Genomic DNA, 71,920 nt, shown 5'->3' with positions numbered 1-71,920 from the left:
GTGCATAAATGTTTACAAGGATTATATCCTTGTATTGATAAAGGGGTGGATCCCTTTATCAATATGAAATGTCCTTCTTTGTCTCTTATTATAGCCTTTGTTTTAAATCTATTTTGTCTGATATTAAGTATTGCTAATCCAGCTTTTTTATTGTTTCCACTTGCGTGAAATATCTTTTTCCATCCCTTTACTTTCAGTCTGTTTGTGTCTTTCAATCTGGAGTGGGTCTCTTGTAGACAACATATGTACGGGTCTTGTTTTCTTACCCATTCAGCTACCCTATGTCTTTTGACTGGAGCACTTAGTCCATTTACATTTAAAGTGATTATTGATTGGTACATAGTTATTGCCATTTTATTATTCACATTCCCGTTCTTTGCCCCCCCCGCCCCCATGAACCACCACTTCTTCTTAAAGAAGTCCTTTTAACATTTCTTGTAATATTGGTATGATGGTGATGAATTCCTTTAGCTTTTTCTTGTCTGGGAAAGCTCTTTATTGTTCCTTCAATTTTAAATGATGGCCTTGCTGGGTAGAGTAGTCTTGGTTGTAGGTCCTTGCCATTCATCACTTTGAATATTTCCTGCCAATCCCCTCTGGCCTGCAAAGTTTCTGTTGAGAAATCAGGTGACAGTCTAATGGGAGCTGCCGTGCAGGTAACTAGCTGCTTTTCTCTTACTGCTTTTAAAATTCTCTGTGTCTTTAAACTTTGGTGTTTTAATTATAATATGTCTTGGTGTGGGCCTGTTTGGATTCATGTTGTTTGGGACTCTCTGCATTTCCTGGGCTTGAATATCTATTTCCTTCATCAGGTTAGGGAAGTTTTCCATCATTATTTCTTCAAATAGGTTTTCAATTCCTTGCTCTCTCTTTTCTTCTGTCCCCCCGTGATGTGAATGTTCTTAGGCTTCATATTGTCCCAGAGGTCCCTTTATTCTAATTTTTAATTTTTTTTTCTTTTTGCTGTTCCAATTGGGTATTTTCTGCTATTTTGTTTTTTAAATCGCTGATCTGATCCTCTGCTTCATCTAATCTGCTATTGGTTCCTTCTAGTGTAGTTTTCATTTCTGAATTATTCTTTTTAATTATTTCTATGTCCCTTTTTATACATACTATCTCTTCATTGAAGTTTTCACTAAGTTCCTCAAACATCTTTATAAACAGTATTTTGAACTCTGTATCTGGTAGATTGCTTGCCTCCATTTCATTTAGTTCTTTTTCTGGGTTTTTCTCCTACTCTTTAATTTGGGACATGTTTTTTTGTTTCCTCATTTTGGCTGCCTCTCTGTGTTTGTTTGTTTTTGTTTTTTTTTCCAAGTCAAGTTGTTGTCCTTTCAATCCTAGTTGTGGAGGGTGCCATTCAGCTTCAAGTTGTTGTCCTTTCAGTCTTAGTTGTGGAGGGCGCAGCTCAGCTCCAGGTCCAGTTGCCATTGCTAGTTGCAGGGGGCGCAGCCCACCATCCCTTGCGGGAGTAGAACCGGCAACCTTGTGGTTGAGAGGACACGCTCCAACCAACTGAGCCATCCGGGAGGCAGCTCAGCTCAAGGTGCCATGTTCAATCTTAGTTGCAGGGGGCAGAGCCCACCATCCCTTGCGGGACTCAAGGAATTGAACTAGCAACCTTGTGGTTGAGAGCCCACTGACCCATGTGGGAATCGAACTGGCAGCCTTCGGAGTTAGGAGCACGGAGCTCTAACCGCCTGAGCCACTGGGCCGGCCCTATGTGCTTGTTTTTATGTATTAGGCAGATTTGCTATGTCTCCCAGTCTTAGCAGGTGGCCTTATTTAGTAGGTGTCCTGTGGGGCCCAGTTGCTCAGTCTCCCTGGTCACCTGTGCTGGATGCTCCAGGAGTGTCCCTTGTGTGGGTTGTGTGTGCCCTCCTGTTAGAGTTGAGCCTTATTGCTGATGGCACATCAGTGGGTGGGATTGATCCTCAGGCTTACTGTCTGTGAGGATTGGCCATGACCACAGCATACAAGCTGTTATGCAGCGGCCTGACACCGTGAACCATGATTCAACCCAGCAGGCCCTGGTGCCTGTTTCGGTATGCTGCCTGTGGGGCTCACTGGGTGGTGTTCTATCATACTTTGAAGCTGGCTACCAGGTATGCTGATTCTGTGGCCTCTTGTGAGGGGCTTCTGTGAAGTCCAAGGTCAGCCGCTTCCTATGACTAGCCTGGGGCTACCTGGTAGAAGCTACAAAGTGATCCATGGTTGGTCACTGCCTGTGCTGGAACTGGAAGTGCATGGGAGAGGCCATGCTGTGAACTGAAGCCAGCCATCACCAGTACCAGGCCTGGGCAGCTCAGCAAAAGGCCGAGGGCACCCCAAGGCCTGCCACCACCTGCTGGCTGTCCATAGGGTTCAGCCGCTGAAAGAGACTCGGGAGGTGCAGGAGCTGGGTGGGGGGCATGTCTCAGGGAGTCACCAGGGTGGGGCAAGTCGTGCTCACCAGGTTAATGCAGATTCAGATTTGATGCCAGTTCTTAGCCTTGGGCCACTCTGCAAAAGGCTCAGACCACACCAAGGCCAGCTGTCACCTGCCTGGGGCTTACAGACCCCCAAAAATTGTCCAAGAAAGCTTGTAGCATGGGCAAACACTGGCTGCCCACAGGCCACCAAAACAGGCTCCAAAGGTGTGCAGGTTGGGTAAAGCAGGGTCTCAGGGAGTCACCAGGATCGGGTGAATAATGTTCATCAGGTTAGTGCAGATTCAGATTTCGTGCCAGTGCTGAGATTGGGGCCACTCTGCAAAATTTTCAGAGCACACCAAGGCCAACCACTGCCTGCCTGGGGCCCATGAACCCCAGAGAGTTGTCCAAGAAATACTGTAGCGCGGGCCAACACTGGTTACCTGCTGGCTGTGAAAAAATCTCTGGTGGTGTGCAAATTGTTTGGGGTGGGGTCCTAGGGAGTCACCAGGGTGGAGCAAGTGGAGTTCACCAGGCCAATGCAGATTCAGATTTGACCATGTGAGGGAAAGGCTCAACATAGGAAAGATGGCATTCAACCACTGGCTATATCAGAGGAGGATGCTACCCAGGGAAAATGGCAGCTTTCTCTCCAGCCCTCACCCTAAAACTACACGACTCAGTCTCTCCCTGTATGTCTCTGGCACCTCCAGAACCACTCTGCCTCTGCCAGAGCCCAAGGCGAATGCCTGGGAGTGAGAGAGTCTGTGCACAGGCTCTTTAAGAGGATGCCTGCGTTTCCAGTTGCCTTCCATCTCACCCTGACAGTTGGAATCCCCTCTGATTTTCACAGCCAGATGTTGAGGGGACCCCTCTTCCTAGTACTGGTGTTCCAGGCTTGGGAGCCTGGTGTGGGATTGGGACTCTTGCTCTTCAGGGGGAACCTCTGCAGCTGAGATATCCCTCCCAATTCTTGACTGCCACACATGGGTATGGGGCCAACCCATTTTGTGTCTCCTATCCTCCTACCAGTCTCAAGGTGGCTTTTTATATCCTCGGTTACAGGACTTCTCTTCAGCTAATCTTCAGATGGTTCTCCAGGTTGATTTTTCTATAATTTAGTTGTAATTGCAATGTGGTCATGGGAAGAGATGAACACAGCATTTAACTATTCTGCCATCTTGACTGTACCCACTCTAATTTATGCCTCCCCCTTTAAAATTACTTTCAGGTGTACAAAGCAATGTAATAGTTAGACATTTAAACCCCTCATAAAGTGATAACTCACCCCCCAAGCTACTACCCCTCTGACATCTTATATAGCTGTTACAATACCATCTACCACCTTCCCTATGTTGTACTCCACATCCTGTGATGATATATACCTATATATTTAGTTACAGTTGACATTCAATATTGTTCTACTTCAGCTTCAGGTGTATAGCATATTGGTCAGGCATCTACACACTCTATGACGTGATCCCTATGATAAGTCCAGTGCCCATCTGGCACCTTACATGAACTTTACAACATTGTTGATTATATTCCCCATACTGTATTAATTACCAATTTGTATTTCTTAATGCCTTCACCTTTTTCACCCTGCCTCCAACCCCATTTCCAACTATCACCTTGATAGATCTAGTACCTATCTGACATCATACCTAGTTATTACAATATTATTGAGTATATCCCTTATGCTCTACCCTACATCCCCATGACTATTATAAAACAACCAATTTGTACTTCTTAATCCCTTCGCCTTTCACCCATCCTTAACCCCCCTTCCACGTTAAAGAAGTCCCTCTAAGATTCCTTGTAATACTGGTTTGGTGGTGATGAACTCCTTCATCTTTTTCTTGTCTGTGAAGCTCCTTATCTGTCCTTCAATTCTAAATGACAGCCTTGCTGGGTAGAGCATCTTGGTTGTATGTCATTGCTTTTCATCACTTAGAATATTTCCTGCCACTCCCTTCTTGCCTGCAAAGTTTCTGTTGAGAAATCAGCTGCCAGTCTTATGAGGGCTCCCTTGTAAGTAAGTAACTGCTTTTCTCTTGCTGCTTTTAGGATTCTCTCTTTGTCTTTAACTTTTGGCATTTTAATTATGAGGTGTCTTGGTGTTGGCATCTTTGGGTTCATCTTGTTTGGGACTCTCTGCGCTTCCTGGGCTTGTATATCTATTTCCTTTGCCAGGTTAGGGAAATGTTCTGTCATTATTTCTTCAAATAGGTTTTCAATTCCTTGTTTTCTCTCTTCTCCTTCTGGTACCCATATAATGTGAATGTTAGTACGCTTGATGTTGTCCTAGAGGCCCCTTAAACTCTCCTTAATTTTTTGGAATCTTTTTTCTTTTCACTGTTCTGGTTGGGTATTTTCTACTACCTTATCTTCTATGTCACTGGTTGGATCCTCTGCTTCATTTAATCTACTGTTGATTCCCTGTAATATATTCTTCATTTCCATTATTGTATCCTTTATTTCTGACTTGTTCTTTTTTATGGTTTTCATCTCCATTTTTATGCTTCCAATCTCTCTGTTGAAGTTCTCCCTGAGATCATTGAGCATTCTTATAACCAGTGTTTGGAACTCTGCCACTGATAGATAGCTTATCTCTGTTTTGCTGAGTTCTTTTTCTGGAGCTTTGTTCTGTTCTTTTATTTGGGACATGTTTCTTTGTCTCCCCATTTTGGCTGCCTCCCTGTGTTTGTTTCTATGTATTAGGTAGGGCTGCTATTTCTTCCGGTCTTAGTAGAGTGGCCTTATGCGGTAGGTGTGCCGTGGGATTCAGTGGTGCAGTCTTTCTGGTCATCTGAGCCACGCACTCCAAGTATGTCTCTTGTGTGGGTTGTGTGTGCCCTCCTCTTGTAGTTGGGCCTTGGTTGATAACTGCACATCAGTGTGAGGGACTGACCCTTTGGCTCACTGGTTGTGAGGACTGGCCTTGACTACAGTGGAAGAGTTGTTGTGCAGGGGCTGACCCTATGGCTCCAGCTTGTTTTGAAGCTGGCCACTGGGGCAAAAGCCCGAGGACCACCTTAGAGGGGATCCACTGTCAGTCTCTTCAGCCACAGCCTGTACCCCACCCAGGGCCACCCAACAGGAGCCAGAAAGAAATCCGCAGATGGCTGCCATTTGTGCTGTACTAAGAAGTGCCTTGAGAGGCCAAGCTGTGAACCAAGGCCGGCTGCCGCTTGTGCCAGCTTAGGGCTGCTCAGCCAGAGGCACAGGACGTCCTCAAGACAGATGCTGCTTGTCTGGGTTCCGCGAACCTTTGAGAGTCTAGGAACGTCTGTAGCTTGAGCCAAGGAAGGTGGTCTGCATGAAAAAGCGGCTGGAAGCGGCCTGGGTGTGCCTGAAAGTTGGGGCGGCCAGGTCTCAAATCACCAGGGTGGGGCGAACAAATGGCGGAGACTCAGATATGGTGGCTGCCTGTGTTTGTGCACCCGGAAGGGGGAGGGCTCAACAAAGAAACAATGGCCTCTGCCAGCTCCCCCATCCAGGAGAAAGCCACCTCTCCAGCCCCCTGTCCCAAGCCAGACAATTCAATTCCCTACCATTTGTCCCTGCCACCTTTCCAGCTGCTGCCACAGCACTGGAGCTCAGAGCGAGTGATTCTGTTGGTGGGTAAGTCCGCACATGCGGTCCCTTTAAGAGGATCGCCTGTGAGGGCAGCTGGACTCAGTCTCACTCAGTCACAATTTCCGCTGGTTTTCACAACCAGAAATTATGGGAACTTCTCTCTCCAGCACTGGAACCCTGGGCTGGAGTGGGGCTGGGATCTCTTGCCCTTCTAGGGGATGGGAAGGGACCCTCACAGCCAAAATAGCTCTCCTGATCTTTAATGGTCACATGCGGGTGTAGGACCAGCCTGTTCCGCGTCTCTGACCTTCCCACAAGTCTGGAGGTGGCTTCTTCTGCAAGTCCTTAGTTGAAAGGCTTCAGTTCAGCTTGATTTTAGGTGATTCTCAATAATGGTTGTTTTGTAGATTTGTTGTACTTTTAATGTCGTTGTGAGAGAAGGTAAACACAGCGTTTACCTACTGCGCCATCTTGGTTCCTCTCCCTCCAATTTATGTTTTTTGTTTGTTTGTTTGTTTTTAAAGATTTTTTTTTTATTATTGGGGAAGGGGTACAGGACTTTATTGGGGAACAGTGTGTACTTCCAGGACTTTTTTCCAAGTCAAGTTGTTGTCCTTTCAATCTTAGTTGTGGAGGGCGCAGCTCAGCTCCAGGTCCAGTTGCCGTTGCTAGTTGCAGGGGGCGCAGCCCACCATCCCTTGCGGGAGTCGAACCGGCAACCTTGTGGTTGGGAGGACGCGCTCCAACCAACTGAGCCATCCGGTAGCTCAGCGGCAGCTCAGCTCAAGGTGCTATGTTCAATCTTAGTTGCAGGGGGCAGAGTCCACCATCCCTTGCGGGACTCGAGGAATTGAATTGGCAACCTTGTGGTTGAGAGCCCACTGGCCCATGTGGGAATTGAACCGGCAGCCTTTGGAGTTAGCAGCATGGAGCCACAACCGCCTGAGCCACCGGGCCAGCCCCCAATTTATGTTTTTAAAGATCACTTTGTGAGGTATGAGTTTGGCAGGGAGACGTAACAATAAATCCAGTGAAAAACGTGATGATGGAGGCAAAGAAGTTTAGAATAGAATGGGACATTTGCTGTGACCACTAGCGTGGCACGGAGGGTCCTGAATGAGGTTGGGATGGTTCCTTCTGATTGGTCGCACCCAAGGGGAACTCTGTCTCCATCTTCCTTCTCCCATCTCCCCTACAGCTACCCCACACTAGAGGAGGCAAGCTCTCTGAGACCCAAAGGGTCATGGGAGAGAGAACTGGCAAAGTGAGAAGACTAAGGCATTTGGGAGGGCAGTGGCCTATTGCCCCTTGTCCTCTCAAGTACTGGCTTCAAAGATCTGGCTCTTCCCAGAAACTCTCTGGTCTAAGCATGGACCTGGGAGGCATCAGAAGCAGGGTGAGTAGATGAAAACAAGGAACAGGGTGTCAAGAGCCTGCAATCTTTTCTTTCAGAGGAGAGACCAAAAAGGGAGGTAATCCTCATTCAAAAGAAACAAGAGTGAGAACAAGGAAATGAGGCTTCTATGTCTCCCTTTCCAGTGGCCCAGGCCTGGGGGGAATTCTATGATGGGATCGATAGGTTAAGCATCTTCGTCAGATCAAAGACAAGGCAGGAGAAGGGTGGTGCTGGGCAGGCAGTTTCTGGAAGGCGTTGGAGGTACCAAGGACTTTGGCTGCTTGGGGTTTGGGATTTGGAGGGAGAGGAGGGTTTGTTGATAGTTTACATGAGCTTGGCGGGGACGGGATCCTAGCCAGCATACCCCAGTAGCCATTCCAAAGAGGGACACCCACTGTCCATCTTAGATCTTTAATAAAGCCAGGAGAAACTCACCTTGAAAGTAGAAAAAACAGCCTAGCCTATTTAACCCAGTGGTAGTGGAACCAGTGACCCCTAGGAGCTGAACCCCATTTGCCAGGTCCTGCTCTGAGGTGACAGTGATGCTGCAGAGTCAGCCTGCATTTTATCCAGTCCACTGCTGAGTCCAACGTCCCTAACTTTGCTCAAATCCTGCCTGTTACTCTTCTGCTGCTATGCGCTTCCTTTAAACCAGAGTCCAGCTGTCTGTCCTGGTTAGTCCCACTCCAATATCTACTACGTGTCCCTTCCCTTCCTAAAGGGAAGGGAGGAAGGACGCTCACATTTATTCAGGGACTACTGTGAATCAAGAACTTGATATATCCTGTTTAACTCGTATTTATTCCTTATGACTCTTACGAGAAAGATATTTATCTTCATTTTACAGATCAGAAAGTGGAGTCTTAGGGAGCTTTAAGCACCTTGTCCAGAATACATAGCTGAAAAGTGGTGGAGGCAGGATTTAAGTCAGGTCTGCTTCCAAAGCCCTGCATTCCTGTGACTCCTTCTGTTTCACTTTACACCATCACATCACATGCCACTCGTCGATTGTTCTCATTCTCTTTCACCTGTGTATTGAGTTGAACTTTTGTTCCTACGTACAATCTTGCTCTCCTAGCTTCCCAGCTGCGTAACGCTAACGATGACCATGTGTCTGTTGACCAATCCTTTCTTCAGATGGTGCCTTGATTTTTGGTTTGTGGTTGAAGGCAACCACCATCATCCACCATAATTCTTGCATCCTCCCTCACCCCCATCTGGACAGAAGTGCCATAACAGATGGTCCTCATTCACTGCCAAAAAACATGGACCCAGGGTCCGCTGCGTGCCCACAAGAGGCTGTCGCTGGATAAAACACCACTTGATGTTCACATGAAGCCTAGACACGAATGTCCATAGGAGCCTTATTTGTAATCGCCCCGAAGTGGAAACAACCCAAATGTCCTTCGACAGGTGAATGGTTAAACAAACTGTGGTCCTGACCACGAATTACTACTCACCAAAAAAAGGGACAGAACTGATGCACAGAACAAGTTGGGCGAATCTTCAGGGAATTATGCTGACGGAAAAGCCAATCCCAGAGAGTCACATGCTATAATGACTCCTTTTATATCACATCATCAAAATAAAACTTCAGAAATGGCGCACAGGACAGTGGTTGCCAAGGAATAGGGATGGGTGCTGGCGGTGGGGGTGTGATTCTAAAAGGGTAACGTGAGGGGTCCTTGTTGCCTGCAGCGTTGTACCTGTTCAGAATCTGTATTGTGACGGCTCAAATGTACACAGGTGATAAAATGGTACAGAACTAAATACACACATGCGTGTGAGCATGCACACAAAGTGAGATGGGAAATTTGAATAAGATTTGGGGATTGTATCAGGGTCAATATCCTGGTCATGATATTGTATTATCATTTTGCAAACTGTTACCACAGGGGAAAACTGAGCAAATTGCTCAAGGGAGTTCTCTATTGTTATTATTATAACTGCATGTGAATTTACAATGATCTCCATAAAAAATTCAATTGCAAAATAATTAAAAAAGAAAGAAAAGAAAAAAGATGAGAGATTTCCTGTTCTCAAGTCTCTACTGTTACTGTGTCCCGTTTCTTTTCTCTGCCTCTTTTTCTAGCTCTGGGCTGAATGTAGTTGAGGCATAGTAAATGATTTTGCTCAGGGAATAAACTGCTGAATGGTCAGTGAAGGACCATAAATTCAGGTTAATCTTCACTCCTTTTCCTGATTTCCCAATCTCCTCAACTTTGACATTTTTTTGAAAGGAGAATTGTGTGGTCCCACACTGCCTGGCTCTCTCCCAGCTGACCAGCTTCCATCTCACTGTAGGTACTGAAGAGACTGCTGAACCTCTATGGGGTGTTCTCTGCCTCTCTCTCTCTCTCTCTCTCTCTCTCTCTCTCTCTGTCTCTCTCTCTCTGTCTCTCTCTCTCTGTCTCGCTCTCTGTCTCTCTCTCTGTCTCTCTGTCTCTCTCTCTCTCATAGTGGATACAGGAATGGTGCCCATAACCCTCACATTCTGGAATCTGCTTCATGAGTAACCTTTCTAGGGAAGCAGCAGCCCAGGTGTTTCCTGCCCTATAACTGCTCCCTCCGCATCCCCCTTCACCTAGTATAGTCCCTCTTGGGACTATTTTCTAAAACCAACTCCCAGGGACTGTGCTGATCGAGGGAGGCCCTGGGGGTTGAGGAAGTTCTTGCAGCCCAGTTCCAGGCCTCAGCCCATCTCCCCTGCGTCCCCACTGTGTCTCCCCCCCACACACACACCCCAGCCCCCAGCCAAGCTTGAAGCAGCCGGTTCTGTCCCGGCAGCTGTACACAGCAGGGGTGGAGACAGCCACACTCCCTCTCACTTGCAGGCAGCAGCTGAGGGGCTGTGAGTAAACAACTCACTTCCTCCGGCCTTTCTGACATACAGCCTGTACCCACCACCTAATCTCATCCTTTCCTTGGGTTTCCTTGAAGCATCCCTGTCACAGCCATGACCATTGTCAGGTTTGCAGGATTCTGCTGGAAGGAGGGAAGGTTCCCTGTCTGCAGCCTGGGCTGGGCCCTCCTGGGGGGGAGGGGGGGCAGGGAAGGCAAGGAGCTGCTGCCTTTCTTGTCCCTCCCATGACACCCCGACCAGGGGGCACCAGGAACTTGAGTTTCCCAGCTCAGCTGAGAAACGATTTCCTTTCATAAAGAGCCTGTAATTAGCCCGGGGAAACGGGAGGACCCCGGAGAGTGAACGTGTTGTCTGGCTACGTTGGCCAGAGACGGGCTCCAGAGAGATAAGAAGCCCCTCTTCCAGCCTCCCACCCTCCAAAGTACACAAACACTTGATACTCTGCCTGTTTCTCATACACACACATAGACCACACTTAAAAAAGAAACACTAGGTGCCCTAGAATATATGGGCAACCTTTGAAATCTTGTAGCACGCTGTGGTCAGGGGCAGGCAGATGCTTGACCAGCCCTCGCCACGAGCTACTTCCTAGAGGCACTAACTACCTCATCATCCTTTTTTCCCCTTCAAGTTTCATGTTCACTTTCCATTCACCATCAGCTATTCCCTGCCCCTCCCATGCATGAGACTCCATAGGTCTGTCCTAGGCTGGCAAGTCTAGTCTATCCATCTAGACGAGAATGTAAATTCCAGGCCTCCCCGCCCCCACTCCCTACAGGAATCCACTGCAGCCTTAGGTGGGAGGGCTCAGTGGGAGCTCACACCGCTCTCCACCCATCAGTCCACATTATTGTAGTCCTATTTCCTAGGCAGAGCTCCCATATTAAATGTTTCATGAAGGGTGCTCGTTAACTATCATTTCCACCAGGCACCACCCCCACCACCTACCCGGGAGATCTGACCAACCAGGAGAATGTTGTTCTGAGGCAAGCTTGCTCTGTGCCTTTCCTGATGTTAGAGACCTCTGTCTGGCTCCATCCGCAAGCACCAAAATGTCCATAAAAAGGCAAGTATAAATAAACACATAGCGCCTGAAGCAAGGCACTGGGACTGGCACAGCATATAGGCAGCCAGGAGCTTTAAGACAAGGGTGGTTCCCAGACCTTCTTCCCACCCCCTTATTTACCTAGGTTGCACCATCATCCCACCCTCAAGATAAAATAGTCAGAGAAATGTAAATTTCCTTCAGCAACAAGAATGCTCGGCCCTGTGTGCAGCAGCGGAGACTACTCCCTGCTTAGGCTGCTCGGTAGGCGGCTTCACTTCGGACCCTCACAACTGTGAGCAGCGGATGTTACTGAGGCTCAGGGAACGTGTGTGACTAGCTGGTTAATGAAACCCGGGTCCCTGACTTTCTGTCTAGAGGCTTTTTGGGTTTTTTAAAATCATATTTCTTTTTAAATTTATTTTTGGTCAATTCCCTGCTCCCCAATGCTTCTGCTAGAAGCTAAATAGTCTGGGAAGCCAGTGAAGGGACCAAAATGCTATTGATCAGTGTAGACCTTAGTCAATAAAAAGGTTGCAAAGCATTGTAGTTGTCAGTGTGTGTTCTGGGGCACATTATTTAACCACCTCTGGAACTCAATTTTGTCCTCTGTAAATTGGGGATAGTGATATTACCTGTATCTCATCAGACTATTGTGGGGATTCAATGGTAGAAGGCACGGTAAATGTTCAAGACGATTCCTCGGACATAAGCTCCTGTTATTATTAAGACTTAATGTTGGAGGAAGAAGTACAAGTTAACAGCCAACGTGAGTTTTCCAGGGTGAGATGTAGATTATTAAAGGAGGTTATACGCTCTACTCAACATGAGAACCTGTGGTTTGTCAAAGACTTTTCAGGGTCCAGTTGTCTTTCCAGGAAGAAAATGAAAAAGAAGGAAAAACCAAATTCAAAATCAAGGCCTAAATTTGTAAGAAATTCAATAGCAGGCAGCATTCTTAAGTCACAAGATAAAAAGCACAGGTGCCAGAGAAGGTGTGTAACAGGGGATTCATTGACAAGAAAAGGGTCGGTTTTATCTCTGGTGTCTCCTACAGAGGGAAGAAGCACCCGAGAGTGAAGAAAATTATTTGCAGGAAAGACAAAGAAAGATGCAACCAAAGGATTTAATCGGTGCTGTTAAGCCAAACCCAGCTGGGTACAATAACTGGTCTGCCTCAGTAACGTCACCCAGGCCACGCTGCTTTTTCTAATACGAAGCAAAGGGTAAGGGCTTGGTCTAGCTGATCCTCTGGCGTGAGATAAATGAGCGATAGTTCTCCAACTTAAGTGTGCATGAGAACCAACCAGAAGGCTTGTTAAACCCAAATTGTTGGGCCTCGCCCCCAGAGTTTCTGATTTAATAGGCCTGGGATGGGGCCGCAGATTTTGCATTTTGAACAAGTTCCCAGCTGTTGGTCTGGAGATCACATTTTGAGAACCACTGGTTTGAAGTACTTTTCTACAGGCAGGCAAGGTGTGTCAAATTGCAGAATCTTAAATGTCCTGCTTTCTAATACATGTAACAGTTGCCTTTAGTTATTAGCCTTTTACTCTCTTTTATCACAAAAAGAAAATGAAGATGTGTATTCTCAATTAAGAATTCTATGTTGAAAACAGAAAACAAAACACCCCAAAACAAAGAACTCTCTCTTGAAAGTCTGACATACACCAGAACTGACTTGGCCTGTCAGGTGAGGAGAGAAAGGGGCTTCCAGAAGCAGCACCCCTTATTCCACAAGCCAGTCCTTCACCATCAAATGCTTTCATATGGCGTGGTGGGGGCAGGAAGAAGGCTATTCTAGTTCTCAGCTAAGTTTTCTTTTAATACCACACTCTTTAGAGGGAACAAAAATCTAGTTCTCACGACCTTAAATGCCTGACACTTGTCCAAAATGGCTAATGAGGGGGAAGCATGTGTCATGCACATTAACAGAACTCAGTCATGGTAATTGGGTTGAGAAATGTGAAAATTTTACTATAGCCAAAATGACCAGTTTTATCTCCTTAAGCAAGATTACGTGACAAGAGGGGCTTTCAACTTCTGGGAGTTATCTTATCTAAACAAGAAGCACAAACGATTTTTAAAAATCGGATGGAACACGGGATTACAAGATAACAGGCTCCTGACCAGAATTTCACTATTTACACAGCCTGACCATTACTCAAGTTATGTAAATCAAACTTGATTTTTAAAGGCCTTCTCACTATCTGTTGAAATTGGGTCTTTCTTTCCTGAAGACTGAAGAGAATTTGTGGAGGAGGAGGGAGGCATCCATCTTGTAGCTCGTTCCTGGGGTTCAGTTGCCAAGATGCTGTTCGTCTATAAAAGGGTCTCCTGATAGGAGCCCTCCACAAAGTGTTCTAGTGACACTCCAGTATCAAGAGAACACAGGATATCACATGGCATCAGACAGTTCAGTTGACTCTCTGGGTTCTGTCCCTGATGAATAATGGCTCCAATAGATCTGTGGCTTCCTTTGTGGTATTAAACTTGAAAGACCAAAGATACAAAAATAGGGTGATTTATGCACCAAAAATATGCCACTGACAAGTATTTCTAATCAGTTTTCCAGTCCAAATGAGCATTCCTTCATTTGAAATATATATCCCATAACTAGGAATATAGTTTGTAACCAGTGGATGACATTTTTTTTCCTATGAGAAGCTAAAGAAATAGTCAAACTCCAATCAGTTCTATGAACTTACACTATCTTAAAAAAACCTTTCACTTGTGCAGATGACTTGGGAGTTACTGTCACTCTTCCCTCCCCTCTAAAGCCACTCTAAATTGTGGGCTGGTTAAAGTTTACCCTTTTGCAAGAGTGTTCTTACTAATAAATAACTCATTTGTACTTCAGAGACAAAGCTGAAAGGATTTCAGTTCTGCAGGAATGAGGTTTCCACAGGCGCCAACCTTGCCTGAAGGGACATTGCTGCTTGTTTGGGGCCAGTTGGCGTACAATGCCAACAGCAAGTCAGGTGCACAGACGGCTTCTTTCCCAGGCGTTAGGCGCACACAGCCTCATTCACTCTCACAGTGTCTCTTTGAAGCAGAGGATAATCAGTTGCTTATTATCCCCATTATATAAAAAGGAGACTCTGCAGGGGGTGGGGGGAGATGGGGAAGCGGGTGGGTAGGTGACTTGCCCAAGATCACCCTGTAAACCGATCTGCTTCACCCACCAGTCACAAAGCTTCTCTATGTCAAATATATGGTGATAGAAGGATAACTGACTCTGGGTGGTGAACACATAATGCAATATATAGATAATGCATTATAGAATTGTGTACTTGAAACCTATGTAGTTTTGTTCACCATTGTCACCCCAATAAATTTTATTTAAAAAATAATTTAAAAATTAAAAAAAAAAAGCTTCTCTAAAGCAGGTCACCAGATGAGGAAAGGCACACAGGGGTTCCAATAAAACAAACGAGGGCTACTGCTGTCGTGAGCATCACGTGCTAGTCTCAATTCTTCTGCTTAACACCTGCTGCACTTTTTATACTTGTACATACACTTCCTGGAATAATACAGTTTTAAATATCTCATGCTTTAGTGCCTTAAACCATACAAATATCCCAGAAATGGCAATATTCTGAGATCCAAACTCTAACTTAGACTCTTTTCCCTGCTGGGAAGTAAGACAAAACTCTTCACTAGGCCACAGGCCGCAATACCTGGTTTGAAATACAGTCACCATAATCTTCCTTGTCAATAAATATTGCTGGCTAATTCAGAGATGAACTGTAGAAGCAACAGATGTTCTACGAATTCCCATTTCCACTGTCTGGCATTATTAGTGTATCCCTACCTACGAAGTGCTATCAAAAGATACGGTGAAAGTTTAAATTAAAAAAAAATTATTACAGTAAAAGACACATTACCATTAATCCCCCTCAAAATACTCCCCCTTGCTTTGAACACACATGTCCCACCGTTCTTGCCACTTTCTGAAGCACTTCTGGAAGTCCTCTTTCTTGTCTTTATTTCATCCTCCATCATGACAACTCTCTGTGTCACACATCATTTCTGGTACGGCAATTTCTGTCAAATAAAAACATTACCGTGTGTCCTCATCCACCTTATTCACCGGTCTGGCATAGTGCGACTTCTGGCTCTTCCCCAAAGTCAAAATGACCACAAAAGGAAAACGTTTTGAATCGATTCAGGACATCGAGGCAGCCACAACAGCACAACTAAAGACATTCACAAAAGAGGACTCCAGAACTGCTGCAGAAAGTGGCAAGAACAATGGGAAAAGTGTGTTTGAAGCGAGGAAGAATATTTTGAGGGGGCATTAATGGCAATGTGTCTTTTACTGTAATTTTTTTTTTAAATTTAAGCATTCACTGTACTTTTTTCAAAATCACACCTCGTAGACTTAAGTCTCCCAGAGTGGGGCATCCGGTTCTCAATGACTGCTCAAGGCGTTGCCTTCTAAAGGAGAGTGAGTGACCATGAGCCAAATATTAGGTCTTATTGCTTCACTTGAGGGTGTGGGAAGAGAATGAGGGAAAAGCAGGATGAGAGAAGGAAAGAATGCTTTGCTGATGGCCCAAGACTGGCCCATTGTGCAAGGTCTAGGACAACAACTACTCTCTTTAACTAGGTGCTGTATCTCCTGTGTCCCTGAGGTTACCCCAGCAGTTCCCTACAATGGAGCTTTGGAATCTAATCTCTGCATTGTCCCAGGTTTACCAGGAAATGCTACATATCTTGTACTTGAGCCAATTGTGTGGCTCTCTACAGGACAGCTGGTTCCCCAACCACTTCTTAGGACTACCTGGTTCGTGTATAAACAATATATTTGCCTCAAAAACACTAACCCCATGGAAACTACTCATTCACAAAAATAAAAGAAGGAAGAGTGAGATAGTGGTAAATTAGGTCAGAGGCAGGAGGAAGAATAAACAGGGGGAGCTTGGCACCTGTAACTGAGACGTGGCATGCATTAGATATGAAGTCAGGTTACTGAAACCCCAGATCATGTTCCAAGATCTAAATAGAATATCAGTTGAGTCCTTCGTGACTCCTAAAGACATTCAGTATCTTATTTATAAAAGAGCTTTGCTATGTCATTATACTTAACCACTTTAGAGGTAAACCCATACTTTAAAAATGCTTAGTACATTATTCTATTAAGCTGAACTAGTGAACTACAAGAGAACCAATTTACAGTCACAAAGTGAGGATGCAGTGTATGTCATTGTCTCTGCATACTTCCTGAGGGAAAGGCAAGTGTTGTGCAATCTACTTTTTATTAATTTTATCACTATACATTCAGTTCGTTGTAGGTGAGAATAACTTCTTACCACATAACCAATCAGCTAATTACCAAACTGGTAGCTATCTTGTCCTAAAATTTAGGCCATCGTTTTTCTTGTTCCACTGACTTTCTACCTCCTTCAGAGCCTTACCTAACCCATCCACCCTGATCTCTTGTAGCCAGGAAAGTCCTGAGGACACATAGACTACATATTCCTGTTCCTACCCAAGTGTATCTATTAGACATGTTACATTCCACGTCGGCCAAGAAGTGGTCTCATACTTTCTAATAAGAGGACTGTGTGTACACACACACACACACACACGCATGCACACATTCAACTTAATAGCTAAAGCATTACCAATAATCGTTACATATAACCTTCCTTGATCTACTTATTTCTGATTTTTAAATCATTTCTGGATGCCAGCTTAGACCTAAATCAAGGCAAACTGTTACTTCCAACGTTTTAATTTATCATATTCTTAAGTAATTATTTGCTTTACTAGGATGGAAACTCTGGCTGCACCCTCTCACTCCCTGACCCCAGAATTAACACAACATGTATTTCACAATATTTGTCCAGGACTTTAATATTGAAACAGGGAGCACACCCATGAGTAATTCCTGCTGGTGGTCGGTAGCCCAGCCAGAGCATGTCAAACGGGTACCTGTCCATTCTATTAAGATAATGGAGGGAAGGGGAAGCACACCATCAAGATAAAGGAACACAAGGTACCACGTTACCTTGCAAGCAAGCCTCAGTATTCATTGTATGTGAACATGTGTCAGCGCTGCTTGTGCAAGACAAGACTATCAGCTGGAGAGTGATTTCAAAAGGCAACACCTGTTTCAAACTAGGGCCCAGAATTCACAGCTGCATTTTGAAATCGCAACATAAACGTACTGTCCTTTTGGGATGTCATCCACACAGCATTTGGGAGTTAAAAAAAGAGAACATAAGCAGACAGATGTGTATGAATCAAGAGATCCTATTTTGCAGTTAAAATCCAGAAAACATCACTGCTGTATACACTTGGGTGTTGACTGGGCACACTGATCACAGAACCTCTCCAACCCAAGTACATGGGTGTCCTGATACAGGACGCTGAGCCCAGGGGCAAATAGCTAAAAATGAGATGGGGCGAGCAAAGGTCCCAGCAGCTAAGCATATGGAGGACTAACACTGCCCTCTGCTGGCGGGGGGTAAGGGGTGTATAGTCAAGATCACTAGTGTTTTCCTGTAGTTACTATAAGACATAATCAGAAAGTAAAAGCTTTTAAATAAGTTGAAACTTCCTATCTAGAGACCACAGGAATTTTCAAGTAAATTTAAGTATTTAATGAGAAATGTTCTTATCTCCGTGGAAATAATTTTTTTCCCATTAAAGCTCTGATGTAACTCATTGAACTGGTTCAAGTATCAGATGCTAAAGAACAGGAAAATGTTCCAAAGGTTACCAGGAAGAAGGCTCAAGGCCCCATTTATACAAAATAATGGGAGCCGTGAGAATTTAAAGCGCACAGAACAACCTGATTCAAACCCGTGTACCACATACTAGCCACATCAAAGCACATCCTACCTGAACCAGTTTTGTACAAAATTGGAGGCACATCTGGCCCATTTCACACTTGTTGGGAAAACTGAATGAGGTAATATGTAAATAAACTCTTCATAAACTGCCAAGTGCTGTATAGCTAGTGTTAAATTACTGTATAGTAATGCTCAGGGGTAGGGAGGGGTCCAGGGAGCTCCAAATGTTCTTCCCAAATCGAACCTCTATGCCTCTGATGTTTGTCCACCTGGTTTTTGAAATCCTTTAAAACAGATTGTATTTCTTCAACATTTTACTGAAACAAAAATCTGGTATGTTAATCATAAAACACCTACATATTATGAGAAAGAAGGGCTGGTTAACATTCTTCCAAAGTCAACTTTGACCTGGGACAAACAACTCTAAGAGATGATGCCACGGAGGGCTAACAGCATGCAGAAAGCATTTAATTTCAAAGCCAAGTTGAGTTTACATGTTAACTAAATATTTGCATGACAAGGCAAGAACATAAACAAGGGGCAGGTTGAAAAAAGCCCTACAAGCTACATCATCAGCCCAATTCTAAATGAGGGATCTTGTAGCATTTCCACCACTTAAGAATATTTAACTCTAAAATTGCAAAGACAGTGTAGTTTTTATGGGTATTTGAAATTGAATGCTAATGTGTTGAGTATAAATATTATCCTATATTATGAGTGTTTAAAGAACTTTGCCCTCCACACTTCATAATCTTGGATGTGAACCCTCACGCACCACCGTCAATTCTTCCTTGACGAATCAAGTTAGTGAATCTGCCTCTTGAATCCAGACTCTGTGAAGTATTAATTACTCCCTTTGACTTTTGACACGACATGCTTTCTTTGTTACCAAAAAGAGTGATGGTCACTGTTAGCTTCTAAAGAATTCTTTCAGGAAGCAGTGCCCTCCCCCAAACCCCACCGCAAAGTCAGGTCGGCCTGGGGAGCTGCCAGGCCAAGGCGATCAGCTCTATAGGTCGGTGTATTTGAGTGGGAGTGTTACAAGAAGTACACAGAGCACACAGCTGGGTTATAAAAGCCCTTTTATAAAGCCATTTTTAAACAAAACAAAACAAAAAAAGTTTACAAAAGAAAAAAAAAGATACAGAAAAAGAATAACTTGTTTCATATGTCCCAAAAAGAGAAAAAAAAAAGAAAAATAAAGGGGACAATGCCAACATGCTCAACAATAAAGGGTTCATTTTTCTTATTTTTTAATACAAAATACAAGCAAAGGATACACATACTTAAAACAGAGCTCAGGAGCAGACACGCAGTCCTGGAAACCCTTCAATAAAAGAAAGCAGGGGTTGTTTTTTCTTTGTCTATGCAGATACATACAGACTGGGATATGTAAAAATTAAGTATCACAAAAGACCACCACACAAGTCTACCAATGCATGTTGCATCTATAGTTCACGAACATGGTCAACAAAATCATGTTCACTTCGATCCCATTTCATTTAAATTAAAACTTTTTAAATAAAGTGGTTACATTCAAACTTCATCTTCCTTAGTACCACGCTGCAGATTCAGCACTGTTAAGGTATTGCAAGAATGCCCAACCCTCTGGTGTATGATCACGTATCTTAGCAACATTGCAGTATTAAGAAGAGGATGCCCTGGTCTCAGCTCGTGGACTTATCATTAAACACATGTGAGCAGGTTCCTCTTTCACACTTCCTGCTCACAACGTAAGATTAAGGACTAAAATTAAGGAAGACTGGGAATCTTAGAGCTGGCAAAATGAAGTCTGAATCAAGGCAAGCAATTATTGAGAACCTGGCTGCTGCTTAACCTGGCAAGTCTTTCCTTAAATCCAGGAACTAGGTGTATAAGGTTTGCTGCAACATGTTTATGGTAAACAAAACTAAGTAGAGCTCTTATTTACAAATCTGGTAACAAATACTTCTGGAGGAAAAAGAATTCACTAATTTCCAGAAGACAAAGGTTTGCCAGACATATACACACACTCTCTCACACACACCCACGCGATACTTCAGGGGGTTTTATACATGTTATTTAGGGCATAAGCTGAGAACTATACCCCTACACCCCATTGAAAAAGGAAAAAAAAATCCCAATTTTACTCTCCCCCCATAAATCTAGAAAACCCTCCCTTCACCCCTGATGTACAAAGTGTATGCACAATGGTGGCATTCCACCAGCCACACAAAGCATGCTCAAACAGATGTCACCAGTTCAGTCACTCCATTGGCATGGCAACAGGCAGGTTTTATGGGACTTTTCCCGATAGTGGTTAATACACAGTCAGCACCACTGTGAAATTTTGTGAATTAGGTTTTGAAAAAAAGGTGTAGCTTAGGGCCTTGGGATTCAAAGAGTCACTTTGCAACAAGTTTATCCCAAGAGAAAGGGAAAATGGGTTGCAGATTGAAATTTGGCTCCAGTTCGATGTCCAAATATTCACACGAGAAACTAATTCCCTTTCCAAATACAGCTCCAAGCACAGAAAAAAGGACAATTTTTTAACCTGAAGAGCAACCGGCTTGTCAGACTTCCTGTCCTGTGGCAGGAAATGTGCATTACTGGTTCAGTTTAAGTGTCTAAGTCAGAAGCGGGAAAGACCAGCTCCCAGGTTTCCTCCTTTCCAAACTGGGACGAGTTTCTGCTGCTCAGTGCAGCTACTGGTGACACAGACACTCCCATTCTTTGCAGCAGCGACAACGGCCACCAGAGCTGTCAGAAAGCTTTCCCTGTTGCTCCAGGCATTAACTTCTGCGCCTGCCTTTCTCCCACTCTCAAAGCATCTCCTAAACTGGTTTGCTTAAAGAAAAGCACTATCCCGTTTCCCCAACCAGTCCTCTAAAATCTACTTGTTATTTGAATGGTCACGGCTAAAAAACATATTTTTTCAAAGTATCCAGTTCTGTTTAGCAGACTATCCCTAAGAGTGGCAAAAACTTTACTGGATGGTAACTTCAAATTCTACTCCTGACTACTAGTTACTTACAAGAAAATGCTATTTGAACCAGTACCAAGAATAAGTGTTGAATTGAGGATTGAACCTAGGGCAAGCCAGTTATCGTGACAGAAAGATCAGTATCAAAGCTCCTTCATGGGAAATCAACTATTCTTCCAGATTAAAAGATGTTCACTCTTTACCTCCCTAAGGAGGACACACCCATTCATTTTCCTTTATGGACTCAGTAGCGAGTGAAGAAATGAAAGGGAGAGATGTTTTTAGGAAAGACAAATGTACCATTACTGAAATTAAAACGTATCCTTTGGGCCCACTCCATTTATTCCAATCTGTGGTGGGGAGGGCTAAAAGCAGCAGCAAGTTACAGATAGATTTAATAAGAATAATAGATTTAATAAGATGTAAGCTACCCTAGTAACTTACTATGTCTAGTTGTGTGTGTTGGGAAGTCTAGGGAAAAAAAAATCTTAAGAACTAGCACGTAGTGTCAGTCAGCATAGCTGCTGAAATCCATGTTCCGAGGTAAACCTAATAGAGCTAACACAGAGAATTCACTCAACACCAACAAGAACCATCCAAGTTCATGTCCCATTTCCTGAGCACTGCAAAACACGACAGTGAACGCTATTGCCATTTCACCAGAGGCACACTAGAGAAAAGGAGGGAGTTGGCAAGGACGCTGCCGATGCCGCCGTAGCAGTTTATAGCTTGGAAGCTGTCCTGACATCACGATCAAGCCTGACTGGTGAGCACCTGTTTCCAGTTGAGACACCACAGCGGCCCTCCTATTTGCATGCATGATTTGAGGGGAAGACCAGAGTGTTTGAAATCATCAATACAAAGTGGAGAAAACAAAGGTCATTCAGAACCTGTCTCACTTGGGGACATAGATTCTTTTGTCCAGTCTAATAGAAATATATAACACATTTTTCAATCCCATGAATTAATTTTTTAAAAAGGGACCCCAAACAAAAAGCCCAACCAAATGCACACAAGTAACCCAGAAGACGAGATGGCCTCTACAGAATGTGCGCGGATCAGAGTTGTTAGTGCAGATTACTATATTAAAGAGACTGTGTTACATAGAGTACCGAAGCTAAAGTTTTAAAAGACCCCTTCCCTGCAATATTCACAAAAGCCCAAATGTTACTAGGAATGTAAGACTTAAAGTTATAAACCCCTAAAAATAGAAGTGCATGGTGGACACACTGATAGATCTTACTATATGAACACAAACCTTGTTAAAATTGGATACCTGAACAAACCCACTAAAGCAAACACCCTCATTACCGAGTTCACAACGATAAAGTTAACCATCATGAAAGATAACAATCCAACTGCTACTTATGTTCAAGCTTTGCATTTTTGGCCAAGTACTAAAATCTTCAAATTCATTCTTTAACACATAGTGCAACAGTGAAATGACTCTCTGCTTCTGGGTGTTTTTTATTTTAAATAACAGAGTAAGAGTATTCCTTAAAGTGTCTTAAAAATCAGAGTAAAAATATTCCTTAAATAACCTTTTGTTCTAGGAACATCTGCAAGAAAGCCATGTTGTCTGAAAAAAAAAAAATGCTGTAATTAAAAGAAAGTAAACCACACACATTAAGATATCCAGGAAGCAAATCTAGATAAAGGCAGGTTAAACTGCACTAATTTTTCAACTTCTTAGCACACGATGGCCCCTATCCTTTGCTTCCAGAAGTTCATGGTAACAGAATATGGAGAATCACACTTACAGATCTAAGCCGACTGCTCTCATAAGGCATGTAAAGTCTGTTACCAACTGCACATAGGCCTCCTGAATGTATGCTTTCTCTAGCCCTGCTGGGCCCCTTCAACTCCCGCTTTAAGCAACATGAGCAGTAAGCAGGGGCACCAGTAAAAAGACAAAAGCAAACTGAATAGTGTGGAAGCAGCATTTAACACACTCCTATCAAGCACAGGATGTGAAGTAATGGAGCCAGGGCCAGGAGAAGGCATGTCCTATAGCAGGGCTGGTAGGCACCAGGGGACGGTGTGCAGCGGGGTCCTACTCAGTAGCAGGAAGCCGAGAGACGCACTGCATCCATCCCATGCTGCTATAAGGAAATGGGCAGATGCATATATGAACAGGAAAAACGTTCTATTCCCAATAAGAACTGAGCATGGTTCATGCGATCTTAATGCACATTTTATGGCATAAAAGAATTTCAATTGTTTTTATAAAGGAAACATCTCAAGTCTTTTGTGAATGAGTTTCACATTAACTGGTACTTTATTTGCTTAAAACCTAAACATTGTCAGTTTGAGAAGACATCCACTGTGATGTATAGTTCTTGCCATTTAAATCCTAGGGTTATTTTTTGACCCTTGGTAAAATTTTATCCAAGAAACAAGATACATATATATTTTAAAACATGAATCATTAGAGAATGAAATAGGAAATCAAGAGTGATTTAAGTTTTGGCGGCCCTTGTTTTTTTTCTTTTTTAAGTTCCTTAAAGAATGTAGCAGGAGAAAAGGGCCACTGGCTCTGAGTCTCCGAGATAACAAGTGATGGAAAAAATACCCCCAAAACCACACCCTCAAACAAGGTCAGGTAACCCCATTCCCTGTTCTGCCCCCACGGTAAAAAATATGGATACTTCTGGTAACAATTCAGAATGCATCTTTTCCTACCTGCCCCATCAGTGGAAGTTTAGTCATGATTTTTTTTAGACATCTATATTTGCGTATATAGATATATAAACTTGTATTAGATGACAACTGATTTTTTTTAAAAAGTCCAAGTAGAGAAAGAAACAATCATTTTAAACTAAAACCCTTCTATGTTTTTTGATTACTGCTCAACTTGCTACCATTTAGCAAAAAGCAACATTTCCATAGTGTTCATCTCAAATCTTACTGTTTTACAACTGTGGTATACCTTCCATTAAAAATAAAAAGATGAAGCAGTCAATCCAGTGATTAATTTGACATGGCTTTCATTGGGAAGGGGGGGGAGAGAGGGTGGTGGCAAAGAGAAGACTAATAGACAAAAAGGTAAATTAAACATACAATGGTTTCCTTAAAAAAAGAGAGAGAAAATGTTACTTTTAACAAAAGGAAAAAAAGCACTGAAAGCCCATGAGTCAAGCCATAGCCAAAACCATGTTCTATCTTAAGTAGGTTTTCTTTTTTTCCTTTTTCCCCCCTCTTTTTTTAATAAAATCTCTCCCCAAACCACCATCACTTTTAATCCTCCCCAGATGGGGCTTCATCTTCGGACCCTTCATCTCCGGACTTCTCAGGTGGAGGGCTTGCACATGTTTTCTTTTCTGGAGGGCTTTCTGGTTCCTCGTCTTCTTCTTTGGGAGAAGGAGTCTTTTCCTTTGAGGCCTTTGAAGCTGTGGGGCGGCCCACTCTCCCTTTGCCTTTCACAGGACTTGGCGTCACTAAGAGAAGAAAAGTACCAATGTGGAGAAGGGAAGAGAAGAAAATGTCTTTAATAAAAATCAGCTACAACCCCCGCCCCGCCCCATCCCAACCAATCTGTAAGAATAAAATCTATAAAGACAACACCCAAAACTTACTAAAAAATCATGGTGGACATGGTTTCCAGTCACCTTTGACCAGCATTGTAATGTTGTTAGCAGTAATCCTTATAATAAAGCAACAGGATGCTACAGAAACTGATCATTCTTAGTGGCTTGTGAAACTTAAAAAGTTGTTTATGTTTAAAAAGTGGGTCAAGAAGAAGAAAGGATATGACAATCTGAGTAGAAACGGAAGCCATCAAATAACTTTTGATAGTTCCAGGACTCCCAATAAAAGTGATGAATAAAAGGTTTAAAAATCACCAGTTTTATTTGCCAGAATAAAAAAAAGCAAATAGAGCTGTCTGATTTAATGACAAACTTAGCTCTAAGAAACTATCTGACAGAAACCACAAGGGCTCAAGGAAAATGAATGCACGTCGTCAAGTGTGGTTTTGTTCTGCTAGCACAGAGGATGATGTAGGGATCAGAACATAGAACTTAAATGTATTACGTAGGTATGCGTTCCCACAATTTCAAGTCTTCACTAGCTGCTAGGATTGGGATCTTGGTGGGGAAAAAAGGGCAGTAATGGCTACGTTGACGCAGTGTTTCTAACACCTTGCCTAACACGCTTAGGTCCTTCCTAAATCTTGCTTACGTACAAGAGCAGTGCTAAGCCAGCAGGCTCGTAGTCGGGCTAAGGTCCTTATTACTAAATAGATGATGTTTCCAGGTGTAGAAGAGAGGATCCTTTCAGAATTAGTTTATTCTTGATCAACTATGTGGCCAATGCCAAGCACTAATGAAGAATTTCTGTAGAGAAAGTTTATTGGTTTTTGAAATTTTTTAAAGCAGTAATTTAATTTCAATTCACCTGTAGCCTTTAGCCTGGGTTTGGGCATTTTCTTTTCTTTTCTCTCAGGTTTGGACTTCTTAACCATCTTTTTGTTTTTCTTTTTTGAACTGCCATAGTCACTATCATCGTCATCTTCCATTAGAAAATCTTCATCGCTGCCGGAATCTTCTGAGAGGAAAGAAGAATTTCAACGTCCAACTTAATGAATACATCCTTCCAAGTGAACAAAAGGAGAGAGTGCACAGAATGACTGGAGGATGGGAGCTGGGAGTCAAACCCTCTTGGATTCTATCTGTAGCTGTGCTACCAATTTGGTTGGAGCTGTCACTGGCCCCACCTGTAAAATGGGTCTAGCATGCACATGAAGGTTATATGACTGACTTGTTTGAAGAGAAGCTTGAAAACAGGAAGAGACAGAATTTAATCTGAATAACAACTGAAGCCATCAAACGACTTTTGGTAGTTGTTATCATTTCCATATTGTACTGGTGAGACCAGGGAAATGAAACAAAACTGAGTTGGTGTGTTTGGCCCAACTATGAATAAATGAAACAAGAAAACTACATGTAAAACAGTAATACATGTAACTAATTAATCGAGTAACCTGTGAAACATCTAAATTCTGTTATTAACACTTTTTTGTCAGGAAAGGAGGTCTACATCATTTTCCACCAGGCTAAAATACAAATCTTAATCATAGCAATGACCATGTAACTCTTACTCTAACAATTGTTCATTAAGTATTTGAGTACAAATGATGGGCAGCGTAATCAAGAGAATCTTTGAACCTTTTAAAATATCAACAGATATCAAAACTGTCATCTCTGGGCCGGCCCGGTGGCTGAGGCAGTTAGAGCTCCATGCTCCTAACTCCGAAGGCTGCCGGTTCAATTCCCACATGGGCCAGTGGGCTCTCAACCACAAGGTTGCCAGTTCAATTCCTCGAGTACCGCAAGGGATGGTGGGCTCTGTCCCCTGCAACTAAGATTGAACATGGCACCTTGAGCTGAGCTGCCTCCCAGATGGCTCAGTTGGTTGGAGTGCGTCCTCTCAACCACAAGGTTACTGGTTCGACTCCCGCAAGGAATGGTGGGCTGCGCCCCCTGCAACTAGTAATGGCAACTGGACCTGGAGCTGAACTGCGCCCTCCACAACTAAGACTGAACAACTTGAAGCTGAACGGCACCCTCCACAACTAAGATTGAAAGGACAACAACTTGACTTGGAAAAAAGTCCTGGACGTACACACTGTTCCCCAATAAAGTCCTGTTCCCCAATAAAGTCCTGTTCCCCTTCCCCAATAAAAAAAAATCAAAAAGAAAAAAGAACAAAAACTAACTGTCATCTCTTCTAACAGTGAGTAATTTAAGGGATCGTTTGTAACATTTAGCATCCACAAAAATGCCAAAATAATCGAGGTCACAACCTACAATCATGACCAAAGTAACAAGCCAACTCTACGTACTCTCCTGGAATGGTGCCTCATCCTCTTCCTCTTGTTCTTCTTCACTGCCCACATCTTCCATGAGCATCTCTCTCTGTTTAGAAGCTGCTTTAGACGCTGCCTGCCGTTGTTGGCGCACATTTTTATGATCTTCTTTTTCATCTTCACTGTCCTCTGCAATATCAAAGTTATGATGCAATGATCCAAGAGTTTTATTTCACAGCTAACTAGAAAAGCCAGTATGGGATATAACCGGCAACTTTATTTCATTAAAAAAGGATAAAGTCTATCCTTTACAATTCCTACAAAAGAGGAGCTAAAATTTAAAGAATAAACTTGAATAAGATTACGTACCCCACTATTACATGTAAAATAACGTAGGCATGTAGTTTTAAATAATAATAAAGCAAATTTAGGTGTGAACACATGCCTTCCGTAACACACTTTAAACTTATATCATTGCTTTGCCCTAAAATTCTCAATTACATTTAAATATATGTTCACAGCTTTTAGAAACTGAAGTTAAGTATTTTTAAATAGAAGAGGGGAAGACTATCTTCCAGTTGTATTTATTCTAAGATACAAAACATCTGTAGATCTTAAAATTAGACAAAACTATCCTTTTCAATGAGTGACGTGTGGTCATTTTAATTTAGAGGGGATTGAGGGAAATCTTTAAAGCACATATTTAAATCAATTAGATTGTAATACAAGTTTATAAAAATTACTTTCATATACTATAGTTTGTCAATTTTAAAAAAAATTCAACAGAGTTGTGTTTGTGAATAAATCTGGTCAAAGGGGAGGCTGCCGGCCTACTGGCTCTATCTAGATCAAGGTCTACTTGTGTTGGTCTCTACCTACAGCCCTTTGCCTGGACGTGAGACTCCCTTATTCTGTTCAAGTTTAGCTGTTTCTGTTCTGGAAGCATTGTAGTCCTAGAAGTCTTGCACTGGTCCGTGTTCAAGCATCCCTTTCACTGCCAAAAACCTCATCTAGAGACAAATAGACACAGGGAATAAAAGCTGACTTGGTAAACTCAAAATTAAACCTAGCTGGTAGGAGCTATGCTTAGTGCTAGTGCAGAGTTGTTTCTCTTGAGAAATGCTCAATAAACTAATAAATGCAAGAGATTCAAATTAAAGTGCATGAGGCAGATGAATAAAACTGCACATTATATTATTGTACCATCACTAGACAGTACAAAAGGTTAATACAATTTATTTTTCTGATTTCGACAGTCAGGTGGCAGACTTGAAAAGGAATGAAAGCAAAACAGCCCAGTGGAGCGCATTCAGTGGAACTCTGTCTACCCTCCACATATCAGCTAAATAGCAGTACACTTTTAAAGGGAGATCCAGGAAGGCAAATGCAGGGGACTGTAGGTCAAAACTAAAGTGGTTGGGAGCAATATGGAATAAACTCTCAATTCTTAGAAGGGTTCAATTTAAAAGAGTAATAATAAATGCCAACAATAAGTAATCAAGATTTAATATTTTCTTTGGCCATGGAGTATACTCATCAATTCTTTTAAATTAAAATTCTTGCAGACAAAAGTGTTCCCTGTAGCTACTGTTTCAAACGATTACTTCCCAGCTAAAAAAAGAGTAGGACTGAAACTAACCTTTGTTTGCTTTTCAACCCAGAGTTGATCACTCCCCTCTTTTTATGCCTCTATTTCACTTAGCATTATATATGTTCTTATTATTCTATTTAGTTTCATGCCTTTTATATGTTCATATAAATGGTTTTCAATCTTGACCATGCATAAGAATAATCTGTAAATACTTAAAAAAAAAAAAAACGAAAACAAACAAAGCCCCAACATCCCACCTAGACCTACTGAATCAGAAATCCTGGAGTGGGAAGGAGCATAAGTATGTCAAAAAAACCCCTGGATGACTGTCATAAACCACCAGGATTTAGAATCACTATAAGCTCTTCAAAGATGGGAACATCTGTGTAATGCCAGTATTTACAACAGCGCCAGGAATTACTATAAAACTGCTTATCAAAGTGTCCAATGAATAAATTGAGAATTATACCTATTACATTAAAAATTGTTTATTACCTGCTGAGTGAGAATCATCTTTCTTGGTCTTCACATCTTTTTCTTCTGAGTCCTCACTATAAGGGGAAGGAGTAAAATGTTTAAAAGTTATCAGATCAAAATCTAAGTGAATGTAGACCTCTGGTATCTGACTGGAGCAGAACACTGAAGAAAACGTCCTTTATACATAAAATATTCAGACAGATGCTGAGAAGTAAAGTTGCCTCCATTATTTCTCTATTTTACAGGGATGCTGGTGAATCAGCACAATTTTATCTACTTTGGGAAACCACTGCTTCCAAAGATCCCAAGGGAAAAAAGAAGGTATCTCAACATAGTCTGAAAATTTCTCACCTGTGGATAAGGCCTAGTTCGTAAGAAAAAAATTCTTTGTTAGAGGCAGAATATAAAACTACTACAATTATATAATGTCTCAATGGTGGTAAAGTAGGCAAATAAATGGAGAGCACCAAATACAGATGCAAAAAAAAATCTAAATTATTAAAGGAAATTGGAATTCAGTCATATAAATTAAAATATGCCTGAAAATTTATCTAAAGCAAAATGAAAATAAATCGATTAAGTATTTCTATATATCAGAAACATGAGCACATTGGCCTGTCCTGTATCACAGAGAAAATAAAGTGAGATCAAAATCACCACAAAGTGAAATAGGGAGAAATTTCCAAGTTTTATGAAACAATTTTTAAAGTCACAAAGATGCACATTTTATGTCCTCACAAATCGTAACTTGGGACTCTGGGTTCTAGTGTCTCATCTTTGTAATTAGTTTTATGATCTCAGGCAAATCATTTGGTACTCCTCTTCAGTGCTAAAATTTTATATTCCATGAGAAATTCTGACAAATGAAAAAAGAAACTCTCATACATAAAAACTGCTTTCATAGCTTTCTTTTCTCTAACAGCAGGTCTTCTAAATCTCTTTTGGTATTTCCCATAATGTAGACCACACTCAAATGACAAACTACTGAACCCAAGATTACTAAATTAAGAGAAAACTAAACATATTTCTTTACTAAGCAACCGATCCAAGAAACACTGTAATTCTGAAACATGTGACTGCTCTATATAAATGTTTTTATGACAAATAAGCATTTAATTCACAAGTCTTTGACAATGATAAAGAATTATATTATTTTGTCTAGTTCTTGAGTTTATAGAAACCATTAATCCTCGAGTCCCATTACATCAAAGTCAAGTAAAAGCTGAACTATCAAGTAAAGACCAAGAGAAAAATCAATATAATATGGTGTGAGGGAAGAAACATATAAGGCACTTAATACAAATGGCAATAAAAGCTATATTTATTTTCAACCATTCCTGACACTTGGGAAAGAAAAATAAAACCAAATGACTACAACAAGGAAAAATTTAGGCTAGATACCAATTACATTGAGGAGACATTCTAAAAGTCCACAAAGAAGCTCGTTCCTAGAAGAAATGTAACTAACAAATATAATGAAAGTTCTAAGTTGGGCTGTTATATAAAACTGGATTAGAGATATACTGTGCAACTATGAAAGACTTGTCCCCATATCATAATTTTGCCTTATTTTTCCTCAAAGCCACGTTTCTGAAATTCTCCAAGAAAGAAAATACTAGAGGTTAGTGATACAAGCAAACAAAGAAAAATACTGTAGTTAGTATTTAGTATATATTTAGTACTACTATTTCTACAAATTTAGCATCCTGTAAATGGAAAGAATGGAAAGACTTCTCCCTGGGACTTTATTATAGTGATTTTAGTGCTTGAAGCTAAGTAGTTAACTAGTAAGAAATATTATTTCATATCGTTGAACTTCTCATATTTAAAAAATGGACTTCCGAGATAGCCGGTTGGCTCAGTTGGTTTGAGCACAGAGCTCATAACACCAAGGTCACCGGTTCAATTCCCATATGGGCCAGTGAGCTGCGCCCTCCACAACTAGACTGAAAAAAACGACTTGACTTGGAGTTGTTGGGTCCTGGAAAAACACACTGGTCCCCAATATTCCCCAATAAAAAAGTCTAACAGACATGGTTGCAAAACCTGTTTACCTATTTTTTTTTTTTTTTAAAGATTTTATTGGGGAAAGCGAACAGAACTTTATTGGGGAACAGTGTGTACTTCAGGACTTTTTTTTTTCAAGTCAAGTTGTTGTCCTTTCAGTCTTAGTTGTGGAGGGCACAGCTCAGCTCCAGGTCCAGTTGCCATTGCTAGTTGCAGGGGGCACAGCCCACCATCCCTTGCGGGACTCGAGGAATTGAACTGGCAACCTTGTGGTTGAGAGCCCACTGGCCCATGTGGGGATCGAACCGGCAGCCTTCGGAGTTAGGAGCACGGAGCTCTAACCGCCTGAGCCACCGGGCCGGCCCCGTTTACCTATTTGATGGGTAATCTTGGGTAAATCACTGAATCTCTCTAAGTTAATACTACTTTCCCTAATAAAGGTGTTGTGAGAATTAAATGATAACGAATATAAATTAGCACATACCAGAGACTAGCACATATCATAGATGGTAGCTATCACCATCATCAAGGAGGTTTTACAGTTATGCCACACTGAGTATGAGAGTGTATGTATATACTGGTAAGAGCAGAGGCAAAAGTTATAATACCCTGGTCTCGTGAGGTAATTTTAGTTAAAATTACAATTTGTCTGAACTCATTTATAAAACTAAGGGAAAGGAAACTGCCCAAAATGATCCAATTATCTAAACAAAGCAGAACTGATTATAGACAGTAAAACTCAGCAGACTGTACAACTTAAAATTCTATAAGCTTTGGTAATGATTCTACCAGTGATTTGTCACTGAATGAGAAAGGTCCACTCATTATTTGCTATCGCTGCAATGAAAACGTCAATACTAACCTTAGGTAACAAATTACATACTTAATCTTTCTGCTTATGTACAGAGGTTTGGGTAGCAACAAAGGCATGCTTGGAGATCACCTTGGATTCCCGTTGAGTCCAAACAAGCCTCAAGACCTTAAAAAGGCTAACCTCTAGACTCAGAAGCACTGCCTAAGATGAAATATGCAAAACAACATTAAGTAGACCACGAGTGCCTTCCCAAAATAAATGAAGATTTCACCAATTTACAGATCAGAAAGTACCCTCATCTCGGAGTGGTAGACAGTGTAAGCAGGAACAAATTAACAATGCCTCTTACCTATCTTCCTGTGAATTCTTTCCAGACCGCCTCTTATTTTTAGCTTCTCGGGGAGATGATCGAATTTTCTTAGCTGGAGGACCTGAATCTCTTCCATAATCTTCATCTAAACAGAGCATTTTTCAAATTCAGTGAACCAAATTATGATTTCTACATGTAGAAATTACCATTGCACTTACGGAGATAATTATCTCTCATGCTCTTTAAATGGTGAGGGGGCAGGATTTCCCAAATAATTTTCTCTCATTTAAAAAAAACAATAAATTCTTTTTCTGTCCCAGTCCCACCACCTTAACTCAATCATTTCCATTTTTGCATATTACCACTAGTTCTCTTGTCTGTTTTAATATATCTATAGCCAAATATCTCTTATCATTTTATATCCTACCCTTTTATTAAAGATTTCCACATTTCCACATCTTCATATTAATTTGAAAACTATTAGAGTAATATGGTTATATTATGAGCATTTTAGAATGTAAAGATCCCACAATCTACAATCCTAATACAATTTCTATTATCAAGTAAATTACTTTTAAATTAAAGTATTAAGTAGAGTACTCTGGCACTTGAGGAAAATACCTCCAATTTCAAAAGCCCTATAAAATTAAAAAAAACTACCCCACCTTAAAGGTGTTTATTTCCAAAATGGTTTACTCTACCATTCTATATATAAGGGTGAGAATCTGGAAGTAGTCTGGAGCTTCAGCAATTACATGATGGACACATTATAAATTCTATTATGGAACAGCATACGACCATCAATAGGAATTTTTCAAGTAACTTTTTCTTTTTTTTAATTTTTATTTATTTATTATTTTTTTTATTTTTATTTTAATTAATTTATTTAATTAGTTTCAGGTGCACAAGACAAAGCAAAACTTAGACGTTTATCATTTATATCCCTCACACTGTGTGATCAAGTAACTTTTAATAACACGAGAAAGATACTCGTAAGTAGGGGTGGGGTGGGAGAGGGACAGAACACAAAAATTCTATAGCAAGACTTCAACTATATATATTTTTTAAAAAGTTAAAAGCTTTTTCAATAAAATGGTTAAAATGGCCATTTGCTGGCTAAAGGAACTTGAGCCCAACCTTTGCCTCAAGTTTCCTTATCTGTAAAATGGAAATAATATATATCCCATTTTAACAGGATTGTTCTGAGGGATTAAATGAGTAAATGCAAACATTTAATAAATGTTAGTATTCCCTCTGGGAGATTGGATTATATGTTATTTTTTTACTCTTCTTCATACATCTCTGCATTTTTAAGTTTTCCCAAAGTGCACATATTATCTGTATAAAGTAATAATATTAGATTTAAAAAAAGAATAGTAAATGCATCTGGAAAATAATGAGATTATGGACATATTCTAAAGACATTTTATGGCTAACATTTAAGATACACTACTCATTCTATGATGAAATCAGTTTACAAATCAAAATTGTTTCACAAAATACTGTCATCTTAGTTATTTTATTATACAAAAACTAAAATATTCCCTATTATAAGGTAAAAGTTTTAACTGTGATTACAGCAGGAGATACATTAACTAATAAAGACTGCATCAGAATCATTGCACATTTAAACTTTGGACTCCAAAACCAGGTAAGAAAAAAATTATTCAAGTGTTTTTATCAATGATTTACTAAGGAAAAGTTAAAATCCAAGCAAGATCAACTTTTGTTTTGGGTGACACAGATCTTAATGTAATTTATATAAATAGTCTAAAAGTAAAAAATAAAACCCATTCCAAAAGCATAATAAAAAAGTACATAAGCTGGTGATTCTTGCACGAGTAGGGCCCAACTTATAATTTATTGAAATAAAACTTACCAGCATCATCAGATTCCTGAAACTGTGAATAATCAACGACCTTCCTATTTCTGTAGAAAGAAATTCTAATTAAGATCATTAACATGCATGTAGGACTTTCCTAAGATATTAGAACATTTTTTTCATGAACAGAATTTGAACTAGTTCTCTGAAAATTATTTTTCAGTAAGTCCTCACCTCAGCGAAAAAGCTTAACATTTTGTTACAAGAATGCGTTGCTTAAGCCAAAAGTATTTCAAATTACAATTCTTATATTGCTCATCTCAGTGATCGCTCAAATACTACTTTCCCACAAAACATCCTCCCACCTCCCCATATATATACATAAAACATCAAAATAAGCCAGTCCCATTTATATTTTATATGCAGAGGTATCGCATGTGCATAAACCAAAACTGTAAATGTTATTTTTTCTTACTGCTATATGTACATATACATGTATACCTGATAAACAAGGTTATTGCTGAGTTTTTTTCAAGGCAAAGTGATTTTTAAATTACATTATAATATACAAATTATGGTGACAGGGAGGGTGTTCCAATAGTTATTTACTGGCTAAAAATTCCCTCACAGACAGTGCCGTGTGAGCTGGTGCATTGTCGTGATGCAAGAGCCATGAATTGTTGGTGAAAAGTTCAGGTCGTCTAATGTTTTCACGCAGCCTTTTCAGCACTTCCAAATAGTAAACTTGGCGAACTGTTTGTCCAGTTGGTACAAATTCATAACGAGTAATCCCTATGATATCAAAAAAGGTTAGCAACATTGTTTTGACTCTTGATTTGGATGGAACCTTTTGGTCATGGAGAATTGACTGACTTCTATTGTGCAATTTGCCGCTTTGTTTCAGGGACGTACTGGTACACCCACGTTTCATCACCAGTGATAACCGCCCAAAACATGGTCTTGCCTCTCCAAAAGGTCCTGGCACACTTCGACTCTCCTTTGCTTTTGTTCATCAATGAGCTCCTTCGAGACTGTTTTTGCACACACCTTTCTCATGCCAAGATTTTCAGTTAAGATTTTCCTGTTTCTCTATGGATGTTTACTTGGTCTGCTACGCTTTTCACAGTCAGCCGACAATTCTGACACACAATTCGACAAGTTTTTGCAATGTTTTCATCAGTTCTGCTCGTTACTGGCCGCCCTGACCTCTCTTCATCAGTGACACATTCTCTCCCCTCAGAAAAACGTTTAATCCATTTGTACACTGCCGTTTTCTTCATGGCATTATCCCCATAAACTTGGACTAACATGTCCGATTTCACTTCCACTCTTGCCAAGTTTAACAAGAAATTTAGTATTTATTTGTTGCTCTACTTCAAGCTCAGACATTCTCATGACGGCACACAAAAACACTCAACAATAATGAACACCACTCAGCGAGACACCGTCACAGGTCAACATGAACACAGCTGTGAGACACTGATACACCAAGGTTATGAAACCTCACCGAGCTGTATGTACAGAGCTGCCCACGTAAGCGCACGGTGGCAAGTTCGCAAACTTAATTGTCAGACAGCGTATGTAGCACTTTTTCTAGGACGAGTTCGCAAACTTAATTGTTAGACCGCATATAACATACAAGTATTAATGATCTGTTTATGTTACCAGTAAGGCTTCCAGTCAACAGTAGGTATTAGTAGTTTTGAGGGAGTCAAAAGTTATACTCGGATTTTTGACTGTATGGCGGTTGGCGCCCCTAATCCCCGTGTTGTTCAGGGCCAACTGTATGTTTTTTTTTGTAAGCTGAGTTTATATGTCAAAGATACCCTTCTATTAGGAAAGTTAATTTAAAAAACATGACTGTTAATTTCAATTATATGATGTACCTAGAGTAGTTAAATTCATAGAGACAGAAAGAAGAATGGTGGCTGTCAGGAGCTGGGGTGGGGGGTGGGGAGTTAATGGTATGTATAGTTTCAGTTTTGCGAGAAAGAGTTCTGGAGATTGGGTGCACAACAATGTGAATATATTTAACACTACTGAACTGGCCACTTAAAAATGGTTAAGATAGTAAATTTTGTTATGCTTCTACAATTTAAAAAAAAGTAAAATAAAAATATTTTTTCTAAAAAAAAGTATTTTGGGGGGGTTGGGGCGTGGGTTAGAAATCAAATGCCTACCATGTTCTAGCAAAATAGTGATTTTTAAATGACGGATGCCATGAGAAACAGTATAATGATCATAAAGCAAAGATAATCATTTTCTGCATTACTTACAATCAAGTAAAATAGAACATGGAACCAAGTGAAGGCAAGTATCCAGAAGAGGGACTTTTAAGTCTTAATCTCTAATAATTAATGTATAGGTTGTGAAACTGCAGGCATAATTATTCCAGCTTATCCATGCTGGAAGGATCGCCACTAAAATATTGCTACAATTTCTGGGTACCGTAAATCAACAAATAGATCCTATGAGACCATATGAAGAAGGGTAACTAGAATGGTGAAGGGTATGTCATACTAAGAACAACTGAATAATTTAGATTTTTAACTTGAATGAAGGAAAACATGTTAGCTACTTTACAGTTTTGAAACGAAAGCAGTAGTAAACATACCTGCTTGGCTTTGGTGATCAGATTAAGTGTGGGTTCAACGTAAAGAACTTTCTAACAGTTTGCCAATGACAGTTACATTCTTAGTGTATCACTAGTAGTGGAACACTCCAGAAAGGAATTATAAAGTACAGAATCTTTGTTAGTAGCAATCCTGGGTTCTGGTTCTAGAACTTCAAGCAAATCACTAATTTCTCGGGGCCTGAGATCCTCCCCTGTTGAAACTGATAACCTAAGTTGCTGACAGATCTAAAATGTTACTCTACAAATTAAATAAAGTTATATTAAAGTTTAGTATTGCTGTATCATTTTTTTCTTCACTAATCTGAGCTTCCTGAAAGTAAGAACCATATCTTACACCCACATTTCTGGTACAGAGCGAGGTAAAAAGTAGGCACTCAAAGGTTTTCTGAACTTTTTGCTCTCAGGGCCAAATTTAAGGGCTCTGTTAGAAACCTAATTTTATAAGATAGTTTACAAGATAATATCATCTCCTTAAATTCTCATCTCTTGCCACTTAACAATCAAGCAACCCAGGAACTTTGTTAATAACGCCAATCATACTGTTTTTTTACCACCTAGTCATGCTGATCCTTGGCCTAAACTGCTGTTCATATCAATCCCACTCCTACCTTGTTTCCCCGAAAATAAGACCTAGCTGGTCAGGCAGCTCTAATGCGTCTTTTGGAGCAAAAATTAATATAAGACCCGGTCTTATATTAGACCCAGTATATTACACATATATTTATTATAACATATTACAATATAATGTAATAAATGTAATATTATATATTTTATAGACCCGGTCTTATATTATAGTAAAATAAGACCAAGTCTTATATTAATTTTTGTTTCAAAAGACACAGAGCTGATTGTCCAGCTAGGTCTTATTTTTGGGGAAACACGGTATTAGATACAGTCTTACCTCAACACCTTCCATCTTTGGTACTATATAATTTACTAAATGTCTGTCTTTCTTACTAAATTGAATTTCTTGAGGACGGGGTCCTCTCTTTCATTCGGAACACCAAATTCAAGAGATGTGTTTGATGCGTGAATGGACTTGGAATCTGCAAAGGACTTGGGGTGGGAAAAGGTATCAGTAGAGGATGGATGTGCCACTGGAGTTTTCAGCCTATCAGACAATTTAGTCAGCACTGCCCTTAACTACAAAGGAAAATTTAGTTTCTTCCACAGTGAAGAACTTGTTACTTTAAATCTAACAAATTAAAAAGGCAACTATTTAGTGTATTTTTTCTATCCTAGTTTTCAACAAGTACTACAAAAATGCCATGTAGACTACTCTGACATTATATAATTAAATTTTTCAAAATTAAATCAGAAGATCACTCCTTCCTTTGAAATACAAAATATTTTAACTTTCAATGTGAAAATGGCCAGAATTATCTTACATAAATGTTATTTATCACAAAAACTAAAACGTGAGTAAAGCAAAATACGAATATAGAAGCAATCTTGTCTTATGAGTAACTAGTAAAAAAAAAAATCAATCTAAAAACGTTAAAGAAGCGAAAGTATAATTTAAATAAAAGATCTGTGATAACAAGTTTCTTTCAATGTCATTGATTTATACTAATAGTTTAGTTCATTTCCTGCCTTCTAAAGCTGCTATTCAAATCATACTATTTCCACTATTGGAGATTTACTTTAGGCTTGAAATATTTTTGATGAACTTATTCCTATGTAAATTGGAAACTGACCAGATATATTGGGATAGACAACACTTAAGAGTAGTATTTAAGTCTAAGAGCATGGGAAATTCTACTCCTAGTTGAAAACAAAGGAACATTCAATTCCTCAAAATTGAGGAATTGAATTAAATTAAACCATTACTTAAATTAAATGCCAAAGCTAAACTAACTCTTCAGTGTAAAATGAGCATCAACAACCAAACCTGGGAGGACAAAATAAAACTTCAATATAGCATAGAGGTTAGAAACAGATTTTGGAACATTGGTTTAAATCCTAGCTCTGCCACTTACTACTTCCATGTCCTTGCGCAATTACTGCCCCTCACTGAACTTCAGTTTCCTCACCTGTGAAACAGGAATAACAATACCTATCTCTCAAGATTGTTGTGAGTGTCAAGTACACAACTATCCAATCAATTGCTATTATTACTTGTAAGCACTAACTCATTCCACCCAGAATATCACTGCAATCTTGAACACTTAATTATTATTTGAACACAATTAAGTCATTGTTTTAAAATATGGATGTCTTAGAATACCGTGTTTCCCTGAAAATAAGACCTAGCCAGACCATTAGTTCTAATGCGCCTTTTGGAGCAAAAATTAATACAAGACCCGGTCTTATTTTAATATAATACCGGGTCTTAATATAATAGCGGGTATAATATAATACCGGGTATAATATAATATAATACAATACGGGGTCTTATATTAATTTTTGCTCCAAAAGATGCAGTAGAGCTGATGGTCTGGTTGGTCTTATTTTCGGGGAAATACAGTATTTATTCTAAAACCATTTAGAAAGAATGTCTTAAAAGATTTGTTGCTCATTTCATTAAAATGAGAATACCAAAATACCCCTATTATAATATTATTTCCAACTTTGTGATAAAGTTTGCAGGTTACCATTTAGGTCAGAGAAAGTGGCTATCTTAAAGCCACCATACAAGTTAGATCAATTTCTACCACTCAAATCAACTGGAGTTCCATCTAAACAAGTCTACAAGTTTACACTTTAGAAAAGACAACTGTAACCCAGTAAGAAAAACGAATGTTTAAATACAAAATTTGGGAATACAAAAACTTCAATTATGTGCCTGCTCTTATTTAAAAGCTGATATAATCATCTATTTAGATTCTAAATGTACCTTGGTCACAATGAACCAATTCTGGGATGATTGCCTGAGGGCTGCGATGAGAAGCTCCCACTTTTGTATGAAAGTGCAAAAAATGAAAGGTAAAGTGGGAAGCTAGACATAGAACACTAAAAGAGTTGTTCTGCGTACCAAACGTTGATAACTCAAGCAGTTTAGAAGCAAAAGGATTTTTTTTTTTCACTCTTAATCATCTTCTTTCTACTAAATACTGGTAAGTCTACCCTCCATATGCTTTTTCTTTCTTGTAGCAGCAACCATCTAGGACCAAAACATATTCCTGAAATGTGAGATATGTAAAACCAACATTCTGAAGAGTCAAGGATTACAATTATTTCAGATGGAAATTACCATACTTTGCGATGGTAGCATCTAACCTCTTAACTTTACAGATGAGAAAACAACTAAAACCACATAATCCAGTACTACTTTACAATAAACCTGCACAAAATATGGAGAAAAGTAACAAGCAAGCTCCAGGTGAGGAAGCAGAACTTTTAAACAGATCCACATTTAATTATTGACACCTTAAGTTTTATACCACTTAAAAAGCACAAAACCTTGTTCTCCAGGCAAACAGCTACTTAGACACCTTACTACTTTCTTTAGCTCAATCAAGCTGACTGTACTTCCATTTTTACCCTGAAGAAGTAAGATTGTTCTGGTAAATGCAGGGAATAACAAAAACCACCTTGCGAACTTTGTATAATTTAACAAGTTTCTCATTAGGCACTTGAAAGTGCATTGAGTTTTGAGAAATCCAACATAGCCAGCATAGCTCTTTTCACCAATCACCTAGGTGGTAAAAAAAACAAAAAACAAAAAAACCTCATTTCATCAGATCAATGAAATCCTGTAGAACAATGTTAATCTATAGGTCACAATCTACTACTGGGTCTGAAAAGGAATTTACTGGCATATAACCAGCATTTTAAAAGAAAACACAAATAGAAAATATCAGAGAAAACTGTACCTAAATAAACAAGCTTCTAAACTTGTTTCAGGTGTTTGTGTTCTTGTGTGTAGGAAATTGCAATGTAAAATTTATTAGAACCTCATCAAAAAAGTCTGAGAGCCACTGCTTTAGACTAAAAAGTGGATTGCAAAGAGATTTCCAAAGCTGTTTTTAGTTTTACCTTTACAAAAAAAACTTGTTATTGATCCATAGCCACAAAAATAACATCTTATTTAAATCCTGTATCTTTTTTTTTTTTTCAATCACTTTTTTCAAGCTTACGCACTCATAAAAACTGTCAGTTTGGAGGCCAGCGTGTGTGTGCTTGGGGGTGGGGGGGTATGGTGATAGGATGACGACACCAGATGGACTTTGGACAATCTAACCCAATCTTACCCTAAACTCATCCTACCAACAAATGTCCCTAGAAGGGAACGACTGAAAACCTCGCATGATCTCTCCCAAGGCAGCCTATGAGAAAACTCCAACAATGAAACAGTTCTCAACAGGTGAAATCTTCCTCTGAAGCCCACTCACTGTTTCTATCTTGTCTACGTCCTGGAATTACCATGGTCTAAATCTAACCTCTCTTCCACAGAGCAGCTCTTCAAATTTACGAGTTTCCGCTTTCTTCTTCTGGGGTTCCTTTAATGCTTCCTCATGACGTAATTCAAGCATCCTCAGGACCTCGCTGCTTTCCTACACATCACCTCAGATTTAGTCAAGTCTATCAGCAGCGTCCCAATCTAAACAAAGTATGGTTTTAAAAAGGTGCGGGGGGGGGGGTAGGGGGGGGTAGGCAGATCAGGGTTATGACCTTCCTCTTCCTATTCTATTCTACGCTTGTACTAATGCAATCCAAGATCTAAGGTATATTACTCAATCGACTGGATATTGCAATTACAATGACTAAAACCTCCTTTCCCAAAAATCCGAAACCTTTTTGTATATTGATACTTCACTTCGACATATATTTTTTATTTCCCAAATTCCTATTAGCCGCAGACTTCATCAGCAAAGACCAAGAACAAAGCCCCTAGGGCATCAGTGGCAATCTTCTCCCAGGTGGACATCAATCAGCCTTCTCTGGGGACGGCTACTGAGGCCCAAGTCCTTCCCAGTCAACTATCATTCTGCCTACATTTCTTCATTTTCCCCACAAGGACCTCATGTGAAGCTCTGTTAAAACTCCTGTTGAAAGAGAAACCCAGTATTTTAACAGTATTCTTTTAGTCTAATAAATTTTTTTAAAGGCACATGAGTTCATTTTAAATCAATGACAGTTAAGCTCTTTAGGAATAAACCTTCTTTGTTCACATAAAATATTCCCAGGAACCACAAAATAAAACACAGCTAATTAAAAGAATAACTTTAAGAACATAAATGTCTCATAATTTCAAATTTAAAAAATTTTCTCATTACACAATTTTTCAACTTGTATTTTGTCAAGATAGGTTTTCTAACGGTTTCCTGGTCAGACCAATTTGGATATTATGACCTCCTTAAACATGTTAAAACTTTGAAAGTCCTGCATTAAAGAAACCTGCTAAATTACCTATATTTTAAAAATAAAATTTGAATCAAATGCTTGATATCCCTGAAAGCCAACATTATGAAGAATGCTGATCTACGAGACTGTTTTTTTGTGAATCCACACTGACTTTTATCAATAATTACAACAGCAGTTACTATGTGCCAGACACTTCACCTAAATTATTTAATTCTCACAATAATCTCCCAAGAAGAGCTAAGTAACCATCAAGTCAATTTAATCTGAAAAATCTAATGCTCGGAAAGACTAAGTAACTTTATTACAGCCACAAGCCATGAACTGGTCAAGTTCATTTTCCAACTCAAGCCCATCCCACCCTACACCCTTACAGGGTACTGTGGACACTTGCCGCCTCTCAAACCCTTTCCTAAAAGTTCACAAATTAACTCCTCTACAGCACTGATGCCATTCAAGTTTTTGCATATTAACTATTTCCCCCCCTTTAAAACTTAGGACATTTATCTATTCTTCTATCCCTCAAAGATTATTCATATGCCAAATTTTCTCAGGATGTAAGAATATTAGTTCACAGAAGCCAGGATACTTAATTCAGGGTGATTTCTTACAACTGCTTCATTTAAGTTCCTTTTGGCTAAGATATATTACTTAGACTGCATCTTACATCATTCTGTTATTTACTATTAAACATAAAATGTAAAAAGTCACAGGATACAAGAAAGCAAAACAACAACAAAAATCATAGGAAAGAGCTCCTAGAAGTGCATTGACAAGTTTGTCAAATAGAAAAAGGAAGTTTGTTTTCTACAGAAAAACGAAGTGAAGTAGTCCTGAATGAGCCAGCCACATCTGTTTATTAGATGACTGTCACAATTCCCTACTAAATCTTTTTTAAAATCAACATGCTAATGTTTTCGCCCAGATGAATATTAACTCTTGTATGTCAGTCCTTATTCCCAAAACACATTCAGTTCCACCATATATTCTCCATGCAGGACACTATTTCGCTTAAAAGTCACACATAAATTTCAGTGAGTATAAGATACAGTTTTAGATAAATAAAATGGGCTAGATTTTTGCCAACAGAAGTTCAGTGCAAACACTATGCAATTAGGGACAGAGAAATCTCAAACCGGTGAAACTGAAAGGGTCTCAGATGTGCACATTACCAAGTAGAGTCCTGCCTGCAGTAAGAGAGGGTGTCAGAAACCTCAGTGGACTCTTCCCCAGTTGTTTTAACCCAATCACCAGAGACAAATCTGTAGCTCTCCAAAGTCAGGTTTATTGACTCATTACAATGAAGGCGACGGCAACATCAGAAGTGTGGAGCATCTTAACCCAATAGGAACACTTACAGGATTTGGGGAAGAGTAGAATTTAGGTGAAATTTAAATAAAGCAGTGCCTTGACAGGTTCAACGCACAATAGGACAGTGTGTAAAGCGGTCAACATTAAGTCTGGACTGCAAAGTGGATCTCTCATCCTCCTTCTTGGCAAAGTTAAGGTAGATGTGGAATTTTGTGTCTAGCAGCCCCTCCTTTGAAGCTCTGAAGTTGTATATTGACGCTGGTTCTCTGTCAAAAGGACTTAAGTTCTGACAAAAGTTTGAGGTTTCATTCTTACATCATTTCAAACAGCAAAGTTTCTGATGTCTCTGATCTTAGAGAATCATTATAAATCTTTACAGCTGCAGTCTACCAGTGGAAGACAGACTGCTGTGTCTGTTATCCCAGCCCAATGAAAAGCAAGGTGGACTTTTACTTCTCAATCAAGCTAATTTTTAGTTTCTCAAGTAGTTCATCTTTCGGGTCATTTTGTCTCTACAGATGCAATCTCCCTGAAGATAACTTTGCTTACTAGCAGGTAACTAAACACGTGCACAACTCAAACATAGATACTAAGAAGCACCTGAAGACATTTACCCAGTTGAAACACTCTTTGGCAACTTGTGGTCTCTGCACCTTAAGTATTTCAAAGACCCGTACTATAGCTATTTTTATAGTAATTTAAAAATACGGCAATGCAATTCTATTATCAGTTCCTCTTCCTAGAATCTAGACTGTAATTTTTAAAGACAAAACGAAGGGATGCCCCAGTTTGACCAAAGTGACCCTGTGGTAAATGTTTTTTCCTATTGTGCACAACATGGCAGCCTCCTAAACTGAGACTACCTCTAGATATTTCTTTCTAATCTAGAGTAATGAGTCACGTTTATTTCTATCTTTGCAGCCAAGAATTTAACAAATGCAAACAGAAGTAACAGTTCACAGCACACTCAGTAACTTCATTGTTAAGTTTCAGTAACCAAGTTTACAAGGCAACCATCTATCTGGCTGTGCACTCTAATCCTTATTAACCCCAGAGCGGTACCATCCACATGGACCATAATGTGGGGGGTGTCCCGGACTTACACAGTATGGTGGCCTTGTTTCGTATTTGAGAAAAACAGACCAAATACATAAAAATAATAAAAACAATCTCCCTTTCTTTATTCAAAATTATTGTCTCCTTCACATTTATTTTTAGAGCTGGAAGAAATCTAAAAAGCTTGGTAATTATAAAATGCTTTGTAAATGCAAGGTACTATTATTCAAGTGGAGTTCAACATCTTCATTATATAAACCTAAACAGAGATTTATATAATGAAACCCAAGTCTCCCAATACCCAGGGTTGATATCTCCCTCCAATAGTTTTATTGCTAATTGATTTAAAACAATAAAAACTCAACAACTTACCTTTGTTTGTAACTTTTGTCAAGTTCAATCAAGTCCATGTTTAATTAATCTTAATTTCCTTCTAACTGTAATGTACTGAGTGTTAAAATAGGTGTTGAATCTTTTCAAATGCCATGGTTTTTTTAGTCTTTTAATATGATAAATCAGTGACAGATTTTTTGTTCCTGGGACAAATCCTAATCAATCATACACAGAGGGTACCAAAAAAATGTATACACATTTTAAGAAAAAAACCCAACTATTAAAATTATGCTGATGATGGTAACCACATTGTGCATCTCTTGTAAATGCAGAAGTCAAACGTGACTTGTATTCATCTTTTGTTATCGGTATATATTACAATTTTAATAGTTTTCCTTTCTTAAAATGAGTATACACTTTTTTGGCACTGTAAATTTTAATATACATTGGATTCAGTTAGCTCACATTGTTTGGCAATTTTGCATCTATACTTCTACGTAAAACAAGCCCTTTAATTTTCTTCTAATATCCATTAAGTGGCTTTGGAATCTATTCACTTATTTTAGTCAGGGGAAAATGCCCTGTACTATGAAATGTGTAAACTTAAAAACAATGTCACACTCATCTAACATTCACATTTCTTCCCACAAAAGCGTCACACTGCTTCACTGCTTTTTCCTCTACATGCAGATGTATCTTCCTTTAATCCCTTCACATATTCTATTCCTTCCAAAAATTGTCCTTTTCCCAAACTCATATTAAAGCTGGTCTTCCCCACAAGTCATATTGTGAACTGTAACCCTCTCCAGAGATGGAAGTGAACTATTAACATTAGAAAGGGTAACACCTCACGGCAGTGTGTATCACAGCAAAGGTTACACTGGCTTTAGGTTGGCCACACTGGGATTTGAATTCCTGCTTCACCTCTTAAAGTTAGGGGAACAGGGCCTGTCACTTAATTTAGCTAAGCCACAGCTATCTCGTATACCTATGAAATAGAGGTAATTTATACCTCACTTGAAGAGTTGTTTCAAGATTTTGAAATATGTGTAAAGTGCCTGGCAGGATATTCTGGCACAAAGAATTGCTTAGTAAGTCGTAACTCAATTATTAAGTTTCAACATGAGTTTTTTTCTAAAACTGAAGGTTGAGAAAGGGACTTCTGTTAAAGGTCCAAAACCTCTAATCCACAATTTAGAAATTCAAAGTTCTGAAAACCACAAGTTTTTTTGTAACTTATTATGGTGGTAAAGCTGACTTGACATCAACAATGAGAGGCTTCTTAATTTTCTTGTGTATGTGAAAATTAGTCAAGTTTTACTACAAAGATAGTCATATGGTTGACAGGAGCACTACCCCAGGCTCACTGGTGATGGAATATTAATATACAGTACAGACACCCTGTCACCTTTCTAAAATTTTTGAAAAAATCTGAACTTCCCAACATATGTGGCTCCAATGGTTTCAAACAAGGGATTGTGGGCCTGTAATACATTCTATGTGGAATGAAGTATCAGTAAATGTAAATGTAGTTGAAAGAACAGCTAAAACTCATGTCGTCTAAATCCAGCTTTGCTATATTTCGTCTACGCTTTTGAATTCCTTTGGCTTCAAAGTCATCAATGGCAAATTGAAGGAACCGCACTTAATTTCTTAAGTTCTAGTGTTTTTTAAAAAAATAAAAAGTATCTCTGAAAATTATTTGAAATATTTAGTTGAACAAAGCTCCTATTTAAAACATTTGGGCTATATTTTCCCTATTTTCTATATAGTACTAAAAACCTATGTACCACGTCTGACAATTAGGTTCGCAAACTCATCCTAGAAAAAGTGCTACATACCTCATTGCTGAATATCACTACGGTCACCTTTGAAGTACTCCCCTTGGGAAGCTATGCACCAATGCCAGCGCCTAGTCCACCCTTCAAAGCAGTTTTGGAACTCTTCTTCTGGAATGGCCATCAAAGCTGTCGTCCTATCACCCTTTGATGTCCTGAATGTCATCAAAATGTCTTCAATACTTCCTTTATCTTCCGGTAAAGAAAGAAGTCATTGGGGGCCAGATCAGGTGAGTAGGAAGGGTGTTGCAATATAGTTATTTGTTTACTGGCTAAAAACTCCCTCATAGACCGTGCCCTGTGAACTGCTGCATTGTCGTGATGCAAGAGCCATGAATTGTTGGCAAAAAGTTCAGGTCTTCTAACTTTTTCACGCAGGCTTTTCAGCACTTCCAAATAGTAAACGTGGTTAAAACTGTTTGTCCAGTTGGTACAATTTCATAATGAATAATCTCTCTGGTATCAAAAAAGGTTAGCAACATCGTTGCAATAAGTTCACGAATTTGTCAGAATGTACTCACCACTGAAGAGATTACTAAATAAAAACCATTTGGCCATCTTCATGTCAAATACTTCTAGGAAGGACTGGTACCATGGAAAAAATGCCAGCTTTGTATTCAGAAATACTGGGTTCAAATCTTGGCTCTGCTTTAATAGTTCTATGACCTCGAGTAACATAGTCTTTAAGCTTATTTCATGTTACGTAGGATTTTTTTTTTTAAATCCTTACAGGGTTGTAATAAGGATAAAACAAGATAAAGTGGAAGCCTCTAGAAGTGACTGCTTTTTCAGTAAACATTTGTTCAGTAAATTACTCTAAAAACCACACTTTAAACACTGTACTATAATTTTCAGCTTAATTAACTACATATATGTTGGGAAATGTTGAATACTTAAGTATTGTTATAAAATTAACTCCTCACATTATTCAGGCTTTGCAAGTTACTAGATGAGGTATCTTTGAAGGCAAAGTCTACAGCAGAGTTTGTCTTTTTAGAGGAAAGTGACATGTAAGTAATAATAAAATGTACAGATCCAAGGTTAGTAAAAATCTCCCTCTCTCTCTCTCTCTCTCACACACACACACACACACACACACACACACACACACACACACACACACACCCTGGGACTAGAGAATAAGAAGAGACATAAGGAACCAGGCAGGCTAGCCTTAACATTTACTAGGACAATAAATGTTTAACGTCTTCCTGTACATACTGGGCATCATAAATCCCAAAGCTATCTTGAATTTTCAGGTTTCCAAGTATTCCCTTTAACTGAGGACTTTTCAAAATTAATTTTCTGGTAAGAGAGAATATGTCAATTGTTTAGAATCAAGATACGTCTCAAGCAAAATTCTCTTGGAAAAGAAAGCAATCTGGAATCTTGGGAAAGTTAGTAATTCTCAACATGATAAACATGACCAAAAAAAGGTAATTTTTTATCAACCTGCAAGAGCCTAGGCTACCACATATAAACTTTCAATGTTAAAGGTTCCTTGCACTGTCAAGTACTAAACAAGGCAAGATATCAAGTACACTTACGCTACAAAGGAAGGAGCAAATTTGAATGACTTGGACTGTTTTCAACACGGGAGGAGAATCTGCAGAATATACCAAGATGAATTTCAAGAAACCTGGTTTCTAGTCTGGGCAAGTCAGTAAATCTCTGAACTTTCTTTCTCATCTTTTTCTTCCTTCCTCACAAAGATGAATCATGAAAGCACTTTGAAAAGTTAAAGGTTCCATACACAATAACATCAATACTTATCAAGCAGAAGGTAAAGTGATTATTGTGAGTAAAGGGGCAGAGTGATGAGCAGGACCGCATGAGACAACTCTAGGTTTTAGGCCAAATCTTGGCATCTACTACTAGTGTGTGGTACAAGGCACTTAACTTGTGCAGTTTCCCCATTAAGTCCCTTGTAAAATGATGTTGCGTACATTTCTTTTTAGTTCCAAGACTGTGATTTTATGCTATAAATTTGAAGCCAAGGCCTAAGATATTTGAGCTCTCATTTATACACAGTGAGTCAGATACTGTAAAAGTTAAGGATAACAACACTGTATGAACAAAGCTACTTAGAAGATGTTACACTATCTATGGGAAACCCTGCTGGAGCTGATCAGTTCATTATTCCTTTCATTTGGAAACTGGTGTCAAGCAGCCATTTCTAAATCTTTAAATGCTTAGGTTAATATAAAAATGAATAATATTTATAGCAAAAATGAAAACACCAGAAAAACCTCAAAATTACATATAGGCTTAAAGGCAGAAACATACTCCAAAAGATGTGCTGATACTATTATTTTCCTACATGCTTTGTTGTTTGTTGTAAATAAGGCCGATTCTTCTGATATCATTGTCAATCAGTAATGTTTGTTAAATGCCCGCAGGTACACAGTACATAGATTCAATTACACCTTGAAACAAAAGCACTTCCCTAAGACGACTTTTTTATTGCAAAATTTAACAAACCACCCAACTCCAGTTTAATTATTTCTGCTTTATTATTGGTCATGAGTATAGTAAAGATTTTTAAGAAATAGTTACAAAAAGACTTTATCACTAAAATATATAATTAAAAATCAAGTTGCTTTGAAATTAATGTGAAAGTGACCAAAAAAAGCCCACAGTATATTAACTTCATTCATCAAATAGAAGAAAATAAACAGTTAAAATTACTTTTAACAACATATCGAACAAGAAAAAGAGTTGTGCAGAATTCCCAATGTCTCCAAAAAACTTATAGAATGTGCTTAAATACCACGGGTGCCAAAAAAATGTATACAAGTGGACACTTTGGTCAACGTTGCTCAAGTAGTAGTTTGCCGTAATCCGAAGTGTCTGGACGCTGCTGATAACCACTTTTGAGCACCTCTAGTAATCGCAGAAGTCAAACGTGACTTGTATTCATCTTTTTATTGGTATATATTGAGTATTACATTTTTAATAGTTTTCCTTTCTTAAAATGTGTATACATTTTTTTTGGGCACCCTCTGTATTTGTCTCCACCTGGTGGTATTAATAATCCAGTTTTCAAGTAAAAAAATGTTCTGTTCGTGTTCCAAGGTCTAAATGTGGAAACACAAACTCAGGCAGATAAGTGACAACAAGTCATCCAAACCTAGTAAAACTTAAGTTAAAAGGCAGAGAAAAATAACAGTCCAATTTCACCACTCAGTAATTTACTTCCAGAAGACAGAAGATCCAATCCAGATGAAATGAATCTTTATTATGATATTGTCTATTTGATCTGATCCTAAAGAAAATATTCTACATAAATTGATGAGATACATCGGTCAATTTTATGCCAAAAGAGTACGCATACATACTATAACCTGAAACATCTACTTAGATTCCTTGCCAAAAAGTTGGCAAAAGCCTTCCCGGTTTCGATGGTGAGTTATCAGAGATGCGGGTTGCAATTAGAAGGCAGAAAAGCAGTCAGGCAGTTAGCACTCTCCTCACGCCCAACCAGATCGCAGGGTGTGCAGTCCTATACCACCACCAGTTGGAGACGGATGGTCTAGTCAGGAGACAGAACGGTGTGGAACAAAACCCTTTCCGGGGTTCCAAACCTCTCTTTAGAGCTCTACGTCAAAATACTTCCGTTTCTCACAAAACTTGGAATGAAGAATGGGAAGCAACAACTGTTAAAACATTTAAAAAAGAAGCCTTTACCTGTCTATCCAGAAAACACTATGCGAAGTAGCCAATTCCTTACATCCAAAAACGTCACGGACATCACATTAAATAATACAGCTCTCCTTTTTAAGGCCACAACAGTGAATTAAGCCACACCCCTCTATAAATGGTACATTCCATACAATAGCCAGGAGGACGCTACAGGGCGAGTCCACCGTCCGCTGGGGAGCAGCGAACTTGTTGAAATTCTCAGAATAAAGTGTAACGGTTAACGGAATCCAGCCCCATCATTATTAATCGTATTCGGGGCAGAGAGGGTTACACAAACATCCGCGATGTGTCCGCCGGATGAGAAGTAGAGCTAGCGGGAACGAGAACCACACGGGATTTGGGCCGTTCTGTTAACCCGCACCTCGCGGAGGAAGGACATATCCCCGAGGAAGGACATTTCTGGTCGGAGGGCAAGGGAGAACTCGGGGGATTAACCCGCTCAGAACTCCGAGTTGGAGCAGAGGTGGCAGTCCTTCTTTTCCACCGCCCAGTTCCCAACTCTCACTTTTGCCAGAGAAGGAAGGACCGGCCCCGCCCACGCCCGGCCCGACCTGGGAGGCGGGGCCCGCAGCGACCCCCGAGGCCGGAGGCGGGGCCTGGCGGCAGTGCTGCCCCTCCCCCTTGGCGTGCAACACCCTGGGCTGCTCGAGACAGCTGAGGCCCCCAGGCCCCCAGAAGTGTGTGTGGGGGGTCAATACGGGCGCCTCCGCCCCCCCAACACTCCAGGTAGGGGCCCCAGCCCCAGGCCGCCGATGTCTCCCCAGCGGGCTCAAAGGGGCTGGCCCCGAGTAGGCGGGGCCTGGGTGGGGGCGCTGACTTCACACCCCTCCCCCTCCGGCCGCTCGCGGTTAGGGAACACCCCGCCCGCTCCAGTGCGGCGGGTGGGGGAGGCCGCGAAGCAGCCCGAAGCCCTGCAGCGGCGCGGGGAGGAGCGCGCATGGGCGCGTGGCCGCCACCCCCGCGCAGCCCCACGCGCCAGCAAGGCCCCCTACGCTCAAGGGCGCGCGCGGGCCCCGAAAGGGAGGCCGCGCGTGGCGGTGAGAGCTGACTCTAGGCTTGTGTCCCCCACTCCTTGACCACTCAAACCCCACCCCCCAACCCCTCCAACCCGTTCCAGGCCTCAGACTCCGCACTGACCTGACAGGCCGAGACATGTTCGCTGTCGAAACAGGACCGAGTTGAGAAGCCAAAGACCAGGACCCCCCCCCACCCCGCGCGCTCGGCGCCCCCCCCCAACTTCGGCCAAGGGGGCCGCTGCCGCCGAACCCCGAGCTGCTGGCTTCTCAAACTCTGTCGCTCCTAGGTCCAGGGCCCCGTAATCAGACGAGCCCCCCGCTCCCCCGTCTCTTCAAAATGGATGAATCAAACCAGCCGAAAATGCGCCAAAGCTGCCGTGCAACCAAACACACTAGGGCTTATGGGCTCCGCCCCTACACACCCTGTCATTGGCGGGTCCTGCCAGATGCGCCGAGCTCATTAGTCCGTTTGAATCATCACGTCTCCTACGCCCCGCCCACTTTCTGATAGGCTCCGCCTCCTCCGTGGGTTCCTGTTAGTCAAGATGCTCTGAGAGCGCACGGCCGCAAAACAAAAATGGTCGCTGGTCGGCCCGCCCCCTGGTTTCTACTCCAGAGTTGCAGATTCGTCTTGGGTCGCATCTTGGAACGAATAGAAAAAAGGGTTTATATAGGAGACAATGTCATTTAGTGTTAGTTTAATTATATTTCATTTCACCTGCCTTAATCATCTAGAAACTCCACTAATAGCGAAACCTGTGGGATAAGCAGCTGATTCGTCATTATGAGGCTGCTTCAGAATTGGAGGGAAATTCCATAGGTTCAAAAAATTTGACCTTAAACCCACAAGCCCCTTCCCCTCGCTTTCGCATTAGCCCACAGCGGTACAACCGCTGCTGGAGCACAGAGGCAGGATCATACTCAAGTAATAACTTCACCCCCAATTTCCGTTCTCCATTCTGGACCTGGAGGTCCACTTCAGGGTCATTAAAGCCCCTGACTCAGACATTTCTTCCGGGGGCCCAATGATTAGGAGCAAGAGCTCTGGGTCCACAAGATGTTTCGGTTTGAACCTCAGGTCCAAAACTTAATAGTTGTATAACTTTAACTCTGTGTCTCAGTTTTTTCATGTGTAAAATGGGGAACAATAGTACTTAGCTTATAAAGTTATTAGGATTAAATGAGTTGATACATGAAAAGCCTTTAGGACTATCTCTGGCACACAATAAGCACTATGTAAGTGCTTGAAATGGCTAAATTCAATTTTTGAAAGATGACCTGATCCCTGGGTGGAAGTAGGTGGGACTGGCTCAAGACTCAAGTCAAATAATTTAGGTAACTCAGATCATTCCACTGGAGTCCATGAACATTTGTTGGATGCCTAAAACTCGGAGGCAGAGCTCAGGATCCCTATGGGAACAACTAAGGTTTACCCCGCCATTGTAAAAATAGACTTCTGTCCCTGCCACAGGCAACCTGTTAATAACCAACTGAAGATACATGCCATAAACAAACAAACCCATCACTGTCTGCCCCTGAAGTTCTTTGTAAAATCTGGGTACTCTAAGATAAGAGAATAGCACAGTATACCAGTGAAGCATTAAAGTTATCTTTTGCCTTTTCATGTCACTCCACCCTTTTTATCTGAATTTTTTCCCCTTTATTAGTAAAAAGATGCATTACGTAAATTAAGTACATAGCTCAGTGGCAGTAAGTACATTCACACTGTTGTGCAACCATCACCACCATCCATCTTCAGACTTTTTCATCAAATCCAACTGAAACACTAACCATTAAATACTAACTTCCCATTCCCTCTCTCCCTAGCCCCTGGCACCTACCATTCTTCCTTCTGTCTTTATGACTATTTGACTACTCTAGGAACCTCATATAAGTAGAATCAAACAGTATTTGTCCTTTGGTGATTGGCTTATTTCACTTAGCATAACGTCTTCTAGGTTCATTCATGTTGTAGCATGTATCAAAATTTTCTACCTTTCAAAGGCTGAATAATATTTCATTGTATGTCATACCACATTTTGTTTACCTGCTCAATTGTCAGTGAACACTTGGGTTGCTTCCAGATTTGGGCTATTGTGAATAATGCTGCTATGAACATGGGTGTACAAATATCTCTTTGAGCCCCTGCTTTCAATTATTTGTGGTATATGCACAGAAGTGGAATTGCTACATCATATGATAATTCTACTTTTAATTTTTTGAGGAATCTGCATGCTATTTTCCACAGCATTCCCAACAACAGTGCACAGGGTTCTGATTTCTCCACATCTTTGCTAACATTTGTTTTCTGTTTCTTTAGTAATAGCCATCATAATGGGCGTCTGAATATATTTTGACTAAGTATATTGTCAGCCATATTATTGTCAAAATGCCAGTGCAGACTGGGGTGGTACAGTGATCATGAGTGATTTTGTGGGAGGCTGTTTTATTAGGGCAGATTGCTATTCTTTTAGCAAATACCATTGTTTGGTATTGTGAGATGAAGCAGAGCAGTTCTTGTTACTCATTTATTAGGTAATGAAAGGAACTGGCCATAGTCAATATGTCCAGGCAGTTGTCAAGTTCAGCACAGGTCTTCCAGGCCTTGGCCTCATAGTTTAGTTCAAGGCCAATATACACATATCCATTGAATGAAGGCGCTTCCTCTTCCAAGGTGAGGGTCATATCCTACCTCTCTCCTCACCTCAACCTCAGTTAACGTCTTCCCTCCATTTGTTTATTCACGCAGTATTTCAACAAACACTGTCTCTTAGGAAGAAAGTAACTTAAGACTTGAACTTCTAGTTTACTTTTTAGTAAAGAATTATGCCTAAGAGAACTTGGAATACAGTCTCCAACGCGAGTTCCCTGTAGCCCATCCTCAAACTATCTGCCTGGGGCACCTGTTGCAACCACAACCAGTTTGTTGGAAACTGAAGAAAGACACTGATCATATGATAGGTTAGATTTTTAGAAGGGACATATACATAATAATACTATGAAAATTATGAAAACAAAACAGTCTCAGGAGACAGAAAAGCCAATTATTCCTTTTCCCTGGAAATGAGATTTAATGGCCACTTAAACCCAATGGTTAATTTCTCCTGTGACTTTAGTTATTCTCTGAGAAGTAGCCTTTTCCTTCTCCCCTGTATGTTAAAAGCCAGTGAGAAGTGACAGTGCTGGAGTGGTAGGCCTGATGACTCCTCCTTCCAGTCCCTAACAAAGACCATTTCCTTCAAGACTATGCTATGGTAGCTGAGAGTTTTATAAAAATGTTTGAGCCTTTACTGTGTGCTGGGCACTTCCAGTTCTGGGACCTCATGAAAGTCAGCCAACCAGGTCTAAAGACAGACACTGCTTCTGTTGACCACAGGAACACAAAAAGTCACCGCTCTTTAAAGACCCTTCCGGGAATTAAAGAAAGCTTCTCCTAGGCTTTTTCTTTTTCTTCTTTTTTTTTTTTTTTAACTTTTACCTCCAACCTGCTGACTCTCTGCCCCACCATACTCAGAAGAAAGGAAGGGACAGAAGAGCTGTGTGTCTGGTTAACATTTCTGCAAATCCAGAGGTCAAGGAGCCTGCCTGGAGATAGATTCATGGTTAAGAAGGATGCTCCCTTGCCCTCAGATCACAGCCAGATAAAGGTTGGGTCAAAATCAATTTAAACTTTTAAATTCATTTTCTGAAATATATAGTTCTTTGGCTCTAAACTTCCATCTTCCTCTCTACTTTTAGCCCCTTATCAGAGGTACTGTTTGCAAAAATCTTCTCCCATTCAGTTGGTTGCCTCCTCTCTACTTTTAAGAATGGTAAGAGCTAAGTTTAGGTGGATTTCTGCTACTAAAACAAAAAAGATGTACAACTTGGCATCTAGTTTAAATTGAAGGAAAAACACCCAAAAGACTAACACTTGTTTTGCTTGATACCAATAAAATCCATAGAAAACTTTCCCTTGTAACATTGAAGGAGACACTCTCTTATCCATCTAAACCACTGACAAATATTGTGAAGTGAACATTGCTGAAAGGGTGCCCCCACGGTAAAACAAAAAGAGCACTGAACTTGTAATCAAGAATATCTGTCTCACCGGCCCGGTGGCTCAGGCGGTTAGAGCTCCGTGCTCCTAACTCCGAAGGCTGCCGGTTCGATTCCCACATGGGCCAGTGGGCTCTCAACCACAAGGTTGCCGGTTCAACTCCTCAAGTCCCGCAAGGGATGGTGGGCTGTGCCCCCTGCAACTAGAAACGGCAACTGGACCTGGAGCTGAGCTGCGTCCTCCACAACTAAGACTGAAAGGACAACAACTTGAAGCTGAACGGCACCCTCCACAACTAAGATCGAAAGGACAACAAATTGACTTGGAAAAAAGGCCTGGAAGTACACACTATCCCCCAATAAAGTCCTGTTCCTCTTCCCCAATAAAATCTTAAAAAAAAAGAAAAAAAAGAATATCTGTCTCTGAGCACCATGATTTACTACGTAGGTGACCTTTGGCAAATTTCAAACTTCTGAGCCTCAGCTCCTTCCAGTGTAAAATGGGAATAATTATACCGGTCCTTACCTACTTCACAAGGGTCACATAATGACAAGAAAAAAATTGGCTCACTTGTGAAAGTAGCTTGTACGCTGTGTAGCACTGTGGGAAGCAGAATAGATTATGTGGTCTTCACTGAAGGAAAAACCCCCAAATCCAACAGCTGGTTTATTCCTCCGACAGAACACAACCATCCTTAAGCCCTGGGAACAGAGTTCACAAAGGCTGCCCACAGCCAGAGAAAAGGTGACAGTGAGAATGATGATAATCATCTTTCAGCACTGGGAATGTCCAAGGTGTTGTCACTCACCACTGTCTCCTAACCGTCCCTGGGAAACTGATCCATTTCAGCCATACCCAGTGTAAGCATGAGTCCACCAACTACCGCCAGCCTCTCTGCCTCTCTGAATTCCAACCCAGTATCCTGACTGCCTAACAGACATCTCCACATGGATGCCCAAAAGCTCAATTTATCTATGCCAAACAAAGCATCCCCCCTTCCAGCACTTATCTTCTCTCCTTTTTTTGGTGATCTGTGGTAGATATAACAGACAATGCATGGTGCTCAACCCATCCACACCGCTTCCATTATAAAGTCTAAGCGCTTTATACTAGCATTTAAGCTACTACCAGAGAGCTTTCTCAAGCACAAATCCAGTATCACTCTGCTTAAAATTTCTCCATGAACTGGGGAAAATATTTGCAATGTGTATGACAAATGGATAATATATTTAATATATAAGTACAAAGAGCTTTTATAAAACCACTAAGAAAAAGACAACAAAATAAAAACAGACATAGGATACAAATAGATGACTAACACAATAAAATTGACTAATATATTAAAAAATACACTCACTCATAAGAAAAAATAATTTGAAAAACTTACACTTCACAAATTGGTAAAGGTTGAAAGCAGTTTTGCTAAGGATATGAGTAAACTGGCCCCTCAGGCCCAATTGGTGGGAGTGTATATTGGTACAAACATTTTGGTGGGAAATTTGGCACTATATTTAAACTTAAGGTGTGTGTACTCTTTGACATACTTCTAGGGATTCCTAAAGAAGTTTTCACATAAGTTCATAAATAAATAAAGATGTTAGTTTGTGGCATCAAGAGAGGAAAAAGAAACAATCCGAACATCCATTAATAGGTAGCTGGTTTCATAAATTATAATACATTCATACAATCTTATGCAGCAATTAAAAGGAATGAGGTAAAACTGTATGTTCTTATACGGGGAGATATACAAGATACATTAAAAAAAAGGGGGGCGTGGTCAGATGGCTCAGTTGGTTAGAGCACGAGCTCTTAACAAGGTTGCAGGTTTGATTCCCACATGGACCAGTGAGAAGCAATGGCTTAGTCTTGGAGCTGAGCATCGGGTGTGCGGCCAGTTTGCTCAGTGGTTAGAGGGCGGTGCTCATAACACCAAGGTTGCAGGTTCGATTCCCACGTGGGCCAGTAAGCTGTGCCCTCCACAACTAGATTGAAAACAACGACTTGACTTGGAACTGAGCTGCGCCCCCTACAACGAGATTGAAAAACGATGACTTGACATGGAGCTGATGAGTCCTGGAAAAACACACACTGTTCCCCAGTATTCCCCAATTAAAAAAAAAAGACTGGTTGCAGGAAGCCATATATGAGCCTTTTTTTTTTTTCAGGGGGAAGGGTGGACATCTGGGACTGCATATGTAGAGAAAAACCTGGAAGAATATTCAAAAATTTCTATCTTCTTCTAAAACATGTCTGTATTATTTGAATTAAAAAAATAATTTTATTATTGGCCCTACTACCAACTAGTTGTGTAACCCCAGGCAAGTTCCTTAACCCCACTACTCCTCAGTTTCCTATCTGCGGCAGGCATAATAATGACCTCCCCAAAATGTCCATAACCTAATCTCAGGAACCTGTGAATATGGGGTGGGGAATTAAGGTTGCTAATAAACTGATCTCGATATGGGGAAATCAACCTGGATTATCTAGGTGGACCCAATGTAATCGCAAGTGTCCTTAAAAGTAGAGAGGTGGGCAAAAGATGTCAGAGTCATGAGATTTGAGAAAGACCTGACCAGTTATGGCTGGCTTTGAAGGTGGATGAAGGGGGCCATAAGTCAAGGAATGTGGGCAACCTCTAGAAGGTAGAAAAAGTAAGAAAATGTTTCTGCCCTAGAGCCTCTAGAAAGGAAAGCATTTTGGAATTAGCCCAGTGAGACCCATTTAAAACCTCTGGTCTCCAGAACTATAAAATGATAAATTTCTGTTGTTTTAAGCCATTTTAAAAAATGTACTCATGTTTATGTATTCTTCAATAAGAAAACTAAAAAAAAAAAAAAAAAAAATTAAATTAAACCCTTCTATAATTCTCCACTACAAGAGAGGTTCAAATGCCTCAGCATGGCCTACGAAGTTCTTGATTTGGCCCAATCTCCAACCTAATTTTCTCACAGTCCCCTCCTCCACCCCTGCCAGCTCCAGCCATAATGAACATCCACTGCTCTCTGAGCAACTCTGCTATTTACTGCATGCCCCCAGGCCGTTATTCACTTCATTCTGTCTGTCTAGAATGCATTTCCTCTTGTAGTCCTCCAGTTAGTAACACTTATCCAGCTCAAGTGCCCTCTCTTCCATGAGGCTTTTCCTGATCTCCCTCCTTACCGCCCCCCCACCCCCATGACTACAAGAAGTAGACGCGGAACTCCCTGCAGCGAGATGCAGCCCTTTTGTATGTCCCACTCCCTTCTGGGTTGCCCTTTCTGGGCAGGAACCTTCTGTTCCCCAGGTCTTCATCCCATGCGTGTAAAAAAGTACCTGGCACATGGTGGGTATACCACTGTCAGCTAAATTAATTAAAAACCTATACAATCTGTCGAAAATCTTTCTGACCTTATTTTCTACTGCTCTACAGCATGAGCCCTTTGGTCTACTGGCTAGTTCCCAAATCTGTGTAAGAATTATAAACTCCCTTTCTTCCTATTCCCACTTCTTTCACAATTTGTATCCATCCAAGTCCTACTTCCTTTTAAGAAATTTTTCTTGACCTCCTTTTCCTTTGAACTTCTATGGCATAAATCTTTATATCCCCCACAACTCCTACGATAATACTAGAAACGTAAAAGGTATGTAATCTAAAATGATTTAAGTGTAAATACAATTATTTGAAAAAAAAGCTTTGCATTAAAAATGATTGAAAACAGGGTGGCCAGATGACTCAGTTGGTTAGAGTGCGAGCTCTTAACAACAAGGTTCAATTCCCACACGGGATGGTGGGCAGCGTCCCCTGCAACTAGATTGAAAACGGCGACTGGACTTGGAGCTGAGCTGCGCCCTCCAAAAGTAGATTGTAGGACAATGACTTGGAGCTGATGGGTCCTGGAAAAACACACTGTTCCCCAATATTCCCCAATAAAATAAAATAAAATAAAATAATTTTTTTAAAAAAGATGTAAAATTCATTTAAAAATGATTGAAAACAAATTTATCAAAATGTAAGTAAATGGTGGTTTGGATTTTTCTTCTTTTCTCCATTTTCCTTAATGAGTAAGATTTAAAAATTTTCATTATAAAGGTAGTAGAAAACCTATATGCCCATTTAATAAATTACTTTCTATTTCCACCATACTGAAAAATTGAATGGAAAAACTTCAAGGATGCCACCACCAAACCACACACATACAAAATGCGAGGCAGTGCACAGCAGTAAAGGGCCTCGTTTCTGGAGCCCCCTGCTTCAGGTTACACATCAGTTTGCTAGCTGTTTAACCTTGAGCAATGTCTTGATTTTTTGTGCTTCAGTGTCCTCATTTATATATATCATAGAGTCACTGTAAAAATAAAAGTAATCCATGTGAAGTGCTCAGAATATTTGGCTTATACCAACACTCAGATGTTAGCTACTGGCAGCAACAGTTGAAAATGGAACGGCTGTTAAAAATCCCTATACTTGCAAACCAGACAGCTGACATTCAAAATTAAATGATAGTCACTGTATCTGGGTGACATATCTTAGGAAGTGGAACTTGTCAGTTAAACATCTTAGGATATAACTGTACTGCATGCTATTCAAACTGCACTGAACTTAGTCCCATATTTAATTACTCGCAAATCTCTATTCCACACGTGAACATGGTCTCAAAATTTAATAGAAACCAAAAGTTTCAAACCCAAAAGGGGTCAATTCTGTTTCTCTGGGCCTACTTTCTAAAATAGGTTCTTTAGGTCAAATGTTCCCCAGAAACCTACGGGACAGAATGGAGATGGGGAATTAGACACCTTGCAGTTATGTCTTGCCTTTATTACAAATTCAACCAACTGCCTTTCAGTCAGTCAAATTTTGAGACATTTATTTCCTCAAACATAAATAAGGAAGAACTGTTGGCTTTCTTATTTCCAAGATACCGTTAAGAAGCACATAAGCTCACAGATCTGAGTTTATACCAAACCAGACATTGGTATTCAGTGCTACTGGGCTGCCCTTCTCATGATAAATCATAAAATGCCTACCATATCTCCTTCTTCTTCCCATCTGCTTTCTCCTCTTTATTCCCATTGACCAGCAGTTAGTTCCTAATCGTATGGACTTTGAGTATGAATGAAATTAGAGTATAAAGAAAAGGCACAACAGTACCATCACATAACAAAGTCCGGTTAGGTTCATGTGATGGCTAATTTTATATGTCAACTTGATTGCGCCATCAGATGCCCAAATATTTGGTCAAACATTTTCTGGGTTTTTCTGTGAGAGTGGATGAGATTAACACTTAAGTCAGTAGACTGAGTAAAGCAGATTGCCCTCCCTAATGTGGATGGGCCTCATCTAATCAGTTGAAGGACTAATTAGAACAAAAGGCTGACCCTTTGCTGGGTAAGCAAGAATTCTTCTGGCTCATGGCCTTCAAACTGGAGTATCAGCTTCTTTCAGCCTGTCAGCCTTGGGACTTGAACTGGGATGTCAGCTCTGCAGATTTTGGACTTGCCAACTTCTGTAACAGCACAAGCCAATTCCTTTCCCTGAATAACCCTAATATAGAGGAATACCATTATTCTACTGAAACTCTGGAGATAAAATTTGAGAGAAGTCAGATTATGCTTGAAAGTCAAAGAGAAGGTAGGGTTTTTCTAACAATTAAGGCCATATTGTAGATATATTCTCAAGTGTCTGGTATTTATGGCTGAATCAAAAATACATGTACAGTTTTTCCAACACACATCATTTTCTAGTGGCTTCCTAACTATTCCAGCTTGCAGCTTTGGAGATTATTTGGCTTTAATAAATGAGTCATTTATACAGCTGAGGACTTCCTATGCATAGTGAACCAAGAGGGGTGGAGGGGAAATGGGTACTGAGGTTTGTTTCCTTGGGCAATCTGGTCACTGGATTTTATAAAATACTGTGGAGATTTTTACATCTTCTAACCAGGGCCTTAGATCATGTCAAAAGCAAGCCACTGTCTACAGAAGGATGACAGGTAGGAAAGCTTCATGTTAGATGGCACAGTGTCTTGAGGACAGAAGACAGACCAACTAAAGAAGAGTTAAATCTGGAGGTGAAGGGATGGCTCAGTTGGTTATTTTTTTAGATTTTATTGGGGAAGGGGAACAGGACTTTATTGGGGAACAGTGTGTACTTCCAGGACTTTTTTTTTTTTTTCCAAGTCAAGTTGTTGTCCTTTCAGTCTTAGTTGTGGAGGGTGCAGCTCAGTTCCAGGTTCGGTTGCCGTTTTCTAGTTGCAGGGGGCACAACCCACCATCCCTTGTGGGAGTCGACAGTGTGTACTTCCAGGACTTTTTTTTTTTTTTCCAAGTCAAGTTGTTGTCCTTTCAGTCTTAGTTGTGGAGGGTGCAGCTCAGTTCCAGGTTCGGTTGCCGTTTTCTAGTTGCAGGGGGCACAACCCACCATCCCTTGTGGGAGTCGAACCGGCAACCTTGTGGTTGAGAGGATGTGCTCCAACCAACTGAGCCATCCGGGAGCTCAGCTCAAGGTGCTGTGTTCAATCTCGGTTGCAGGGGGCGGAGCCCACCATCCCTTGTGGGACTTGAGGAGTTGAACCAGCAACCCTGTGGTTGAGAGCCCACTGGCCCATGTGGGAATCGAACCCGCAGCCTTCGGAGTTAAAAGTATGGAGCTCTAACCGCCTGAGCCACCAGGCCGGCACCCAGAGCGTGAGCTCTTAACAACAAGGTTGCCTGTTTGATTCCTGCATGCGATGGTGGGCTGCGCCCTCTGCAACTAAAGATGGGAAACAGCAACTGGACTTGGAGCTGAGCTGCACCCTCCACAACTAGATTGAAGGACAACGACTTGGAGCTGATGGGCCCTGGAAAAACACAGTTCCCCAATATTCCCCAATAAAATTTTTTTTTTAAAAAAGAGTTAACTCTGGAGACAACAGGAAGAAATGAGAAACCCAAACATACCTTAGCAATAGCGAGGAAAAGTGACTGCAGTAACAAACTAGCAAACCATCACTTCCTGCTGAGGGGCCTTCCTTGACCCATGGTCTCTTTTTCTTTGCTTGTTTGGTCACTTAGCTATTCTGTCTAGACTAGAAAGCCAGGGCAGTCACAATCCCACAGCCCTGTTCTCAGCCCTTCCTTGGGGCTCTTAGAACACTCTGTAGGGAATGCTTATGTTTTCCTTTGGGCCATAGACCAGCTGAGTGGTTGGAGGGGCATCTTGTCTTAAACATGGAAACTTCTCTAGGAAAGGGCTTCAACAATATCCATGTTTCAAACAATTTTATCCAAGAGGTGGCATCCAAATGATAGGATCTGATTATTTTTAGTATAATCACATTTTGATTCATGTAAATATTTTCCTCTGTTTTCCCTTTTCTTTATGAATAGGGACACAGAGAGGAATTAGTTATAGTTCAATTTCTTCTTTAATTAGTTTTAGGCTTGTAATTTCACCAACTGGGAGAGAAAATCCAGAAGGGCTGGCAGGCCCTAGCAATTGCCTCTAGCAATGCTTGAAAAGGCAGGTTTATCCTAAGTCAGCAAATTCAATTTTTTAAAATGGTCACATTTCCCAACAGTATTTGGGATGTTACATCAAGTACTGAATTGGTACTAGGCAACTGGTACTAGTAAATTAATAAATAAACAGAATAACATTTACCTTCTTTTTTTTTTTTTTAATTGGGGAACAGTGTGCAGTTCCAGGACTTTATTGGGGAACAGTGTGTTTTTTCCCAGGCCCCATCAGCTCCAAGTCAAATTGTTGTCCTTCCAATCTTAGTTGCAGAGGGCTCAGCTCAGCTCCAAGTCCAGTTGCCGTTTTCAATCTAGTTGCGGGTGGCGCAGCCCACCATCCCATGTGGGAGTCTAACCTGGCAACCTTGTTGTTGAGAGCACACGCTCTACCCACCTGAGCCATCTGGCCACCCCTCCAGCAGCTCAGCAGCAGCTCGTTGTCTTCACTCTAGTTGCTTAGGGTACCGCTCACTGGCCCATATGGGACTCGAACCGGCAACCCTGTTGCTCAGAGCTCACGCTCTAACCAACTGAGCTATCCGGCCACCCCTAACCTTCATTTTTAAAGAAGGTATTTAAAAAATAAAGTCTCCACTTCCCTAATACTCTTGAACAATCAGCATAAAATAACACTTTAACAAATTCACATTAAAGGCCAATAACTACTATGAATAGAAGATTTATTTCCCATTTATTTGTGATTTTGCAGGGGTTCAGACCAGTGAATAAAAATCAATTTTCTTCTTACATAAAAGGAATTTATTATTCCACTATTATCTTCAGAATCACTGTAAGAAAAATACTACCTGAAAAGGGTAATACAAAAGAGAACTTCAAGGTCTCAAAAGTTATAATAACTGGCATTAAAAACAAACAAACAAACAAACAAACAAACAAATCAACCAACCAACCAATCAACCAACCAATCACTGAATGCTTGGCTCCCATTCTCTTTCTAATACTTGGCCTCTAATCTCTCTCTTAGGACAATTTTCAAAATTGGGTGTACACCAGAATCAGCTGGAGAATTAAGAGACCCAACAGAAGCCGAGGCCTGGGTTTCTGCATCTTTATCAAGTTCGCCAGCAATGGTTTCCAAACCAGGCTTATCAGAATCATCTGGGAAACTTTGAAGAACAACAACAAAGTCCCAGGCTTCACCCCTGGAAATTTTGATTCAATAGGTTTGAGGTTGGGACATAGAAATCTTAAAACATTTAAAAAATTTTTAACAAACTTCCCAGGTGGTTCTGACCAGTCAGACTTGGGAACCACTGCGTAGGACACTTATTCAGATAAGTGTCTCTCAAAGAACTCCAGGCATCTGAGGTCACTAAGAATATTCATAACTTTGGGTCGGTTATACATCACCATCCTGTGAGAATATAACAAATTAAACTGTCTAGAAGTGATGTTATCTTAAAAACCACACCCGATTTCGCACTTATAATCACCTAGTGATTTTCTGTTTATCTACTCTTACCCCCAGGCAAATGTCTGACATAATATTTGTTTGTGATGGCTGTTAAGTGCTACCCATCCAGATTGCTCGAAAGGAAGTTGCCCCACAGGGTTTCATTTTATTAACCTCTCGCTCTTCTTCCATTCAGATTCCCAGGGCTCAGAGGAACAGACTGGGCACCACAGCCAACTGATGTCACCTGCAGCATTATTTATCAAGACATCAATCTAGAAACCTGCAAACTCCACCCCTACCCCACTGGTAGGGAGACACTTAGAAAACCCTAATATGAGAATTAATTTCTTTGGGGAAAGAAATCCTCTCACCACACAAGACATTTTAAAAGCTTGACTATTCTTGAAGCCAAGACAAAAGAAAGCGAATTATGACTTTAGAAGCTTCAAAAATACAGTGACTTCTGGGTCACCTCCAGGACCCCCAAACCCAAAGACATCCAACCCCACTCATTCTGTATCTCAAAATCAGATGCTTAAATTCAAAGCCCAACACAGAAAAAATCCGAAAGCCATGACCACCAAGGAATTTGGGAAATGACCTTTGATCTCATTTGCATCTCTACTGTGGTCATATCAGATTGAGATATCAACCTATATCAGATGGAAAAATAAGCTCAAAAGCAGGTGAGAATTATGATCCTTAAAACACAGATACTGATTTCTAGTCCTTCCCACAAAATCCCAGATCACAAATAGAGCGATGAGATGATTTTTCTTAACAGAAGGCACTAACTGGGTCACGTGAGCCAGCAGCAAGTGAGAACCAAATTGCAGGAGATTCAGAAATGCACATGGGTCCCAGGTGTCTTTTCTTAGTGATGATGGCCATCCTTACTATATGGTCAGCAGCAGACAGTCCAAGTGTACTTAATAAAATTGCTGGGTGGCCAACCAAAGGGAAGAGATGGAAAGACCTCTTAGAATGGGGAGGAAAAACAAGAGAAACACTACTAGCAGCAGGCCCAGCTGGAGGAGGGCTTGGTTTGTAGGTTGATGTAGTCCCCTTGGGTGGACAAAGACATATCTTCTCTGGAATTGCTCATCATCTTTTCAATGAGGACCCTAAAAAACAAAAAACGAAAAATGCTGAGCAGCTGGATGGAGGAAAGGGAGAAACAGCAAACACTGTCTGTCTTATCACCAGATGGCATTCAGTAAAACCACAAGGTTTAAATACCCCATTTCCCCCAGTTATCTCAAGAGAGAAGACAGCATCCCTGACCTTCAGAAGCTGGCATTCCAGTGGCTCAGTCTGTTCTTGTTTGCTCAGAAACAAGAAAAGAAGGTCCAAGGGGCCGCAGTGGAAGATGAGTACCTCTGTGTGCCCACTCCCAGAACAGCATGAGGTACTTACCTCATGGCCTCATTAATATTTTTGTTCTCCTTGACTGATGTTTCTGTCCAACCTATGAAACCGTTTTCTTTACTGAACCGGTCAACCTGGTCTCGGCTCACTGCCCAAGGGGACAGATCACACTGGCAAAAAGAGGAAATAGAAGGCAATATCATAAATATCCTGGGAACAGGAACACTGCTCAGATACCTGTGGCTTTAAAACCTTTCCATCAATAGCTATGAACAGTAGCATCTAAAATCTGCAGTCAATATTCTTCCCATAAGAGGACTGAGCATCCCTTGAAAGGATATAGGGATGATTTTGCCAACTTGAGAAGGGAAAGTGGATGCCCAGAATCAAAGTGTATTTTAGATACACTTACCCTCTGAACACAGATTGAGGCCAGGGGTCATTTACTTAGACTGACCACGTACCTTGTTGGCCAAGAGCAGGCAGGGCACAGGCTCTCCACTGGGCAGCGTGAGCTTGCTGTCTAGGTCCTGTTTCCATCTTTGGCTGTTGCTGAAGGTAGTGGCATTGGTAACATCAAACATAATAACACAGGCAGAGGCATCTCGATAGTACAGTCGTGTCATAGATGTGAAGCGCTCCTGCCCTGGGAAGACAGGAGAGTTCTTTAGAAGGTGATCCTGAGACCCAGTCCTAGAAGCCCCTCTGACACCCTGTTCTTTCTACCTTCATTGTCAGAGAGAGGTCAGTATGCATAGTGGTTGAGTCCAGATTCTGCACCCAGATTCCCCAAGTACATTTACTATCTATGTGACTTTGGACAAGTCAAGCTTTCAAGTGCCTCATATTTCCCATCTGTAAAGTGGGCATAAAAGCAGTAGGTTTATCACATGGTTGAGCATTAATGAGTCAGTGAATCTAAGGCTTAGAAAAAGTGCTTGGCACATAATAAGGGTTAGCTATGAGTATAATTATTGTTTCTATTTTCTGGGGATCTTATTTCTCACCAAGGTCAGCTGAAAACATGGAAAAAGCACCCTCCCCCTGCTGTAGGAGCATCCACCTATCGTCTGGACAACCCACCACCTGGCCAGCTCCACCCATATAGAGACTACTCTAGATTTATTCAAAGCAAAACATCTGCAGAAAACATCTACAAAAGCTCTATGTCTATTCAGCTCATGCATTCCCAGAGCACGTCAATCATCCAGCTTTAGAAAAAAACTTCTGGTTTTGCTGCCCCACTTTTTCTCTGGGAGCTTGCTGGTAAACCAAAATGTCTCCCCTTGTTCCTATTGAGTCCTCCCGGCCTACCTGCAATATCCCACAGCTGGAGCCGTACCATCTCTGAGTCAGACCACTGGAGAACCTTCAGGGCAAAATCCACTGAAAATATATGCATAATATAGTTGAATAAAACTTACCTTTAAACAATCCACAGAAAATTTCAGATCAAATACGCAGTCACAACACTAGGGACACACAACTCCTGTTCATTCATTCATTTAATTTTTAAGGACTTAATAAGCTGAGATGAGCCCACTCTCATGTATTAAGTATGGGACAGATCATTCATGCTCACCCTCCAAAGGGGATCTTCAGCTTTTACTCTCATGTCAAACCAATTTATTGGATACTACTTGTCTCCAAGGCTGTGGATAGGAGGGTGGGGGTAATTATGAAAACAACTCCTAACCTCAGGTTAAACAGCTCCTGGGAGATTTAGGGGCTTTTCTCAGGGGAGGGATGATGGGGTAGAAGTGGGAAATGAGGTAGGTAAACGTGGTGGCTTTTGCCTCTTTTACATTCAATTTCACTCTTGGTTTCTAATCCAACTGCATTATGATAAAAACACACCCTTGGGGGTATTCAACATCCTCCACAAGGCTTTGGGAATTATCTTGGGCAGGGATGGGATAAAGTGGGAAGGTCCCAGAGGACTGCCAGGAAGAAGACACAGCATGGCTGATGCTTAAGAGCTGTGCTGGAACCCACTGCCACATACGCAGATGCTGAGACCCCATGCGTTTCCGCTCAATGAGTTTGCCAGGGGAAGAACTTTCTGGTAAGGAGACAAATAGGATAATTTTTGAGTTTTGGAAATATGTTTTTCCACAGCTGTGACAGAAGTGAAAATTTGGGGAAATTCAGAATAAACACTGAAAAGAAATTAGCAAGAGTTAATTATGTTCTTTACTAAAGGAAAACTACAGAAATTGCTAAACATTTAGTGGGACACTTTTGAGCCAATTCCATGCAATAGGGACCCTCATATTGTTTAGGAATGAGGGGTAAAGTGGTCGAGAAACAATCTTTGAAACTTTAAATCCTTAATTTTGCTGGATGTTCTTAAGGAGGATGTTTTAATTACAATGTGAATGCTTGATAACTTTTTAGAATTCCATAATGAACACCAGCACACATTTTCAAAAGTTACACTGGTGCAAGTTTTTTCTTTTTAATAATTGTTTTATTTTTTTAAAACATGTCCCATGCAATATTTAAGCATTCTGTTGTGTTTTTTTTAAGATTTTTATTGGGGAAGGGGAACAGGACTTTATTGGGGAACAGTGTGTACTTCCAGGCCTTTTTTCCAAGTTAAGTTGTTGTCTTTTCAATCTTAGTTGTGGAGGGCGCAGCTCAGCTCCAGGTCCCCTTGCCATTGCTAGTTGCAGGGGGCGCTGCCCACCATCCCTTGCAGGACTCGAGGAATTGAACTGGCAACCTTGTGGTTGAGAGCCCACTGGCCCATGTGGGAATCCAACCGGCAGACTTCGGAGTTAGGAGCACAGAGCTCCAACCGCCTGAGCCACTGGCCCGCCCAGAGTTTTTTCTTTTTAAAAAAAAGTTCTTTTAACGGAGATAAATACATGTTTGTTACTCTCCCCCTTCACCAGCTCTGCCCAGCTAAGTACCTCCTAATTAACAAAAAGCCATTTCTACTTCTGAAAAAACAGTCCAAAGACCGCACCTGGAAAGAAATGAATTAACTCTTGGTGTTCCCTCCTTTCTCCCTTCACCAGTTTGAGAAAAAGGGGTGGGGAGTTAGGTCAGAGACGTGGTATATTTCACATTCTTTAAATTCCTAGGTTGCCTCTATTTAGGCAATCAATGGACAAAAACCACACAGCTCATCAGCCCTGATAAGCATCTGCTTGTGTGGCCAAGGGGCTCTCCCACGGAGGCACCCCCAAAACAAGCTGGGCCAGATTAAACAATTTCTACTCCTTCACAGCTGCCTGGAACTCCCGCGAGAGGCCGGGCAGCTCCCCCCAGCCCGCCCTCACCAGGCCCCCCACGGGGTCTCGGCTGGTCCGTGGCCGCTCGCAGGGCTGCAGCAGTTCAGAGTCCCCCGAACTCAGAGTTTCCCGGCTCAACGCAGCAGTCGCTTATTTTCTCCCCCTCCCGTCCCCGTTCCCATCTTCACACCCTCGCCCTAGCTCTTTCCAGGCAGTCAGCTCAGGCTTGATAGACCCAACTGGGGAAACCTACGAGAGGCGTGCAAATCAAACACCCAGCAAGTATTCCCTCCAGGATCCCAGACACCTACTTCCTGACCCGAGGAAGGACCCAAGGACACCGAACCCCCCACCCACTGGAGTCCACAGCTCAAGTCTGAGGTCCGGGCCTCTTGTCCACCCGGTTTCGCCGCGACATCTTACCTCCCACCGTGGACTTGTAGTGTTTACTGAAGCTGTCCTGGGAATATCTTTGCACCAGGGACGTCTTGCCCACTGCGGCGTCCCCCACCACCAGCACTTTGAACAGGTGATCCCGGCTGCCCATGGCTGGGGGGGTGGACGTGTTAAGGGCGGCGGGAAATGGGGGTGTCGCTGGCTTTAACCCCTTTGGCTCCGGATCCTCTTCAAACTGAAGTTCGGCATTTTGCCCATCGCCCTTTGGGGCTGCTCTGACGTGAAAGCAAAAAGGGAAACTTTGCACTTAAACTTTACGCGCTTCCTCCCCGCGCGGCCGCAACCTGGGTGGGGCTCAGGGTGCGAGTGCCGAGCCCCCGGCTGTGCGCCCTTTCTCCCCCTCCTGGCCCGGCCCAGCTGTGGGAAAACAGGATGAAGCTCTGCAGTGCCTCACCCGCCGGTACTTCCCCCGAGTGGCTCCAGCGAGCGACTAAACCCGGGCCAGCTCATTTCCCGGTTGGAGCCAGAAGATGAGGGCCCTCCCTTCACTGAACAAACCAAACTCGGAGGAAGGAGCGGCTCACATCTTCACTCCTTGACACAGGAGATGATGTCCCTCTCGCCTCTTCTGACGCGTCACGTGCAGGGTTGCTTGGAGCACTACATTTCCCAGCTTACCTCGCGGTGAAGAGAACTAGCCAAGTGCGGAGAGCCGCTGGCAATGCCTCCTGGGAAATGTAGTTTATGCAGTATTTTTGTTTTTCAAAAACTACATAAAGTTTCAAAGCTTTTGAACTTCAACCCTTCGGAATCTTATTTTAAAATAATTCTGGAATAGAAAAGATCCTTCAGAGGCGATTTGTTCGACATGATCTCATCTGCCTAAATCCGTCCCCAGATAGATAGATTCCTCATTATCTTTAATGGAGCTAAGATTAAAAATTATTCCATAGATTCCAGAAATTATTCCACTAATAAAAGCTCAAGCATCATCCCTCATGTTCCAAGTGAAGTCCATTTCCCATTTTTTTCAGTTAGGTAGACAAACCCAGGATCTTGTGAACATGATAAAAGCCAACTCTTGTATATCCCCCATGACCCCAATATCAGTCAAGTTCAGGGACACTTGATCAAGAGACTGACCCTTACAAAAAGCCATGCTGTTAAATGTTAGTTATTAACATTTAATAACTAGCCACAGCAGTAAAGATAGACAGAAAACAAGAGGCAGTTCCTCATTCTCACTTCCACAATCCCTGGTCTAGCTACACTACTCATCTGTCACTTGAGCCGCAAGCTAATTGGAGTACACTGGGAGTACTCCTCCATTTGCTGCTGCTGTTGCTCATGAATAATAATTAAACTATAGTTTTGCAAATAATTTTAACTTTTTCAGCTTGTGACTTTTCTGACCTGCCTGATCTTCAGGTAAGAGTTAAGAGGACCTGCGCTTAATGGCAAACAAAATGAGCTCTGTTTCCCATGCTTTTCTCAGGAATAGAAGAGAAAGTAGCAGGACCATGGGAAAAGAGCCCTGCCTAAGTTTCCTGAAAGTCTTACATATGTTCTGCGAGGAAGGGAACATGGTTCAAAACTTGCTTAGCCCAAAATGTTTGTAACCCAGGTAGGGAGGTCGGGCTGGGCTACTCATCTCCCAGGATCTCAAACCCATTTCCAATGGTCTTTTCTCAATTCCCATTGCCTTTGACATGGTTGACCATTCCTTGAAATTTGTCTCATATGGCTTCTGTGACACTGTTCTTTCTTTTCTCTCTACCTCTCTGATGATCACCTTTTTCTTCCATCATTTCATTCCATCCCATCACCCTCTGAGTATTTCCTCAGGCTTGACTCTTGGCTCCTGAGCTGATCATTTTTTAAACTCTTTGCCCTTGGCCTCAAATGTCTTAGTCTTAAATTTATTTATATCTTTATTGTCAATCAATTATGTTCAATGGGCCATACAGGCACCTCTACTTGGAAATCCTGCCACAGCCTCCCTCTCACTACATCACCATAAAACAGCTCCTTTTCTTTTCTTTTTTTTCTCAAAGAAACTTTTTGTTTTTTTTAAAGATTTTATTGGGGAAGGGGAACAGGACTTTATTGGGGAACAGTGTGTACCTCCAGGCCTTTTTTCCAAGTCAAGTTGTTGTCCTTTCAATCCTTGTTGTGGAGGGCGCAGCTCAGCTGCAGGTCCAGTTGCTGTTGCTAGTTGCAGGGGGCGCAGCCCACCATCCCTTGCGGGAGTCGAACTGGCAACCTTATGGTTGAGAGCCCGCGCTACAACCAACTGAGCGTTCTGGCACTGGTCCATGTGGGAATCAAACCAATAGCCTTTGGTGTTAGGAGCACGGAGCTCCAACTGCCTGAGCCACCCGGCTGGCCCAACAGCTCCTTTTCTTAGCTTCACTATTTCTGTCACTGGCCTCACTACTTCTTCCCTCCATTCAGCCTTCAGATCTCAAGCATTTTTTTAAAAATTATTTTATTGCGGTAGGAACACTTAACATGAGATTTATCCTCTTAACACATTTAAAAGTGTGAAATACAATACAGAAAATACAAAAGTGTGCAATATAGGTACAATGTTGTACAGCAGAGCTCTAGAACATATTCACCTTGTTTAACTGAAACTTATGCCTACTGATGAGTGACTCCACATTTCCCCCTTTCTTAGTTCTTGACATCCACTATTCCACTTTCATTCTATAAATGTGGCTATTTCAGGTACCTCTAATTGGAATCTAATTGGAATCATGCAGTAGCTGTCTTTCTGTGACTTGGTTGTTTCACTTAGTGTAATGTCCTTAAGGTTCATCTATGTTGTTGCTTATTGCAGAATTTCCTTCTTTTTTTTTTTTTTTTAAGATTTTTTTATTGGGGATGGGGAACAGGACTTTA

General features: G+C 41.0%; 2 protein-coding genes across 9 annotated transcripts; both read right to left on the bottom strand.

The window, feature by feature from the left end:
* Positions 1-19,162: 19,162 nt before the first annotated feature.
* Positions 19,163-51,449, bottom strand: NUCKS1 (nuclear casein kinase and cyclin dependent kinase substrate 1). 3 transcript variants are annotated; one of them, XM_074322358.2, is made up of 7 exons: positions 51,203-51,449; positions 33,944-33,993; positions 32,104-32,209; positions 28,952-29,007; positions 26,902-27,054; positions 25,455-25,604; positions 19,163-24,496 (listed from the first exon to the last, which is right to left on the bottom strand). In XM_074322358.2, the coding sequence occupies exons 1-7, from the start codon at positions 51,217-51,219 to the stop codon at positions 24,297-24,299; spliced, it is 732 nt and encodes a 243-aa protein (XP_074178459.1). In that variant the 5' UTR covers positions 51,220-51,449; the 3' UTR covers positions 19,163-24,296. The 3 variants fall into 3 exon arrangements, with proteins under 3 accessions (XP_074178459.1, XP_074178460.1, XP_088657850.1); XM_074322359.2 differs by having other exon boundaries at positions 25,455-25,601; positions 51,203-51,444; XM_088801724.1 differs by lacking the exon at positions 51,203-51,449 and having other exon boundaries at positions 33,944-34,043.
* An 11,821-nt stretch (positions 51,450-63,270) lies between these two features.
* On the bottom strand, positions 63,271-69,692 carry RAB29 (RAB29, member RAS oncogene family). Of its 6 annotated transcripts, none has more exons than XM_019752518.3 (6): positions 69,601-69,692; positions 69,044-69,291; positions 66,696-66,767; positions 65,846-66,027; positions 65,430-65,551; positions 63,271-65,137 (listed from the first exon to the last, which is right to left on the bottom strand). In XM_019752518.3, exons 2-6 carry the CDS (start codon positions 69,165-69,167, stop codon positions 65,026-65,028), a joined length of 612 nt encoding a protein of 203 aa, XP_019608077.1. In that variant the 5' UTR covers positions 69,168-69,291; positions 69,601-69,692; the 3' UTR covers positions 63,271-65,025. The 6 variants fall into 6 exon arrangements, with proteins under 6 accessions (XP_019608077.1, XP_019608076.1, XP_019608074.3 ...); XM_019752517.3 differs by having other exon boundaries at positions 69,575-69,678; XM_019752515.3 differs by having other exon boundaries at positions 69,471-69,672.
* Between the last annotated feature and the right edge of the window lie 2,228 nt (positions 69,693-71,920).

This window comes from Rhinolophus sinicus, chromosome 11, assembly GCF_057876585.1.
Source record: "Rhinolophus sinicus isolate RSI-liver-muscle chromosome 11, RSI-T2T, whole genome shotgun sequence".
NCBI classification, from domain to species: Eukaryota; Metazoa; Chordata; class Mammalia; order Chiroptera; family Rhinolophidae; genus Rhinolophus; species Rhinolophus sinicus.
The sequence above is the reverse complement of the archived record's forward strand: the minus strand, read 5'-3'. Positions and strand labels throughout refer to the sequence as shown.

Bases quoted from the DNA above. Each gene is read 5' to 3' on its own strand.
- NUCKS1 (XM_088801724.1), bottom strand. From the start codon at position 34,028: ATGTTAATGATCTTAATTAGAATTTCTTTCTACAGAAATAGGAAGGTC. The intron at 32,210-33,943 runs GTAAGTTTTATT...TGCTCTGTTTAG, and splicing joins TCAGGAATCTGATGATGCTG to ATGAAGATTATGGAAGAGAT. The intron at 29,008-32,103 runs GTAAGAGGCATT...TTCCCCTTATAG, and splicing joins AAGAATTCACAGGAAGATAG to TGAGGACTCAGAAGAAAAAG.
- RAB29 (XM_019752515.3), bottom strand. From the start codon at position 69,526: ATGAGCTGGCCCGGGTTTAGTCGCTCGCTGGAGCCACTCGGGGGAAGT. The intron at 69,292-69,470 runs GTGAGGCACTGC...CTTTCACGTCAG, and splicing joins CTCGGGGGAAGTACCGGCGG to AGCAGCCCCAAAGGGCGATG. The intron at 65,138-65,429 runs GTAAGTACCTCA...TTTGTTTTTTAG, and splicing joins AATATTAATGAGGCCATGAG to GGTCCTCATTGAAAAGATGA.